The 60,948-nt window shown below is 45.1% G+C and overlaps 1 long non-coding RNA gene and 1 pseudogene across 2 annotated transcripts; one reads left to right on the top strand and one right to left on the bottom strand.

Moving 5' to 3' along the window:
- The first annotated feature begins 2,478 nt into the window (after positions 1-2,478).
- LOC141568912 (uncharacterized) lies at positions 2,479-37,034 on the top strand. Of its 2 annotated transcripts, XR_012492217.1 has the most exons (3): positions 2,479-2,747; positions 26,627-26,804; positions 33,155-37,034. It is a non-coding gene; the product is annotated as an uncharacterized LOC141568912 (long non-coding RNA). The 2 variants fall into 2 exon arrangements; XR_012492216.1 differs by lacking the exons at positions 26,627-26,804; positions 33,155-37,034 and adding an exon at positions 12,159-12,585.
- On the bottom strand, positions 26,918-27,121 carry LOC109453774 (small ribosomal subunit protein eS1; annotated as a pseudogene).
- Positions 37,035-60,948: the final 23,914 nt, after the last annotated feature.

Here is a 60,948-nt window from a genome sequence, read left to right as displayed (position 1 = left end):
AATAAATAATTAATTAATTTCTAAAAAGATGTGTTTTTTTTCTTTTTTCTTTTTTTTTAAAGTATCCATTCCCTCTTCCTCACCTTCACGGAAGTTTAGTTCCTTCCTTGTTAGCTTTGAGTTTGGCCATGTGACTCATGTTGGAATAGTAACGGATGTGATACAAGCAGTTGAAATGTGTCAGTGCAGTAGGGCTTGCCCTCCTATACCTCTACCATCGCCATTGCCATGAAAAGAGCTTCTCCCAGGTAGATGCTTCCCCTTCATCCTGTTCTAGACTAAACATACAAGCAATAGACCACAGCCCAACTTGGTGGCAGGAAACCAATTCTAGTCAAACCCACTGTCTAAAGCAGAACTGCTCAGCCCAGCCCAGCATAGCTCAGAAAACCTTAGCTTATCTACAGACAGGTGAATGAAATAAAAGCTTATTCTTCCATGACACTGAGATTTTTGGGATTAGTTGTTATGCAGCAAGATCTAACTGATACACAATGCTTTCATATCCACTGGCTCATTCAATCTGCACAAAAACCTCCATAATACAACTAGGTCAAATAACTTTAATTCTCTGTTTTATATGAAAACATGGAGGCTCAGGCAGAAGCAGTGACTTATTGTGGTCAAGAGGCTAGTTAGATTAAAAGACCGGACTTTCAGTACAAAGTTGAATGTTCTTTCCCATGTATGACAATGGTTTCTCTACAGGGGAGCTGGGAGCTGGGGGAGATCCCTGGGCCCCCAAGGGGAGAAAGATAAGCTTCTCCCACTCCCCTCTGTCTTCCACTTCACAACTTCACCAAAGGCTGGAAGGGCTGAGTGACCTCCTGGGGGCAGTTAATGATTGGCCCATGATTCACACCATAGCATTTCCTGTGATTTGGGTTGGTGCCAAAGTGTCACTGGGCAGAGATAGAAAGCGTTTTGTCACGTATAAATTTAACAGGCAATAATGCAGCTACTAAATACTATATCATTCCTAACGACATTGTCAGCCCCTAATCAGTCTAATTTATGTTGTCAACAAGATGTAATAGTCCCACCCGGTGGGGCCTTCAGAAATACAAGATCCAACAATGTGTGAGACCGAAGTGGATTTCCACCAGTTCTGACTCTGGAAATCACATTAGGATTTCTGACTCCCACTGGCGAGAATCAGAGGGAAGGTCTATAAAACACCCAGCACAGGGCCTGATACACAGTAGGCATGCAGTGGGGTGGCTGGTTCTGTTTTTTGCTGTCATGTAGCTGAGCCAGCTAGCGTTGGGAATCTTGCCCTTAGAGCAGCAGTAAAGGGAGGTGGTGGGCACAGAAATGGCCCTGCCAGGGTTCCTTCTGTCGTGATTGAAGTCCTGCGAGGTTTGCAAAGGTGCCTTTCAATGCAGTATTTATACCTCCCTACAGATGAGATAGGAGGGCCCCTGGCACAGAGTCGGTGTTTAGTGGTGGAAAATTCTCATAGTCTCGGGAACCCATGGGTAAGGGGACACTGTCTTTTCCACTGTAGCAAATGGCAGCACCAGCATCCAGTCAATAAAGCCAGAAAGCTCGGCTTCATTCCTGACCCGTCTCTCTGTCTCACCTGCACGTCTACCGCTAACGTATATTGTGGCACCTGTGTTTCGTCCGTTCCCCTGCTACCACTCGTTTGCAAGCCACCAGTGGACCAGCCTCCTCACGGAACACCGTGTTTCTGCTCCTGCCCTCCTGCAAGTTAACCTCCACACATGGCCAGGAACTAAATCATGACACACCTGTACATAAAATTCTTGACACTTGGCCTAAAATGCAAACTCCTGCCTATGTATCAGTCAGGGCTCAGCTAGGAAAACAAAATCTGTGCCAGGTGGATATTACCGTAATAGGGGACTTTAATCCAGGGAATGAGCTAGAAGGTGCCCGAAGAGCTGAAAGGGAGACAGGGAAAGGTGAGGGGACCCAGAGATTAGTCACTGTATGGAAACTCTACCGTCCCTAGGGCTTCAGGGACAGAGGCAGGAGGTGACCAGAGTCCTGGAGCCAGGGCCACTGGGTGGAACAGGAGCCAAGGAAGGGGCTGTCTGATAGAAGCGGAAGCCAGGGGCAGAAGGGGGCGGCCATTTCTGGACATTCCATCCACAACAGAGCGTGAAAGAGAAATACCACTACTTTTTCCTTATTCTTGCCTTCTGATCTTAACCAAGCAATTCCATTTCTAAGCATCTATTCTGGAGGAAAATGTGTATGTGCACATGGGGCGTCATGCACAAACATGTTTTTCACAGCAGTGTTTGAAATAGCGTAATGTAGAAACCGGTCTGAATGTCCATCAACAGGAACGTGGATAAACACTCTAGACTGTGACTCATCCATTCTTTCATTCACTGGACTACTGCTCAATGGTAAACTGAATGGTACATGTGAAAACAAAACCAAAAGCAAACAAGCCAAAACCCAAGTGAAAACCACTGAGCTGCTCATGTGCCTGTCTGCTGTCACATCCGTTCCCCTTCCTTGCTCTGTTCTGCACGGCGTGGAGGCCAACCCCTGCAAGCTGGTGTCCCAGGCTTTCCTGCAACTGGTGTCCACTGGCAGGAGAATGGAAGGTGAGAGGAAGACAGAGCCAAGCCACGTAGAATGCCATTAGATGCTGGCAGATCGTCCTTGAAGAAGCCCAGACCCATTCGTGCAGCTACCACAAGTGCAGAGAGAAATGTCCGTTTCTCCACATCCCAACCAGTACTTTATGGTACATTGAAAACTAATAGGTAAATTATGGAACCTTTTTGTTGCTTTCGGTTGCATTTCTTTGCTGACTAACGAGATTAAGTCATGTGTCCTGTGTTCTTGGCCATTTATAGTTTCCACACTGTGTGCAGACTGCCTTTTCACGTCTGCCTAGCTCTCTGCCTTACTGATTTGCAGAGGTTCTTCATTTATTCTAGGTTTTCACATTCCTTAGCTGTTACGTTGCGTACAGACATTGCTTAGAATGCCTTCTCTCTTCTTGAGATCTTTTTTCTTGGAACGGATAGATTTCTGCTCTACTTGAAACTAGCTGCTGTCTCGTTGTGTTGTACAACTCTGGAATTTTTTTTTTCCCCATTTGACCCCAGGGTTTGGTGCACCCTTTTATTCTATATCTTCCACTTTCTTGTTTGTCTTTGTTCCTTCCTCATGTTGCTGACATACGCATATGTCTTCAAGTAAGTTTCCCAGAGAAGACGCCCAGGAGCTCATATAGTTTCCGAGACCCCACAGGTCCCAGGAGTTTTCGTTTTCCCGCCGGCTTGATTCATAGCGTGGCCACAGCCTGCTCTCCAGTGCTTCACCTTGTAAACTGTACATTTTGGGTTTTATATCTGCCCTCCTTCCCTTTAGACTGTGAAATTCCCTGAATCTTCGGTGCTTGGGACAAAAGTGGAAAGAATATGGGAATTTTGCTCCCAAACCCCACTGTTTCTCTCTTTTTCTGAGTGTTTGTGTCTTGTTGTCATCCTCCGCCCCTCGGGGAGCTCCACGCAGGGGCAGCGGCCTTGTTCACACGGGGTTGGCTGTGCCCAGGGTGTCCCCAGACTCTACGCTGGGAGTCGTGCATGCTCAGTGTGTTCTGTGTCGACAGCGTCCTGAGGGCTCTGCTATTGTCCCCCACCCCCCACCTCTTCCTCCTTGTCCCAGGAAACATGTGCTCTGGGCCATTCTGGACGGAACACATACTGGTGATGTTCAGGGTTAGGAGGGAGAAGGTCACTTCTTAGGGGGCTCTTAGGCCTTCACACTGCATTATAAAAGCCTTTGTTAAATGTTTGTCACCTATGTGTATGGGGCGGAGCTCACTTTTGTGAATCATTGTCTTTGGGACTCCCTCCCCCCCCCCCACCGCCCCCCCCCCACCCTCACCCTCCCACCTCCCCCCACCCCCCCACTCAGTTCAGGCAATGCCCACTCCTACCGGGAGCTCCAGAGGAAGCCCTTGGGCAGATGAGGGTGAAGCTTGGGAGTCCAAAGCCCTGGAAGATGGAGAAGGGATTAGTGCTGCCATGGTTCTGGGGAAGAAGGTGGAAGGCAGAGGACCTCTTTCCAGGGAAGAACAGGAAGAACTATCACTCATTTCTCCATTTACATGGGCTCAATGGGCACCAGCTATAACCAGTCCCAGGGGATGGTGAGGACATTAAAACAAAACTAGCAGAAAGGAGGGCAACCTGCTGAGGGGTAAAGAACGTTGAAAGAGCAATCGGAAGCTCGGAGTTGGAGCCCCAACTTGGCCATTTACTGTCTGCGTGCCCTTGGGTAAGTCATTGGGCTTCTCTGGCCTCTCATTTCTTCTCTATCCGATGAGTTCATCTATGTGAAAACTTATGCAAATGATGACTTTCTGTGCAAAGGTGAAAGTGAGCTAATAATAGTTTAGAGAATGTTTTATGTGCCACACGCTATACTATCTTTTTACCCATCATTTCATTTAGTCTTTCCAGTGACCCCAGGTGGAAGGTCTTAGTATCCTCTTTGCAGAAGAGAAAATTGAGACTCAAGAGGCTAATGACTTGACTAAGGCCACCTGGCTACTAAGGGCAGAGCCTCAAAGGAGCTCCGCCTCCACCGTCACAGTCCTGCACTCTCTCGACCCCACCAGCCTCTCTCCTAAAGAATGGTGATCAGCATATGCTTACTTAGAAATTCCTGGGTGGTAGGCATTGACGAGACGAGGCAGTGCCTTCATTTTTCATGTTTCATTTCGATGTGTTGTTGCTGGGTACACATGCTCTTCATTTCCAGTGCTCAATTCCATGCCAAAGGGCACCACCTTGGGGAAATCAGTTAGGCTGCCTGAGCCTCGGTTGCCCTAATCATTCTCATGGCCTCCTTTCTCTGGTCTCACTGGAATTATTACAAGGCTTCTTTGAGACCACAAAGCTCATCTGCAGGGACACAGAGCCTCTGGCAGGATAAGGAACTGCTTAAACTCCAACGCAGTGGCTCAGAGCCGGTAGAAAGCATAGAATCCACTCGTTTCTCGTTTCAGGTGGAGAAACTGAGGCTCAGAGAGGCGACTGGCTTACCTAAAGTCACCAGCAACAAAGATCAGACCAGAGCTCACTCAGGACACATCCCCCACCTCCTCACTGGGCACTGGTCTGGGCATCTTTGGTCAGAACCATGGCATACAATCCTTGGAGGTGACTTCAGCTGTGCAGTTCTCATGGTTTAGAGCAGGGCAGACAAACGTTTTCTGTAAAATGCCAGAGTAAATCATCTAGGCTTTGCAGGCTGTACGATCTCTGTCACAACTATTCATCTCTGCCATTGTAGTCCAAAAGAAGCCATAGAGAAATGTACAATAATGGGCATGGCTGTTTCAATAAAAATTTATTTTACAAAGACAGGCAGCGGGCCAAATCTGGCCTGCGAGCCAGAGTTTGCCCACCCCTACTACTTTAAAGATTAGAAATTTTCCAGCACTGAATCTCTTCCCTTTGCCAAAGGTACATGACTGGTGAGTCAGGGGTGAGGGGACCTCTGCCATTCAGACCAGAATCAATTTGTAAAGTGCTCAGGCCATACTGGGGTGACTTTTGGCTTTCCTTGGACCTTTTCTTTATTGAGAAGACCCTTTATTGCATTACTTCTGGAAAAGGCAGTTGGCCAATGAGAAGGAGATTGGTGTGAATAAGGGCAAGGCAGGGCTCCTTTGTCCGCACACGCACTGCCTGAGAATGCCTTCTGTGCTCCCAGAGCCCGTGTGCTTCCCTCTGTTAGACCTTATCACTCTGCCTTGGAATTTTCCATTTTTCTGTCTGTCTCTACCACTAGGATGAGACCCCCTAAAAGTCAGACTCCACACCTCGTTCCTTGCTGTGTCTCTGGCCCCCACACTGGGCTTGTTAGGGTGCATGCTTAGTAAAGAGTTGTTGAGTGAATGAATAAATGAATGAATGAGTTAGGGAGTTCCAGCAGGGGAATGAGGAATCTGGAGGAGCGAGAGTCCAAACTTTTGGTTGGAAGAAGGAAAGGTTGGTGCAGAGGTAACACTTGGGGATGAAGAACCAGCAAGTCTGCTGGCTGAAAAACTCCTTCACCTAAAGCACCTGTTCCTGGGTTGTTTGGAGGGGAGTTGAGGCTTTGGTGCCATTTTGATGCATTATGACCAGGGATCAGGAGACTTGATCCTGCTTTGCTTTGACTTTCACCCCCCCCCCCCCCCCATCCAAGTGCTTCCAGAAGGAGCCATACAGATAAGGAACACAACCAAAATGGCAATGAAAAACTATGGGTGGAATTGTGTCCCTCCCCGACCCCCAACAGTATATACATATATTCTAGTCCTAACCCCCAGAACCTCAGAATGTGACCGTATTTGGAAATAGGATCTTTGCAGATGCAATCAAGTTAAAATGAGGTCACCAGGGTGGGCCTTAATCCAATATGACTGTGTCCTTATTAAAAAAGAAAGAAAGAAAGAAAAAGAGGAAATTGGGACAGAGAGACACATATACAGAGAGGAAATAGAGATGATGTGAAGAGACGTAAAGAGAAGACAGCCATCTACCTGTCCCACAGCGAGACCTGGGACAGATCCTTCCCTCAGTCCTCAGAAGGAACCAAGCCTGCTGACTCCTGCATGTTGCACCATTAGCCTCCAGAAGTGTTAGACACAGAAATACATTTCTGTTGTTTCCATCACCTCATCCACAGTACTTTGTTACAGCAGCCCTAGTAGACTAATACAAAGCCCTTACTTTTCAAGCAGCCGCATAGTCGGCTCATGTGCCGACCCCCTGATGCAGAGCTCTGGCAATTCGGAGCACATCACTTAGGCCTGGGCCCATACGGGGCTCCTCTCCCTTCCCTGCTTCTAAATAGCAAAGAGATGGCAGGGGAAGGGGGTGGCTTCTGGGACGTGAACAGAAGGTACTTTGCTTCCTCTCTCTTTTCCATTGGATGTGTGGTATCAGCTAGTCAATATGGTACCGCTAGCCACATGTGGCTGTTTAAACATAAATTCAGTAAAATTAAAAATGTAATTCTGCGACTTCAGCTCCCGGCCAAGATGGAATGACAGGGACCAGATTTACCCCCCTGCCTAAAACAATAGCAACAAAAAGGCAATTGATAGTGGACATCAAGCAATTAAGGACAGGATCTCTGGATCCTGAAAGATGAGAAACAAACAAAGGAGGCCCATGATTATCCCCGTTTCGTGCTGTGACTGAGTTTCCAGCTTGTAGTGCAAGTTTTCTTTTTCTTTTTCATTACACACAGGCGCAGGCATGCACACGTCTTTGTATAGCAATACCAATACCCTCGCCAATATTACAATTACTGAAAAGGTTTATTTGCAGTTGTTTGCATTTCTATCAGTCTGCAGGTTACAGCCCATCGGGTTATGCATTCGAAGTCATCGGGCAACTTCCTCTCTGGATGGACCTGTCACTCATGGGACATTCAGCCAGACTCAGATGTTTCATTCTCATTTCTATTCTTAGTGATGACTTTTTAAGATTTAATTTTGTTTTATCACTTTTTGGTCTAATTATGTAAAATACTCACATGGTTGATTCCAAAGCGAAAACAATAAAACAGCATATCTTCAAAGAAGCTGACTTTTATCTCTGCTCTCCTCCTTCACCCTCTCCTTTCGCATTCCCTTGGGTGCACTTTAAAATGTTTTATGGTTTATCCTTCCGTTAAAAAAAAAGAAATAGATATATTTTTTCATTTTCCTGCTTTCTTCTATAAACCAGGTACACTTTTCCACCTTATTTTTTAGTTTAATACCTTGCCTTCTCCCTCTTGCTTTTTTAAAACTTAAGAATATGTACTAAAGATTACTCCACAGCATTAAAAAGATACAACCTCCATTCTTTTATAGCTGCATAAGACTCTGTGGTGTGGATGTATGATAGTTTTGTCTCCCAGTCCCTCTACTTGGTTTGCTTCTTGTGTTTTGCTGTTACAACTACTAAGGGCTCAAACTTGAATGCAGCACCATTTGATTCTATAGCCAGGGCTCTTGATCTCAGCGCCAAGTTCATATTGCTCCACTCTAAAACGTACGTATCAGAAAAGGGTTTTCCAAGCACTGCCTAACACTGAAAGTGTGGCTGCATCCTTGCCTTTCATTGATCTACTCAAGGGGATTTATGGCTTTGTGCTCTGTCCCAGGTGCTAAAACATCATGGAGGGTGACTGGTTGGGGTGAGCCCAGAGGCCGGGGACCCAGGGAGGGGACTGTGGAATGGTTTAATGAGACTATGCAAACAAGATCAGGACAGAGGCTGTATGGAAGGATTCTGGGTATTACTTCTCTCCTCTAACCAGAAGCCTCTCTAACTAGGAGTCTGGAATCCCTCTTCTTTTTCTTCCTTCCCAGTTAAATGGAGGTGGCTCAGGCTTCATGTGTATTTCAGTCACAGGTATATTAATTTCACTGAGTTCTTAGGCCACGATGGCTCTATGAATCCTGCCTTTCCCTGAGCTAATGGGGCGGCATAAATAACTCCAGGGAAAGCGTTTGGCCTGGCAGCTCCTAAGTCAGGCTGGAGTTAATCAATCCTCTGCTGACATGTAGCTGAAGGCTTGGATGTTGGGTCAGAGGTTGTGCCTGTCTAGGGCTAATTCCTTCCTAACAGATGTCACTCCATAGAGCTTGCATGCCGTTTGGTCAGAGGAAGGCAGCACTGAGGACTTAGGAATCTGGCCTCTGACATTTGCCTTGGCCCAAAGACAGACGGAAATTCAGCCAGCACATGGAGTGAGTTAGGGCAGTTCTCTGACTCTCCCTTTGGTGATCCCCCTAGTCTCCTGGGAGAGGCTAGTTCTTTCTCCCCCAGCTGGGGGCAGGGGTCTTATCACAGAAGCACCAATGCTGCCTGCCTGCCTGTTGTCTGCATGTGGCCCCTAGCCGATGGCTTAACTCATCTGGCCCTATGAGAGCCTTTGTCTCTCCCAGGAGGTGGGATGGTGCAGGTTTTAGAACACATGCCTGCAACCAGATTTTGGCTTTATTTCTTACTTGCTCTGAGGCTTTAGGCAAGTTAGTTAAACCCCTGACTCTCTATTTCCTCATTTATAAGACAAGTGGGGAATGATGAAAGCAATGATCCAGGTTGGCCCTACCCAGGGCTTATTATAGGGACTTAAAGAATGACCATATGTAACGTCGTGGACCAGGGCTTGGCCCATCAGCAGTGCTCAGTGTTAGCTATTATTAGATCTCTGTCCTTGTTTTTTTGGGAAGCATCCTTGGCAGCTCACAGATGCCCCAGTCTTCCATCCAGCATCCTAGGAGAAGGGCAGGGCTGAGAATTAGGGCTCTCACTACTGGGGCTGTGCGGCTCCTGTCAGCTCGACTGGGAATTTTCCAGGTGGCAGCACAGGCAGGGGTTAACCTTCACCTCCTCGGGTGTTCTCTGATGATGGGCCACTGCCATCCTGCATCGCTGCAGGCAGTAGATGGAACCTTCTGGACTGGGTCACCTCTTACATTGCCTGCTGAGCTTAATGCTTAAGGGACTCTGAGGACAGTGGCGAGGGAGTTCAAGTATGTAAGCCTTTTAACCCCTTTTTGAAATCTGTTTTGGACCTGCCCTGAGTGTGAGGAGACTGGCAGGATAGGAACTCTCCCATTTCACAGATGGAGATGTTGACACGTGCAGAGGGCATGTGGCTTGCCCAGAAGCCCACAGTTATGGCAGTGGCACCACCTCGCTTATTCATCCAGCGTATTCAACCTTCCTAGGCCTAGAGTCATGTGGTCCTCAGTGCTGCCCTCTAGCACCTCAGCTTTCCTGGTAAACGCTGTGTCTCCTCCTGTGCTGCAGAGAGCTGAGCTCAGGCGGCTTGCTGCAGGCAGGGAGCAGAAAAACCCTCCAGGCCTCCAAATGGGAACAGGAAGTCTGGTTGCAAAAGGCCCCGTCACATATTTATTTTCAGAAGTCTTCGGGATAAACCCAACTCCCAGAGATGGAGGTTCAATTCATTAAACTCAGATGATTAATTATAGGGCAATTAAATATTTGATTAAATTAATCCTGAGGTGTTTAAACATTGTTTTGCAAAGAAAGTTTCCTCATTAATTAGAATGGCTAAAAGCATGAGTTAAGCAGGAATGGGGGCTGCAGCAGAAACACGAGAGCTGGGAGCTTGCCTGTCTGAGGCTCTTCCTTGGAGAGACGGGAGAAGTCTCTGCCCAGAGAGCTGTCTCTGCCTGGAGTCTTACCCACTGTCCATCCCCCCGACTCTTGCTCCCTCTATGTTCTTATTCACAAATGTATCCAGGGAGGATGGAGTCTTGGAAGGAGCCCTGAAAGAACAGGGATCAGGAAACGTGAGATCTAGCCCTGACTCTGTCACTGACATGCCAAGCGCCCTTGGGGGAAGCCCTGCCCTCTGGTCTCAGAATCTGTCTCAAATCCACACAATGGTGAGAGCATCAACTTTCCAGTTTCTTCTGGGTCTGGCTCTTGAGGGGTTTGGCCCAACTGGATCTGTATTTCCCTTGCTAGCCAAGGAGAATGTCTACTGTGCTACTGGCCCTCATCTCTGCAGACTTATAGCATCTTCTGGAGGCCTCTCCCTTTACTGGATGCCCAGTTCTGACCACTTGGTGACCCTGACGTCAAATAAAAACAAAGCTGGACCTCAGATAGGGGAGACTCTAGTTAGAAAGAGAAACCATTGCAATAGGAAGAACGCTCCGCTCTCAGAAATCTGCAAGCCTCTCAAAATCACATGGTGAAAGGTCTTTCTTTTACAGGGTGAAGGAGGGGCAAGCTGAGATAAGCAGAACCTTTAGAGGGGAAGATGGACAAACAAGTGGAAGTGACCAGGGGGTTCTGACAGGAAAGTGTTCCACTGTGGTCAGCAATTCCCAGGAGAAATGAATAAGGAGGTGGGGTGGCCTAAGGGAAGGGAACATTCACTTTGTGTGTGTGTGCTGGTTCAGCCTTGGAGGGCAGAGTTCAGGGGTCTGTGGGGAGGAGAGAAGTCTGCCTGAAGGGCGGTCAGAACAAAGCAGAGGGTAAGCAGTGAGCCATGTGGACGTGGGGTCAAGGACAAGCCAGCTTCAGTGGTGGTGGGATGGGAACTGGGCTGAGCAGCCGGTGAGCAAGTGAGTGAGTGTAGGTAGCTCTTAGAAGCCTAATTGTGAGGAGAGCAGAGAATCGGGGTGGTGGCTAGGGAGAAAGGGGATCAAAGAACGGTGGTGGGGTTTTCTCAATTAAATTGAGAAATCATGGCGCATGATTTTGTGCTGTTGGCCGTGATTCATCAGGGAGCGAGCTGGCATGCCGTCTGCACACACTGGCTGCCGTCTCTACTTGCTCCTTTCTATCTGTCAAAAACACCTCCACATGTACTTCTTTCTCCCTTAGGGTCCCGAGGCTTCTCACTGCCCTGGATAGCACCTGCCCCAGGATGGTGGGCTGCCTGCGGGCCTCCCTGAGTAGGCAACTCAGAGCCCTGGCCCTGCTGAACCTGCCAGGGGTGCCCCAGGCGCAGCCGATCCAGCCGCTGTGGGGTGATTGGAAGAGCCCTGGGCCAGGAGGCGGGAGCCCTGGGTTATGTGGCTGTGGGCCGGTCACTTCTCCACTCTGGCAGAGTGTCAGCAGCTCTGCACTGTTGTTTTGTGAACTAGCCCCCTTCAGGACCCCACTCTTCCTGCACCAACCCCCACACGTTGTGAGCCCTGATGTCCATGGCCCCCAGCTGCTTTCTGTGCTATTGTTCACGTTCTCCTTAATTTTCCCACTGCTCCATCCTTCCCTTTCCTCATAGTCCAGCTCAAGTCCACTACCTAAAACTTCCCTTGATAGACAGGTTCCCAGGACGGCCCAAGTTTGTGCCTTCCCTTGACTCAGAATGAGGTCAGCTGGCATTCTCCTACTTCCAGCCCTTCTCACGGGGCAAGACAGAGGGAACCCACGCTCCCTCCATAGGGAGTCTATACTTGGGCCTGTGGAGCAGAGAGTGGACCCTGAGTTTTTTCCTTATGTTTCACAGGAATCTGGGCCTGCACACAAATGCAGTTCCAGGAACTCCCGGCTTTCCCTGAGACCCCAGGGGCAGAGCAAGCAAACTTTCCACCTGCAGAACCAAAGCCCTTTCCAATGGGAAGCTTAGGACGCCCCTCCTTCTCCTCCTGCGCCCACCCACCCACTGCTTTGCTTTATATTTAGGTCACCAAGAGGATGGGAACATTCAATTTGCTGTGTTTGTGAGAATTAAAATAGCAGCAGAGGGATTCCCTGTCTCCACCCAGCCTGCGGCAGTCCTGGCATAATCCACACACCTGGAAGCTTCCAGTTACTGAAAACAAATGCACACTTAACTCCCTCAACGGTACATGTTTGAATTCTCTATTTCAAGCTTGAAAGAAGAGGAGATTAGCCCCCAGGAAGACAGTGTGATGTGGTAAAACGAACTTCAGGTTTGGAACCATATTGGAGTTGATGTTGGAATTTTCCCCTGCCATTTCCTAGCTGCCTGAGTTTTAGGTAATTCATTCATCCTCTGTGCCTCAGTTTCCATCTGTAAAATGGGGACATTAGTAATAATCCCTGTCTACCGGCCCCACATTTCGCTATTAAATTCAAGTGAAGTGTCTGTGAGACTATTTTGGAAACTTGTGGCTGGTGGGGTGGTGGGAGTGAGAAGGTGACTCCATTCACCGGGAACTGCCACTCCCCTTGGGGTTGAATGGCGTTTCCCCAGGAGGTGACACAGTGCTGTGCAGGGCTCCATTTTCGGCTTGGATCCCAGTGAAGCAGTAAACTGTTCTGGCTAATTGGAGCAGAACAAAAGCGTCCTCCAGTGCAGCAGAAAGAAAGAAACCTGGAGAGTGTGTGATGGGGGCAGAATGCTGTGGTTGCACACAGAGGGATGGTGGATGTCAGCAGGAGAGCAGATGGGGTCTAGAAGGAGCTGGAACAGGCTCTGCTTGAATTGCTGTGTTGGCCGCAGTGGGGGTGGAGGAGGGGCGATGGGAATGGGGGCGGGGCGGCGGGGGCGGGGCGAAGGGAGGACGGGAAATGGATATCGGAATGCACCCTGTGGTGTTTTACTTTACCACTTGTACCTAGGTCTCAGTTAAATTTTAGTCAAAAATGTCTAGTTCTCCTTTCAAAGAGTGATCTCAATTGTTTTCAATGAATCCTCTGATATTTACAAGTTTTTTAAATTTTAAGAGTCACTTTCAAGATACTTGCCCTATAATGGTTAAAGGCAGAAACCCAGGTGCCCTGTCATGGTTAAAGGCAGAAAGAATTCTATCAGAAATGCTTTTTATCTGCCTGTGTTTGCTGGCTATTACACAACTAAAGGCAACACTCAAGCCTGGGTAAACTGAAACATACCTTCCTAAAATGACTTGATCAAATAATGTGCGAGTTGGAAGAGAAAGACCTGCATTAGACCTCCAGCTCTGTTAACTAGGCGAAAATTTCATTATTCATTCAGCATGAAGTTCAAAATAAAAGACTTAAAACCATCTTAATTGTAACCCTGAAAATAATTTGATAACATTCAACCATTTTAAAAAAATTATAATTTAAGGATTAAAATTTCTTCAATAGGCTAAAGCATACCAATTTAAAGCCCAAAATCAGCACTGGTAAAGTAACTTCAAAACTAGGAACAAAAATGAACCCTTGTTATCATCACACTGACAATTAATGAGCAAGTTAATTTTCACCATATCAACTTCCTGAAAAAGATTTAAGGTACTTTAACTTGATTTTGTTTGAACTCCTAGACAATTCAGTAAGATAAAATAAACTGAAGAAAAAAGAGACAACACAAGAAGCTTTGTATGGTTAGTGGCTACAAAAGATTCAGCAAAAATTCATGAATTAAAGAGTTTAAGAAGGAAGATAAATGCAAACTGTATACATAAAAACTGATGGCTATCTTGAATACTAGAAACAGCTAGAAAATAAAATTAAAAAAATCCATTTATAACAGAAACAAGTGATCTAACATACTTAGGAATAAACATAATATATGCTTGACCTTTCTTAAGAAAATTACAAACCCTAGGGGGTGGGGGCAGGGGAGACACATTATTCCGTGCTAAGATGAGCACACTTGGTATTATGAAAATATCTCAAGGCTTTAGGTTAGTTTGCAAACAAAACCTACCTCCAATCAATCCCAACAGTATTTTTCTAAACTCAACAGACTCTGCAAAAACAAACATGAGGATTTCAAAGGGCAGCCTAAAAAAATAAAAGAGGGGTGGGGGGGAGCAAGTCATGAGGCCTAAACTGTTCGACATTAGAATGCTTTATAAAATAATAATTTAAAAAATAATTAAAAACGAATGACGTTGGGATAGTAGTGAAGAATTTTAATTTTGAGCTTCCCTTTATACCAAAATAGACCGCAGATGGATTAAAGAGCTAACTATGTTTTTAAAAATAGATAAGTTAGCCCAAAATGCAATATTTATTATCTTTACAAAAAAAGACCACTCTCAGCTTCAAACAATAGAGAAACGGCAAAGGAACATACTGACAGACAGCAAGAACAGAATAAAAACTCCTCTATGTTAAAAAGAAATGCCATGAAATGAGAAAACGCTAGATAAAAAGGTGGTTGCACCAACTGCAATACACAAAGGGTTGATAGCTATGCCACATAAAGAGTTCATTAAAATTTATAAGAGAAAAAAGATTACGACCCAATAGATAAGTATGCAACACATTTAAGCAGGCTATTCACATGAGGGAAATCCAGCGTGTTAACAAACACCTGGGAAAATGTTTAGCCTTGCTAGTAATCAGAGCAATTAAAATTAAAGCAGTCTTGAGGTGCTGTTTGATACTTATTAAAGTACCAAGAAACATTGCCCCCACATGCACACTTATAACAAGCTTCCGTAATGAGGTGGGGGTGAAGGTGTAGGATATGGGTGGGGTGCAGCCAAACTCAGTTCCTCTCAGAGGTAATGTAACCAGCACCACTCTTTAAGGGAACAGCGTGCAATGAGTTGAAAATATTTATGTCCTTTGGCCCCATGAGTTAGCCTCTGGAAGGAAAAAATGATCCAGTTGAAGATGTGTAATGAGGCATGATGCAATGATAAACATTTGGAAGTAACCTATATACCCGGTAATAGGAAAGTTATTTAGGAAATTCGGGGGCATCTGCACTATTTTATTTTATTCAGCTATTAAATTTGACCGTAAAAGTTGTGTGGAAACATGAAAAATGTCTATGATGTATTGTTAAGTGGACAGAACCCCCCACCTAACTACAAAATTATGCACATATTATAATTGCAATGAAGGAAAAATGTGTATCTCTATATGGACAAAGGCCGGGAGGAAATATATTCAAATGAAAATAATTTTGTGAGGGTTGGAATTTTTGCTGCCTTGGTTGTTACTGTTCTTTTTTAATTTTAATAATTGGGCGATATTATCCAAGGCTTGTGGAATCCACACACCACAGTCTCCTCCCCAACCACAGCCCCTTCTCTGGCTGGAATCTGTGTCCCCTGGGTCAACCTGGATGCCCAATTCTTTGGGTCGGCTTGGCTTCCCTAAAACGAGTGTGTTTCTACCCCCTGGGTGTGGACAACCGGCCAGCAGCTTCCCGGGATACCCAGAGGCCTTTGCACTCACAGCAGCGTTGAGGCCTTGGTGCCTGCCACCTCTGCAGCACCAGTCTCCAGGTGACAAGATCTAACAAATTATTACTGTGGTTCTCGAATCGACCAGCTTCGCCCTGGTGACTGGAGTTGCCAGGGCATCTCAGACATGAGGCCAGAGCCATCAACCCTAGACTCAGCAGAGCTGCTTCCAGGACCCGGCCCAGAACTTCTGCCCCTAACTCAGCACCTCTGAGTCGCAATAATGGGGACGCAATAATGGGGAGCTTATGCAGGGAGCCAAGAGCCAGCTGCCCACACAGCTGCCCTGGGGAGTTAGGCCACCTCTGAGAGCCAAGCTACCTAGACCCTGGGACCCTGCCCTGAGACGAGCCCCACTCCACGCCTCCCACCTCACGCCTGCTCTGAAATCCCTCAATGCTCCAACCATCCCCAGAGCTGCTTTTGTGTGTGTATTCCTCTTATTCCTTCTCTCTTCTATACCTCGTGCATTTACTGATTGTCTTCTCTGTCCTGGTTTATGTGCAGACGGCCCTTGGGCCGCCACCATCAATCCAAGCTTAGAGCCCCTGTCGCCCTTTCTCCAAGACTCTGTTTATAGGGCCTGAGTACCCATGGTTATAAATAATAAGGATAAAGAAATAACCACAGCAGGTGGACAGCACTTTATAGTTTACAAAGTGCTTCCATATATACTTTTTATCGGTGTCCTTCATTCTCATAGAAGGACAATCTTAGTTCTGAGCTGATCTTATTGTAAAAATTGACTTCATCCCTGGTTTCCATAAAAAATTTCACCCCACCAATGATGTCATGATTTTTATAGGTTTCCTGAAGATTTGTGAGCACATAAGGAGAGGTCACATAGTATAGGGTGTGGCACTTTGCTGGGAATTTTGTGGTAAACGTGTTTCTTTGGCTGTGGCTCTTTCCTCTTCAGTCCTGAGGGGCCAGCTCCCACCCTAGGTGTGACTCAAGCTTTTTCCTTGCCAGAGAGGGTCTCTTCGGGGGAGGAGGGGCAGGGAGGTTCTCCTGCCAGCTGCTGGAGCAGCATGGATTGTTATCCTAGAAACAAGGAACCCTCATTTCATTTATACTGTAATAAAACTCCTATTGATTTTCATAAAATTGAAAAATCACTTTGTGAATGAAAGCCCTGGGGCCCCACCCCGTAACTGCTGACTTGCTGCATTTTCTCTATACCCTGGACACTATGTATGATTCATGCCTGGGCACTGATGCAGTCCAGGGCTAATTTCCCCTGCAGAATAAATGTGATCTATAAAAAGTTGCACATTCAAGGACCCCCCCTGAGGACCTTCAGTGGGTTCTGACTGGGAGGGAGGAAATCTTCCAGTTGGGTGGTCAGAGGCCCAGACCAGCGGGGAGGCAGCCTGGGGAAGGAGCAGAGAGCCGGCTATCACTCCTCCGAAGGCGCCTCTGTCCCCAGCCCTACTGCTCTGCCCAGCAACATGCAGCTCATTCCTTACTAGCAATGCCTTCTCCGGGCGGCAGACTGCATGTCTCAAACAGAATTCTAGGTCCCCCCAAGTCAGACCACTATCCACAGGGGTGCTCACACTAAAATCCAAGCGTCCTGTCATCCATGACGCCTGTTCCTGCACCGTGAAAGGCCTGCTGTGCTCTGTCACCCTCCCCCACCACTTCGCCCGTGCTGTGGCCTCTGCCCAGAATCGAGCACCCCACCCACTGTTCCTCCACTCTTCTCTCTCCACTCAGTTCACCTGCCAGCTCCCTCTGCTAACCATTCAACCCTGGCGTTTGCTGCTGCGCTCTCTATGCTCTCATGGACCCTGTATATACCGCTCTCTATTTTTGAAAGTAACACGTCTATGGACTGTGTGTCTGTCACACTCTTGAACACTTTATCACTTAGTCCTCATAACTCCCCAGGAGGTAGGTACTATTATTAGGTTGTCTGTCACAGATGATGGCCCAGAGATGTTAAGGAACGTGCCACAGGTCCCATAGGGAAGAAGTGGCCTCGCTGTGGCATGAACCCTAGCAGCCTGATTCCTGGCTCTGGGCTTGTAACCACTATACCTCCATTATAACATTTATTCTATTTATTTCCCCTTGTATGGTGAGTTTGCCATGGCCTGTGGTCACATGTCCTTCATTGTCCTATCATCAGTGCCTGCCACGGGGCTGGGACACTAAACCTTCAGCAGTGCTGGTGGCACCCATCCCTTGTATGTATGGAAGGGTAACATCCCTTCCTCAGGGAGATCATTCTTGATGTCCACAGTTTTTTCACTCCCACAACGTCTGGAGGGTGTGGAGGACTTGCCCCACGCCAGGCACTGGCTCGTTGGCCTATATCACTGGGTTTATCTTGGTGACATAAAAAGCATTTGTCATGGGAGACCCAGCAAGGTTAGGTAGTTCAGTGTCCTGGGATTTCAACACAGTATGGCCTGACCCCAAAGCCAGGGGTCTTCCACCAGGCCCCGCTGCCTCCCACATCCATGTTTCATATTCCTCAGCTCAGGGCTTCTTCAAAACTGCAGACTCTGCCAGCAAAAGCTTTCCCTGCAACAGACTCCAGCTCTGCATATGTCATCTTAAGGGAAATAAAAAGTTATTTTCATATCCCACTCATTAAGCAGGACATAAGATATAGACTGAATAAAAATTAGGAAACCAGGATTCAGTGTCATTGTCTCAAGGCCAGAGGTCTGGATGGGCTGCTGCGTTCTCAAAATTATCATATGGATATGGATGGTCTTCAGGTGAGGCATCCATGGGGTAGCGAACCCCTCTTGGCGGAAATGCTTGGCCCATTCCCTGGATGGGGATCCTCTCCCCACCCAGATATCCACAGGTAAGGGCCTTGGGCAGTCCTGTACCCTATGGCTGCCCGCCCCCCGCCCCCAGTTATAGCTGAGAAGACTAGGGGCAGATGCCTGACTTCAGCTGAACCAGTCAGATCTTCTCCCAGGAAATGAAATTATGCAGACGATGATCAGTTTTAGCTGGGTCCCTGAATGGGAAGCAATATAAAGCCAGTGCTGGGACAGACTGGAGTTGAGAGAGAGTGGAGGGGGCAGAGAGAGGGAGAGAGAATAAAAGAGGATAAAAGAGGAGTGAGGGGGAGAAGAGAGAGAAACATAAGTTGTGCAAAAGGAAGCAGAGACCACAAGGCCCGAGAGAGAATGCGAAAGGTGTGGCCTCCGTCTCTAGCAGCTCTCTGTTCTTGGTTGCAGTTCCTCTTGAGGCCTGTATGATCCCCCTCTTCTCGTATTCCAGGAGACACCCCTGTATTTTTCCAATTCCCCCCACCGAGACTGGGAACACTGAGGAAACACACAGACCCCTCTGCCCCTGAGAAAAGGTGGAGGAGGCACATGGGGACCACGGGGAACTGACTGTTTTTCTCTTTGGTTGAAGGAAAAGTGACCCAGGCTCAGGACACCAGGGCACGTGGCCAGTGTCTGCATATATGAAGGGCTTCATGGAAAAGCTCAGGCCATGGAATGTTCTGAGAGAGGATTTCAGATCTATCTAAGGAAAGCCTCTCAGTCAGTTTCCTGGGCTGCTTTGGGAGGCCAGGCGCCCTGAGACTGGAGGCATGACAGAGTGGATGCCAGCAGGAGATGGGCTACACAGTCCTTGCGGCCTTTCCCTGCTTCAGGGGCCCCAAACCAATGAATTCTTGTAAAATGATTTTATCATCAGTCCTTCAATGATGGGTAGATTGTTCCAGGTGCTGGAGGCCTGGTATGTAAAGGGAGCACATGAAGTTTTCTGACCCAGGCCGGACCAATCAATTTCCTCCCAGGAAGTGGAACCATATAGAGACAATGACCAGTTTCAGCTGGGTCCCAGAATGGGAGGGTCCTCAGGGAGCCCCTCACTCATCTTCAGGAAGCCTCAGAGGCCCACCCAAGCCTGAGGTTCCCTGCCCTGTGGCTCAGTGTTCCAGAATCCACTGGCCATGCCAGCTGCTAAAGGAGACCTGGCTGTTAGGCCAGCACAAACCCCCGCTGTGGTTTGGTCCTGCCTCTAGCTCATCCCTTTTGTCTTTCCCTACCTACCCCAAAGGGGAGATCAAGCCAGTGGTCAGACAGCTTCTTGGAATGAGCTGTGAGACCTGGATGATTTAGCATTGGGTTTGGTCAATTCTTAGAGAATTCAAGGAGCCCTGGATTCACTCCCTAGAGTGGGTCTTGCTGTCTCTTCTGGATCCCTGCAAGTGTTGGGTTAATGTGGGTTGGGGAAGTGAGGTCCCTCAGCTCCTGCATGGCAGGTCCTGCTAGGTGACACTGGGAGTTTGCTTTCTATGTGGCTTTAGGAAGGGAGCCTCTTCTGTCCCGAGCACTCTGTCCTAGAAGTCTCCCTCTGGCTCTCCAGTTACTATCTCCCAGCTACTCTGCCCCCCCAGCCATTTCCCTGAGGCTACTCTTGTTTGATAATGATTCCTCCTCAGGTCTCCCCTTCCTGCTCCCCCCACCTCACCAACAGTGCTTCCCCTTCCTTCACTCCTCTTTCCTCATTCTCTTATTGTTCTGGAATCTTCTCCTCTGCACCATGCCTCAGGCATCTAAGGCTTTTCCTAAGCTGTCTGTAACCTCACTAGCTAATTGCTCCCTGCATCTCAGCTCAGGACAGCTGTGCGGAAGGGGGGGCTGGGATCTTGTTGAAGATATTCAAATCTGCTGTTCGCTGATCACATCTGCTGGAGCTGCCATCCTGTGCTGGGAAAGATGGGGTAATTACTGCCCCTTTGCTGCTCTGATGTATAGGCTGCTGCAGCTTTTAGAGCTAAGAGGACATTTTAGAGTGTCCTGGCAGCATTTCTCAGGAAGTGCCAATTAACCCAGGAGCCTGTAGAAGGGGAATTGAAGGACCTGGGCTTCAGACCAGGTTTGGTCTGGGATTTAGGAACTGCACAGAAACTCAGGACAGCGACTGAGCCTGAACTTGGGACTTGGGCCAAGCATGGACCTGCAAGCCTGGTCTCTGCGTGGATGCTCATCACCTTCTTATTATTTATTCAATCACTCCTTCATTCATCTGTTTGTCATTAACCTTGCATCTATTCATCACTCACTCCTTTATTCCTCATTTGTCCATTTTTAAATTGATACATTCATTCTTGATCTGTTTACTAATTCATACACTCATCCATTTATTCTTTTTATTTCCAGCTTTTTAGAGACACGGAAAACAGGACACACTGAAAGTGTACAATCTGATAAGTCTTGACACATGTACACAGCCATGAAATCATCACCACAGTCAGGATAATGAACACACCCGTCACCCCAGAAGTTTCCTGATGCGCTTTTGTGCACTCCTCTCTAGCCAACCACTGGTCTGCTTTCTTTCACTGTAGATTAGTCAGCATTTTTTTTAGAGTTTTATGTAATGGAATCCTATAGTACACACTCCTTTCTTCCCATCCCACCCTGGCTTCTTTAGCATAAAGATTCCTCCATGTTGTAGCATGTATCAGTACTTCTTTCCTTTGATGGCACAATGATATCCAAGGTATGGATATAGCACAATTTGTTTATCCCTTCACCTACTGATGGACGCTTGGATTATTTCCAGTCTTGGGCCATTACAAATAAAGCTGCTCTGAACATTCGCTCACAAATCATTGTAAAGATATAGTCTTTATACCAGGGATGGAACAGCCAGATCTTATGGCAGGAGTGTGTTTAACTTTTTTTTCCGTTGAAATTTTTATCGAGATAATTATAGATTCACAGGCTGTCTTAAGAAATGATACAGAGAGATCCTGTGTACTTTCCTCCATTTCCTGCAATAGTAACATTTGGCAACACTAGAGCACAACAGCTCGACCTGGATGTTGAAACTGATACGATCCACCCATCTTATTAAAGTTTCTTCAGTTTTACTTGTATGAATCTGTGTGTGTGTGTGTGTGTGTGTGTGTGTGTGTGTGTGTGTGTGTGTTTCGTTACATTCAATTTATCACACATAGACTCACCTGTTCACCACCACAGTCAAGAGACTGAACAGTTCCATCAGGACAAAAATTCTTTGTGTTATCGTTTCTAACTCCACACACCTCCCTCCTGTCCTGGCCGCCATCCCCAACCCCAGACAATCACATGTTTTTCTCTATTTCTAAAATTTTATCATTTCAAAAATATTGTATACATGGAACCATACAGCATGTATCCTCTAGGCATTGTCTTTTTTCTCATTTAGCATAATTTCCTGGAGAATCTTTTAAGATGTTGCACATCTCAATCACTCACTCATATTCGTTGCTGGGTAGTATTCCATGGTATGAATGATACAGGATAGTTAGCAGGTCCCTAGGTAGACAGGGAGGTCCCTGGTGGGATAAACAAAGACAGTCATATCCTAAAACTTCTGGTTTTGAAATCACTCCTTTGCTCCTGGACATAATGTAACAAGGCCTTGAGGTTAATCATAAAATTCATTTTGGCTTGAAAACGGAGCTGATCTGATAAAGAGTGGGTTACTTTGCTAACTCCCTTAGGATGGGCAAGCAGAACAAACCTGGTAGGCGAATTTCATTAGAAGGCACCAGTTCCCTTCTTCAAACAAGTTCCCTTCTTCAAACAGCTCCCCTTCCCCAAGCAGGCAAGGGAAGGTATAAAAGTAAGAGCTTTTGCCTCAGTCATGGGGCACCCCCATTCGGGACCCCCTCCCGCTCGGGAGCTGCAACCTCTTTTCCTGCCTCTAATAAACTATCCTCTTTTTAAAACTTTTTGTCTCTCCCTGGTCCGTGTTTCCATTCTTCTGCTTCATGAGACACGATCCCGGCCCGCACTCAGAAAATGCCGGCAGATCCAACATCAACTACATCATGAATAGACGACAGTTTGTTTAACCATTCATCTGTTGAAGGACTTCTGGGTTAATTCCAGTTTTGGGCTATTACGAATAAAGCTGCTATGAACAAGTATGTACAGATTTTTGTGTGAACACAGCTTTCATTTCTCTGGGATAAATGTCTAAGGGCACAATTGCTAGATTGCATGGTAAGTGCATATTTAGTTTTATAAGAAACTGCCAAACTGTTTTCTAGAGTTGCTGGACCATTTTACATTTTCACCAGCAATGTATAAGTGATGCAGTTTCTCCACATCCTTGCCAGCATTTGGTGGTGTCACTATTTTCTTTTAAATTTCAGCCATTTTGATGGATGTGTAGTGATATCTCATTATTGTTTTAATTTGCATTTCCCTGATGTCTAATGATGTTGAACATCTTTCCATGTGCTTATTTGCCATCTCTATATCTTCCTCAGTGAAATATCTGTTCATGTCTTTTGCTGATTTTCCAATTGTATTGCTCTTTTGTTTGATTTTTACTGTTGAGTATTGAAAATTCTTTATATATTTTATATCCCAGTCCTTTGTTGAATATGTGGTTTGCAAATATTTTCTCCCAGTCTGTAGCTTCTTTTTTCATCCTTTTAACAGGTTTTCCCAAGAGCAAAAAGTTTTAATCTTGGTACAATCCAACTTAACAATTTTCCCTTTTTTGAAACATGCTTTGGTATCAACTCTAACAACTCTTTGCCTAACCTTAGGTACCAAAGATTTTTGTCCTAGTTTTCTAAAAGTTTTATAGTTTTACATTTTAATGGAAGTCTTTGATGCATTTTGAGTTCATTTTTGTACAATGCATGAAGTTCAGGTTGAGGTTCAAATTTTTGCCTGTGAATGCCCTTCCTCCACTAGATTGCCTTTGTGCCTTTGTCAAAAATCAGTTGAGCATATTTTTGTGAATCTATTTCTGGGTTCAATATTCTGTTCCATCGATCAATGTGTCTCTCCCCCCACCAAGGCCACATTGTCTTAATTACTCTGACAATAATATTGAATTGAGTGATTCCTCCCAGTTTAGTCTTCATCATCAAGATTGCTTTAATTATTCTGGGGTCTGTGCCTTTCCACATACATTTTAGAATAAGCTTGTCTATGTCTATAAAAACCTTGCTGGTATTTTGATAGAAATTGCATTAAACCTGTAGATCAATTTGGAGATCATTTAACTATGTTAAATCTTCCATTCCATAAACACATGCCCATCAATTTATTTAGGTCTTTTTTGATGTCTTGCATCAGAATTTCATAATTTTCAACACACTGACCCTGTACACACTTTGTTAAATGCACACCTAAGTATTTCATTATTTTTGAAGCAGTTGTGAATGGCATTGTATTTTTAACTTTAGTTTCTGCATATTCATTGTTAGTAAATAAAAAGGAAATTTATTTTTGTGGGTTGATCTTGTCTCCTGAGAACTTGCAGAACTCATTTATTAGTTTTAGGAGTGTTTTGGTTGAGTCTTGAGATTTTATACATAGATAATCATATCATCTGCAAACAGAGACAGTTTATTCCTTCCTTCCTAAGCTGTATGCCTTTTATACATATTTTCTTGCCTATGTGCAGTAGCTAGAACTTCTAGTACTATGTCAAATAAGAGTGGTGAGAACAGACATTCTCAAGAAAGTCTAATACCTTTAACTATTAAGTGTAATGTTAGCTATGGGATGTTTCGTAGCTGCTTCTATCAATAAGGTAATTTCTTTTTATTCCTGACTTCCTGTTTCTTTAAAAACTCATGAATGGGTATTGGATTTTGTCAAATGCTTTTTCTGGATTTATATGATTATATAATTTTTCTTTAGTTTGTTGATATGGTGGATTACATTGATTGGTTTTTTGAGTATTCAATCAACCTTGCATACCTGGAATAAATCCTTCTTCATCATTATGTATAATATCTTTTATACTTTATTGAATTCACCTTCATAATATTTTGTTGAGAATTTTTGCTTCTTAATTCATGAGCGATACTAGTATTAGGGTAATATTGACCTCATAAAAAGAGTTGGCAAATGCTTTCTCCTCTTCTGTTTTCTGAAAGAGATTGTACAAAATTTGGGTGAATTAATTTTTAGGTTTATTGAGGTATAACTGACAAAAATTGTATCTATTTACTATGTACAATGTGATGTTTTGATATACATATACACTTTGAAATGATTACCATAATCAAGCTAATTAACATATCCATCACCTGATGTAGGTATTTTTTCATGTGTGGTAAGAATATTTAAGATCTACTGTTTCAGCAAATTTCAAGTATATAATATAGTATTATTGACTATAGTTACCTCATTGTACATGAGATTTCCAGAACTCCATCTTGCATAACTGACACTTTGTACCCTTTCACCAACATCCCCTATTTACCCCACCCACTGGTCCCTGGCAACCACCAATCTACATTCTACTCTCCATATGAGTTTGACGTTTACAGATTTCACATATAAATGAGGTCATGCACTATTTGAGTTTGTGTGTCTGGCTCGTTTCACTTAGCATAATGTTCTCCAGGTCCATCCATGTTGTTACAAATGTTGTTGCACTTCTTTCTCAAAACCCCACCTTTTTTAAGGCTGAATAATAGTCCATTGCATAAATATATACTATTTCACATTTATTTATTCATTCGTCTGTTGAAGGACACTTAGGTTGATTCCATATCTTGGCTATTGTGAATAACACTGAAATGAACATGAAGGTACAGATTTCTTCAAGATACTCATTTCGTTTCCTTTGGACACATACCCAGAAGTGGGATTGTTGGATCATATGGTATAGTTCTATTTTCAATTTTTTGAGGAACCTCCAAACTGCTTCCAGATGGCTGTACCAGTTCACATTCCCACCATCTGTGCACAAGGATTCCCTTTTCTCCACATCCTTGCCAACACTTATCTTTTGTCTTTTTTTTTTTTTTTTTTTTTTAAGATTTTATTGGGGAAGGGGAACAGGACTTTATTGGGGAACAGTGTGTACTTCTAGGCCTTTTTTCCAAGTCAAGTTGTTGTCCTTTCAATCTCAGTTGTGGAGGGTGCCGTTCAGCTTCAAGTTGTTGTCCTTTCAGTCTTAGTTGTGGAGGGTGCAGCTCAGCTCCAGGTCCAGTTGCCGTTTTCTAGTTGCAGGGGGTGCTGCCCACCATCCCTTGCGGGAGTCGAGGAATCGAACTGGCAACCTTGTGTTGAGAGGATGCGCTCCAACCAACTGAACCATCTGGGAGGCAGCTCAGTTCAAGGTGCCGTGTTCAATCTTAGTTGCAGGGGACAGAGCCCACCATCCCTTGCGGGACTCGACGAATTGAACTGGCAACCTTGTGGTTGGGAGCCTACTGGCCCATGTGGGAATCGAACCAGCAGCCTTCAGAGTTAGGAGCATGGAGCTCTAACCACCTGAGCCACCCCGCTGGCCCATCTTTTGTCTTTTTGATGATAGCCTTCTAACAGGTATGAAGTGGTATCTCATTGTGGTTTTGATTTGCATTTCTCTAATGATTAGTGATGGTGAGCATTTTTTAATATGTCTGTTGGCCATTTGTTAGTTATTTTTTTGAGAGGTGTTAGTTATTTTTTAAATGTTTTTTAGAACGGTCCCCTAAAACAATCTGGGCTTGGGAATTTCTTTCATGGGATGTTTTAATTATGAATTCAATTTATTTATTGGTTCTGAGGCTACTTATGTCATCTCTTTAATCTTGGTTAAGTTTTGCTAGGTCAGAGTTTTCTAGAAATTGGTCCATTTCTTCTTTGCTGTATTATGAGTGTAAAGTTGTTTATAGCATTTCCTCATTATCCTTTTTTGTAAAAAACAACAACAACTGAAAAACTTCCAACAGGTTTTATTTGTCACAGTGAAAAGTCTGAATTTTAAACAGATTCTTGGACTGGGGGCTCATATCCATCAGCTCGTTTAACTTTAGCACCATCTCATCCCCTAGTAGCTTTTCCAGAGCTGCTACGTTCACCATGAAGCTCCATGAGTTCTCCCAATTCAAACCTGGGCTTCTTCAGCATTTTGACTTTTCTAACAAAGACACCATGGAGAGGATAAACAGATTGGCAAGCCTTTTCTACGTCTTTTCCAATGCTATCTGGAATCAATTTATTGACCATTTCTTTCAAGCCATTTGTCTGCACCTCTTGGGTCATGATTTCTATCATCTTCTTCCAGATTTGGCGGACCCGTTGATGCTGAGCATAAGAGGTCTTCCGAATCCGATTGTTGCATGTCTTAGTAAAACCAACACAGAATAGATGAAGCAAATAACCATTGGTAGGTAGTCTTGACATCAACATGAGCTTCAGTCATGGTCGGCCATTTTGTGACTGTGGAGCACATTTTGTCGCAGGTAAGATCCAGGCCATGGAAATTAGCAGGCAGTTTCTGCCCTGAACACTCTCAGTAATTAACATAAATTTTCCAAATGCAGCTTCATCGTTCTGCAGATCAGCGAGGCTCACTTCAAAAAACACGATCCTTAAGACCATCAGATGCAATTTTGGTTCCTTGAGTTCTCATGTCTAGTGTTTTCCCAATATTTCTTATATTGAACATTGCTGGTGCTTTCACATCACCCCAATCTTTCTTAGAAAATGGGTCGACCCCTTTTTCCTTGGCTCCCTCCTTGCCGCCTTTCGTAAGGTGCTTATTCTTGCCGACTGCCATGGTGCTTCTCAGAAAGCCAAAAAAGGCTCATTGTCCTTTTTTTTTTTTTTTAATTAGTTTCAGGTGTACAAAACAATGTAATAGTTAGACATTTACACCCCTCACAAAGTGATAACCCTCCTCCTCCAATCTACTACCCCTCTGACATCACACACAGCCACTACATTTCCACTGTCTCTACTCCTTATGCTCTACTCCACATCCTATGAATATATATATATATATATATATATATATATATATATATATATATAGTAGTTGACATTCATTATTATTCAGCTTCAGCTTCAGGTGTACACTGCAGAGGTCAGGCATCTACACCGTCCATGAAGTGATCTCCCTAATAAGACAAGTGTCCATTGGATACCTGCAAAATCTTTACAAAAAAAAAAAAATTTTGATTACATTCCCCAAATTGACTTTCGTATCCCCGTGGCAATCTTGTGGTTACCAATTGTGCTTTCTAATCTCCTCACCTTCTCCCTCATCTCCAACACCCCTCCCATCTAGCAACCCTCAGTTTTTCCTCTCTATCTCTGAGACTGTTTCTGATTAGTTTGTTCATTTATTCTATTCTTTAGATTCCACATATAAGTGAGATCATATGGTATTTGTCTTTCTCCATCTGACTTCTTTCACTTAGCATAATGTTCTCTAGGTCCATCCATATCATTGCAAATGGTACGATTTCATTCTTCTTTATGGCCGAGTAATACTCCTTTGTATAAATGTACCAAAGTTTCTTAATCTGGTTATCTACCGATGGGCATTTTCGTTGCCATTATCCTCTTAATAGCTACAAGAGTTTGGAAATATCCCTTATTTAATTACTGAGATTATTGAATTGTGTTTCTCTCTTTTTATTTTTCTCATTTTTGCAAGAGGTTTGTAAATTTTATTGATTTTTTTTCAAAGAACCAGATTTTTGTTTCATTGAGGTTTCTCTATCATTTTCCTATTTTTAATTTCATTGACTTCTGCTCTGATTTTTTATAATTTTATGCCTTCTCCTTGCTTTGGGTTTATTTTGCGCTTTTTTTCCTAGTTTCTTGAAGTAGAAACTTAGATGATTGATTTGAGACTTCTTCATTTTTAATGTAAGCATTGAGTTCTATTAAATTTCTTCTCAGCACTGCTTTAAAATTGTGATTATTTTTTGTTGTTGTTGTTGTTCTTGGTGTGATAAGGGATTTTTGGTTGTGTACTGGATATTTCATCTTTTATGTTAGGACACATTGGATTGTATTTAATTTTTTGATTTAGAAGGCAGTAACCCTGTCTACTTTTGTGTTACTTTTGTGGCTTACTTTTGTGGGCTGTTATTCTAATGACAGTTTAATTTGAAGAGCTTCTGTGGTGTTATATTGGTTTGCTTGGTTTATCTGGTGCCACTGTCACTCCCACTGGTTCCAGCTAGTGCATCTTGAAAGGTAAAAGCCCTAGGCCAGGCTGCTGAGTGTGTTTTAATCAGGGAGGTAGCTTCAGGCCCATGGGTACAAAGACTTCCTGGGCTGAACTGCTTGTGCTGGTGGGGATTCCTTTACTAATGCTATGGCTGCCCTGGTATCTCTTGATAGGAGAGGGGAGTCCAAAGCACAGGAAGAAGAGAGAACACTTTTTCTTGGCACTTATTGTTAGTAGGGCTCCCAATTAATCCCCCTTGTGGGTGGTGACCGGTATTCTGTGTTGGTCCTAAACACCACCGTTTCTTGCCTATATTATAGCCTCCTAAAAATTACCTCTGCTTCCATTATCACTGAATCCTCTCTGAACCTCCAGCTTTATTCTAGTGTGAACTTTCAAAAGGATAAATCAAACTCCATCACTTTCTTCCTTAAAAACCCTCCAATGTCGTCCCACACTCTAACCCATGGACTACAAGACCCTCCATTGTCTGGTCTCATCGTTGACCACATTCTTTCTCCTTTTTATATCCCAGCCTCACTGACCTTCATGTAATTTCTAGCACATGTCTCAGGGCCTTTGTGGTTTCTGTTCTCCTCTTGGAGCACTGTTACTTAGACTTTCACTTCTTTCAAGTCTCTGACTAAATGTTACCTCTTTAGAGATCCTTTCCCTTCCCATTCTATTTTAAAAGGTACATTGATCATTCCATTTTCCTTTATTCTGTTTCTGAAGCTAGAATATCTGGGTTTAAATATCAGCATATCCACTGGGAAGGAAATGTCATTTTCTCTCCCCTCACACCCCCATTATCCATTCTCCCTTATTTCTTTTAGAAATTAAATTTTCTCTAAATTTAATGTGGCCACATGGCTACCCAGGTAGAGACTACATTTCTCTGACTCCCTTGCAGCTAGATGGGGCCATATGACTGATTTGGGGCTGATGGGATGTGTGTGGAAGTGATGTGTGCAACTTTGCTGTGTCCCCTTGCCCTGGTCCTTAACACTGTTCCCATCTCACAAGCCGTAATGCAGCCATAGAACTGAGCTAGCTTTGACACTATAGAGAGGGCCACACCCTGTGGGATGACTGAAAAACACAGTGGGAAGATCCAGGGGTCCTGAATGACCCCATGGAACAGAACTTTTCATTGACCCTGAACTGCTGGCCTACCTCTGAGCTGTTGCAAGAAAGAAATAGATTTCCATCTTATTTGGGCCGCTACATGTTGGGGTCTCTTTGTTACAGCAGCTTAATTTACACCCTAACAATAATTTACCTGCTGTGTGAACTTGGGCAAGTCATTAGACTTCATTACTAAATGAGGATAATAATATCTACCTCATTGTTGGGAGAGTTAAATGCATTAACACATAAGTGGGGCTTGTAACAAGGTCTCAATCCATGGCTATTATTATTTATTAATCTTCATAAGTCTTATTGATACCTGGCATGTTATATATGAGTCAATCAATCCTTGTTTACTTGTTTATTGACTATCTCCCTCCATCAGGATGTAAACTCCCTGAGTTAGGGCCAGCCTGATCTGCTGCTAGCTGTAGCCCCAGCTGTAGAACAATGCCTGCCCAGAGCAGAAACTCAACAAATATTTGTAAAATAAGTGAAAATGAATGCTGGCATGTATTCAGCCATTATTCATTCTCTTCTTTCTTCCCTTCACTTATTAACTAATTCGTCCTACTCATTTCAACTTGGAAACATGATGAATTTTAGCTGTCCATTTAGCCATCTCACGAGAATGGAGTAAGCATACATTTCAACTCAGTCCAGCATAACTGTGCCATGAGGTCTCTGTCTGCTGCTTAAGCACAAACTGCCAGGACCTCTCATGGATCTTTTCTTCCTTCCCTATCCACTCTGACAGCTATGGACTCACAAGTTTCTCTGCTGATTTCATCACAAGATGGGAGGTAAGCTGCATCACAAAGCTTCATGGCTCCTTTCCGATCTCTCCCTAAAGAAACAATCATCTTGTTTCCTCTCATGCCTCTCCCTCTCCTCACTAACTCTCCAGTGTCCCTGAATCATGGCTTAGAGACTTGTTGGGTTCCTGGCAAAGAGAAACAAACCTTCTTCACTTTGCTGCAGCTCAGAAGGGGGAGCGGTCCAGGCTTTGCCTTGCTGTTGGTGCTGAGGGAGCAGCAGAATGCTAGAGGCTAAGAGTGGGTTGTTCCCTCAACAAAGGTTTTCTGAACACACACCTCATTTTGCTGAGCCAATGTGAACACACATTGTGCTGAGCCAAACAAATCCAGTCCCTGCCTTCACAGAGCCAACAGTCGTATGGGGGAGACAGACATCAAATCATTAAATACATAAATATGCGCTACACAAACAGTGATGTGTGCTATGAGAAAAAGGTGCATGATGCTATGAGAGATTATAACATGGGAACATGATGTAATCTATGGGGTCATGGAAGTGACATTTGAACTGAGAAAGAAAGAGAGACTAGGACTTAGTTGGGGAACAGAGGTGGGGTATGGAACGGAGAGAGCAGGACAAGTAGAGGGAACAGCAGGTACAAAGGACCTGTGGCTGGAGAAACTGGAAAGGACTGCATAACGAGTCCTCAGAGAGCGAGACTGAGACCAGACCAGTAAGCCAGGGCCAGACCATGCACGGTTTTGTTGAACACAGGGAGGATTTCGTTCTATATTCTAGTGGTTTTGAGAAGAAAGGGGTGGCATGATCTTATCTGTGTCTTGACGAGGTCAGTCTGACTGCTGTGTGGACACAGAATTGAAGCAGGAAAGAGTAGAGAGCTGGAAAGACGGGTGAGCAGGCTAATGCAGAAGAGCTGGTAAGAGATGAAGGCAGCCTAGTAGGCTAGGGTGGTGAGGGTGGGGAAGAGCGCAGTGGGCAGAGAGTTTAGGAGGTGCCCTGCACTCTCTTGGCAGGACGTGCTTATGGAGGGTGCAGTGCAGTGAGTGCAAAGAGTGAGGCCCAGGTTCCCAGGCCATTCACTAAAATAGAAAGGAAGTCAAGGTCTGGGAAGAAAGAGCTGCAGTTTTGGATTTGCTGAGTTTGCAGCACTTTTGTGATGTCAAGTAGACAGGTGGATATGCAAGTCTAGAGCTCAGAGGAAAGACTGTAAATACACCTGAGGAAATAATGAGCCCAAGGGTGGAGACTGAAATCCTGGCATGAATGCGATCCCCTGCGGAGATGGGGTAGTGTCAGAAGAGGAAAGTGAAAGAACAGAGATGCTGGAGGCAAGGAATGAGCACAAAACATAGAAACGTAAAAATAGTAAAAGAAAATACAGGAAAAAATATATAAATATAATCCTGGGGAAGGAAAGCCTTCACGTGCAAGTCACAAAACCTAGAAGCCATAAATGAAAAGACAGATCTGAATTCTTTAAAATATGTAAAATCTGTGAACAAGGAAGACATAACAAAGTTAAAAGACAAGCAACAGATTGAAAGGAAATATTTGCAATATATTCAAAAGGCAGAGATTAAAATCCCTACCTCTAAATTCCATAAGGAAAAAGACAACCTAATAGAAAACTGAACAAAGGAATGACCAGATAGGAACGTGTGCTTCACATTCTAGAGAACCAGTTATGAGTAAATCAACAATGTGGGCTCTTTGCCCATCAATTTGGCAAAAATTAAATGAAAGTATTACTAACACTATGGGGAAAGATACGCTTCTATCTTACTGGAAAAATGCGTTTGGAGGGCAATTTGGCAGAACCTATGAAAACTCTAAGCAGGAGTATCTCAATTTAGAATCTATATTAAAAGAAAACTCATACATATGCCTCAAGATGCATTTAATTATAGAGAAGTTTATTGCAGAATTTTTTATAAAGGTTGAGAAAAAACCTGGAGGTGATATGAATCCATAAACACTGTATATACAACATGGACCTATTTATGTGATAAAAGTAAATGTGTTTATGAATATAGAATGGTGGTCACTAAGTGTTTGACAGAGATATCTCGGGGGGAAGAAGTAGGAAGGTGGGGGTGAAGGGAGGGAGTTAAAGGGAGATTTTATATTTTATTCTAGAAGCTTCTGCATTGCTTAAATGATACATAACAAGAATGTATTCTTGTATTAGCTGTGTAATAAAAAAATACATAAAAAAGAGAAATTCCAAACTGGCTTCCATAGAAAGATGGCCAGAGGGAATAGCCAACTTCTGGCAATCTTAGCCGTCTTTGCTCTGTCCCCTACTGGCTAGGGAATGGTCACTCTCGTGTCCTGGGCTGCTCGCCCTCAGTTCCTAGTCCCTGTGTGTGCAGGTGGTCTGCCACAGGTGGCTCCTTCATGGGCAGGCGTGGAAGCAGGCAGCCTGCCGGAGAGAGCGTCAGTGAGACGGAATCCCGGGCACCATTGTAAGTGCTCTGACCTCCTGTTTAAAAGCACGTTGACTCCCCCATTCATTCACATAAGCTGGCAGAATATTTTCGAATAAATCATGAGCATGGCAGTTACATTCTCTAAACCACACTGGGAAAAGGATTATGGTATTTACTGTGGGGACAGGAAGATTGATTCCCACCCAGAAAATCTGCCAGGTTCTTGATTTAGAGAGCTGGTGATCCACACAGGTTAGCTCTGATTTATGACACCTTGCCTTTCTCACAGGTTCCTCTCCGGCTCCAAAGGGCACTTTGGGTGGGACAGCTCTGGAGCACCACTGTCCTGCTATGTCCTTGCAAGATGGCCCATCCCAGCTATGGATACAGGCAGAGCTCACTGCCCGGAAGCTGCCTCCCGCCGTGCCCTTCATCCTGATCTCTGCTCTGGTGGCTCTTGTCACTTGCTGGATAAAGCCCAACTCCTTAGCCTGGAATTGCAGCACCTCCCAGATGGAGCTTCTGCCACTTCTGCCGCCGTCTCTCCCATCACCCCTGCCCACCCTGCATGCTCTGCTTGTGGTTTCCTCACCTTGCACGTCCTACATGACTGATCCTTTCCGATGGCGAGAGATGCGCATAGAAACCAGAGAGCATCCCCGCCTTGGACGGCTCAGAGTCTGGCTGGCACACTGACTCATACGTAATAAGTTCTGTGTGATAGGTCCCGTGACCGGGTAGGCCGAGGGGGCATGGAGAAGGCAGCATCCCAGCCCTCTCCCCCTCTCCCCTCTGTGCCCACGATATCACTGGGTCACTTTGTCACAACCCTTGTCTCACCTTCTTATCCTTGCTACCTTCCTCTTCATTCATGTCCGCTATGTCTACATTTCCTCCGGGCCAAGCATGAAGCCTGAAACAAACTTGGACTCAATAAATGTGCACTGACCTGAACTGAATTATCAGCTGCCCTTCTCCCAGACGTAGCCCATTCTTGGGAATGAGCCTCTAGCTAAGTAGGAGCTACCAGGCACTTCTTGTAGAGATCACTAAAGACTCAGTGGGCGGTGTAATCATGGCCACTCATCCTACAGGTCAGTGGGCTTTGGAACAAGTCATGAACTCAGAAACTCCTGTGGATGCTGAGGAACCAGGCTTCTACCTACCCCAGGACCTTACAACAGGCCCCACTCTTCCCTCTTTCTGTTTAAAGCCTGCACGCCCAAAGCCTACTTTCCCTAACCAGATTCCACCTGCTTTTGTTTGGTTTCTGGCTGTTAACCAACCCTCATCCTGGGAGCCCTTCAGCTCTGACCCCCACTCCCTGTTGCGTTTCTTCCAGCCCATCACCTATGGTAGATATTGCCTAGATCTACCATAACCCCTGTTGGTAGCAGGGCATCATGTCACTGAAAAGAGATACAATACAGACTCACGCTCCAACTCCACTGCTAGGTGAGCTTGGGCAAATCAATTTAAGTCTCTGAGTCTCAGGTTTAGATATGACAGCTAACTTTATGTGGCTGTTGTGAAGTAACCCATGGAACGGCACCTTGGTCTGTCCTTGATGACAACATAAAGTCACATCTTGATTGAGTACCCAATTACCACTGACTGCAAACTCCTCGAGCTGTACTCCCTCTCTCTGGAAGACCCTGCAATGCTAGTTCATGTGTCTGAAACACTAAGCCCAGCTATCCCTCCACTGCCTTGCCCATGATGGCTTAATGGGGGCTACGTGTCCCTGGTCACTGCTGTTTTCTACCAAATGCTCCACTCCCTCATTATCCCAGGCCCAAACCCAGACCCAGGGAGGCCTTTCTCTTAATTCTCCATAGTCCAGCCAAGAAAAACATTTCACTTTTGATACGCTTTCCTAAAGGTTCTGGGTTCATAGAAAGGAAGACTAGTACAGAGGAACTTATAACTGCTCTAGATATGGCTGCACGCGTATCCGAAGGGCCCAGACCCCTCCCTGGGAACCCTACAGAGCAAGGGCAGCTACATTTCCAGCTGTTTAGAGGAGGCGGGAGTCCCCTGTCTCCCATCCAAAGCTATCCCCCTCCACTTCCTTCCCTGGGACCAGCCATTTCCCAGCATAATTGACAGTGGGAATTTCGACTCTCTATAAGGAGGCCCCACTCCGCAGGCGTGTGGGAGCAGTAGGTTCAGGCTTATTAAACTTAAATAACTCCATTTCAAGGATACTGAGTACCATCCAGTTCCCTTTCCCAGTGTTGCTTCCAGCAAGAGGTGAAGCAGGTAACATCAACACGCTCTCTCCGAGGTCAGGCTTCCTCTCCCGAGAGAACTGCCCAGAAAAGGACCCACGGTTCTCCAGGAACCAGCACCAGTGTGCAGCACAATTGAGACAGAAGCAAGAAATATTTCTTATAGCTTCCACTCCTATTCCTCCTGCCCCTCCCCCCAGATGGGGAGGAGGCATGAAAGTCTCAGCTGCTAAACAGAAGCCTCAGAGAATTCTTAGTTTAAAAAATTTGTATTTAAGGTAATGGTGATGTCACGGTTTTCTCCACAAACAACCGGTGAGTATTCGCGTAACTAAAAAGCACATCGTGATGATTTTCCTAATATAAAGAAAGAGTTTGCTCTCTAAGATACATGCAAGATTCTTGGGAGCAAATATAAAGGCATTGTGACTTTTTCCACACCAGGGATCCCACTCGCCAGCTCAACATGCTAAGTTTCCATGAATCTCAGTATCCAGTGGCAGGCCACCTTAAGAATTACAGATTCCCTGTGTCGTGGAAAAGAAAAAAAAAGAAAGATAGAAAGGAAGGAAGGAAGGAAGGAAGGAAGGAAGGAAGGAAGGAAGGGAGGAAGAAAGAAACTTATGCCATATACAAGAATAAACTCAAAATGGATTAAAGACTTAAATGTAAGAGCTGAAACCATAAAACTCCTGAAAGAAAACATAGGCAGTAAATCTTTGACATCATTCTTAGCAATATATATTTTTGCTGTGTTTCCTTGGGCAAGGGAAACAAAAGAAAAAATAAACAGATGAAATTACATCAAACTAAAAAGTTTCTGCATAGCAAAGGAAACCATCAACAAAATGGAAAGACAACCTACTGAATGGGAGAAAATATTTGCCAATTATAAATCCAATAAGGAGTTAATATCCAAAATATATAAGGAACACATATAACTTAACACCAAAAAGACAATCAATCTGTTTGAAAAATGGGCAGAGGACTTGAATAGACATTTCTCCAAAGAGGACATACAGATGGCCAATAGATATATGAAAATATGCTCAACATCACTACTCATCTGGGAAATACAAATTAAAACCACCATGAGATACCACCCCACACTTGTCAGAATGACTATCATCAATAAATCAACAAACAACAAGTGTTGGCAATAATGTGGAGAAAAGGGAACCCTTCTGTACTGTTGGTGGGATTGCAAATTGGTGTAAAGCCAAAACTCTAATTGGAAAAGATATATGCACCCCTATTTTCATTGCAGCATTATTTACAATAACCGAAATATAGAAGCAACCTAAGCACCCATCGGTAGAAGAATGGCTAAAGAAGAGGTGATACATATATACAATGGAATATTACTCAGCTGTAAAAAAGAATGACATCTTGCCCTTTGAGACACATGGAGGGACCTAGAGGATATTGTACTAAGTGAAATAATAAGTCAGATGGAAAGACAAATATTATGTTATTCCACTTATATGTGGAATCCAAAAAACAAAATACACGAACAAATAAAACAGGGACATACTCATAGATGCAGAGAACATTTTGATGGTTGTCAGATGAGAAGAGGATGGGGGGATGGGTGAAAAAGGTGAAGAAGTACAAATTGCCAGTTATAAAAACAGGAAGATGTAAAGTACAGCATATTGAATACAGTCGGTAATATTGTAATCACTACTACGTATGGTGTCAGATGGGTACTAGACCTATCAGGGTGATCACTTTGTAAGTTACATAAATGTCTAACCATTCTGTTGTACACCTGAAATTCGCATAATATTGAATGTCAACTGTAATCGACAAATAAAATCTACCGGGGTGCCAAACAAATGTACACAAGTGGTCACTATGGTCAACATTGCTCAAGCAGTAGTTCACCATAATCAGAAGTGTCTGGACGCTGATGGTAACCACTTTGAGCACCTCTTGTAATTGCGGAAGTCAAACGTGACTTGTATTCAGCTTTTTTTATCAGTATATATTAAGTATTACAGTTTTAATACAGTTTTCCTTTCTTAAAATGTGTATACATTTTTTTGGCACCCTCTGTATTACACATTTCTTTTTGGCACCCCCGGTATACGTAATAAAATAAAGTTTAAAAAATTTACAGATATCCAGGTAGGTAGAAACCCTGGGTTTACCCAATCTAACCCCAGGGATCAGGATACCTCTTATTAACAGCTTTATCAGAGGGCCTCTCAGGTCTGGCTTGCATGCGTTTCACAACAGGGAACTCCCTCCCTCTTAGACTGGTCCATCACTGGCCAGCTCTGGTGGTGGAATTGGCTTTCTCTGCATCCACAGCTGGCTAAGTCCCACCCCCTGGGGCCCCATGAAATCGGCTCTTGCTGGGACACCACCCTATTGATGTACACATCAGGAACATAGTTTTTGATCTGATCTTCTACAGGCTCAGGCTGAGTGCCCTAATTCCCCACCCCTGCCCTCACTCCCTTCAGTTTTCTTATGATATGAGGTCTCCAGTCCTTCCCCCACTCTGGCTTTTTCCTGAGGCCCGTCTGCCTGGCTCCTTCTCATCACGTGCTCAGTGTGAACGGACCAGGGTATAAGAGCTACTGGCCAGATTCTGGCAAATACACTCCAAACAAAGACCGCCTTATTTCCTATTAGCAATTTTTGACATTTGTGTGACAGTCTGGCTCAGAAAATTCTGAGAAATGACCAACACAGGATTTGAAACTACAAATGTGAGTATCAAGACATACTCACTCAGCCTTAGAGTATATAAGTATAATCCACCTTGTCTAAACAGAAGCAAAATGATTCTAATAGCAACACTAGGAGACTTCTGAGAAGATGAAGTGTGAACTTACATCCCCACCTCCTCATCTGAGAGGCCAGTGGCCTCTTAACACCCTCTCCAGAGCAAGGCTGGACTTCCAGTGTGTTTGTGGGGAAGCAAGCCAATTGGCCAAGAATTAGTTCAACAGTGGTCAATTTGTCACATGATCAATTTGGCCAATGACCAATTTGCAAACTACTTTTTAAATTTGTTTCTTCATAGACATTTTGCCGTTTTTTTTTGTTTGTTTGTGTTTTTTTTTTTGCCATTTGAAGCTGAGTTGCTTACAGGTGTTGAGTTTGGGAGAAGGGGGCTATTATGGGAGCAGAGGCCAGAGGAACAGAAACCCTTGTGCCTCTCACTCACGTTGGGCTGTGGCAGCTGGAACTGGCTGCCAAGAACCTATGGAACTGTGAGGAGGCAAAACAAAAACAAAAACAAAGACACTCACCATAGTTATGAGGACAGAAACCAGGAGGAAGCAGACTCTGAGGAAGACCTGGGACAGCTGAAATAGTTCTGGGCATGAATCAGGAAATAACTATAGCAGAAAAATTAGTAAGAGCTCCTGAAGAGATCCCACAGGAGCAAAGTAAAGATTTTCTAGAACTTAGAAAAAAAGTGGTTCTTGAATTTCAAAGCATACACATGAAGTAGAAGGTTGTCTCTTTTGAGAATTCAAATAATAATGGCTTACAAGGTCAGGTGTAGAAGTATCTCAAAACCTAGAGCATAAATACAAAGAGAGAAATCAAGGAGAAAGAGGAGAGAGAGATAAAGAGATGATAGAGATAGAGATAGATAGATAGATAGATAGATAGATAGATAGATAGATAGATAGATAAGATAGATAAGATAGAGAGCCTGCAATGGGCACAGAGAGCTCTGTTGTGTGAGACAGAATGGAGTAATAATTGATAACTTGTTTTAATATAGCAACAGAGGAATTTGGGGTACTTTATGCATGCAAAGATTAGGACAGTCATCACTAATAGAATGAAAAGCAAGAGAGAATTGTCAAAATAACGGAGCGGGGAGATAGGCATAAGTAATTACTTGACAAAGCCAGCTAAATTAAGGAAAAGTGAAAAGAAAATCGTGACAAAGTAAAATAAGTAGCAACCACAATGTGAGAGGGAAGAAATGAGACAAAACTATTGATTGTTTCCATGGAAGCAGATTGGCTGAATCCCCTCATTCAAAAACAGAGACAGCGGACTGAGTTCAGAAACCAAGCTTGTTTCTGGGTTGTTTATAAGGCTCTCATCTAGCATAATGTGATTGAGAAAGGTCCAAAATTAAGTGATGGGTTAAAAGATGTCAGGAAGTGCCTCACCCCTAACAACCAGTACAGGAAGGAAGGGTAACAGTAATATCAGAGGAATTGAAGGTGAAAGGCATTACAGGGATTAAGACCATGGTAAAACGAAAGCAGAATAATAGTAATAAGTGCTGTTCATTGAACTCTTGCCATGAGCACAGTGCTACAGGCTTTAAAGAAAAATGCCACATAAGCCTCCCCAGAATCCAATAAGGTAGATAATACCATTATCCCCATTTTACAGATGCATAAATCAAGGCTTAGAGAGTTTGTGCCCAAGGTCTTAAAGTTGGAACCCACACTCTTAACGTCCTTCACTGGAGGTAGACATGACCTCCCAAGGACCAGCACCTGATATGGGGCCAATTCCACCTATATTATGTAGCCTTTCGGGGATATGACCCATTTATACATTTTTAACAATTTTCAAAATATCGCCAATTGATTTGTTTTCAATGGGACGATTCTATAGCATTAATCACGGCCACTATATTGCCTGCATCTTTCACCCTCATGATAAAGTCTCTTCTAAACTTACTCAGGCCCTGCTTCCTCTGCCTTCATAAAGGCACATTAAAATGATTCAGACTCATGCCCATCAAACCTTGAGGGCCAGAATCAATTATTTTTTTCCTCCATGGGAATGCAGGAGTGCTTGTAGTCCCATCACAATTTCCACACATCAAAATGTCTGCGAGGCAGTAGGGCTTCAACGTGATTGAAGCAATCTGGTTCATATGAGTTGGCATCAAGGTAATTACAAAGTAATTTGATTAATTAAAAGTAAAACATAATTAAGGTGAAATGGATTTTACAGGAGTCCCTCAATAACTCGGCTTAGTTTAGATGATATATTAGACTAGACTTCTGCTCCTGCTGCCAGAGGATGAAGCTGAAATAAACTCAGCATTCTCTATTTTCAATGGCAATTCATACTTCAGATTTCATCCCATCCAATACTTACCAATGTGTTAGATGTAGTGTCCCACATAATCAATAGCCATTACTGCAGAAGCAGGGGGTGGAGACTATTGCATAGTCTTATCACAGATTTGAAAAACAATAGCCCATGTAAATAACATTTAATGTGTCTAACTGATATCTAATTATCTTGATATTAAATGACCAGTAATCCTGAAAGGCTTTAAATATTTGATATTGATAAGAAAGTCATTATCACTGAGCAGTTACGTACTACTTACACTAATTTCAGTTAATTACATGACAATGAAATTTATTTTTTATGAAACCCTCAGTTCTCATCTAACAATTAATTGATATCTAATCAGCACAGCAGCCCAGGTTGTCTTGTTCAATTCCTATTAGGGCTTTTGCAGGGAGATGGGATTGGAGACTCCCTGTTGGGCTTTCTTATATCCTGGGGCACCTTGGAGAGACATCTGTCCTTAGGCTGGAGGTGGGTGACCAATTACAGTGGTTCTCAAACTGGGCTAAATATTAGATAATCACTTGGAGAGCTTTTAAAATTCTATATGCTCTGGCCACTGCCCCTCCCCCCTCCAAAACAAAACAAAACAAATCAGACTCTCTGGGAGTGGCGCTCACGGTTCAGCATTACTTTAATCTCCTGGAATGATTCCAACGTGCATCCAGATTGAGAGGCAGGGGTGAACCAGACTTGAGGTATGAGTTGGACTCTGGGTCCCATACAGGCCCATGGTCAGCCACGAGCTCTGGCCCAGCGTGGCTGCTGTGGAATTCTGCTCAGTCTTTCCCCACCCCACTGTCTCCCCCTGGCATCTGTGACCAGCTTTCCATGTCCACTCTGGAAGGAAGACTCCTCTCCCAGCCAGACAAACCTATCTGAGCTTGGCCTATGGCGCCAACCTCTTCCTCTGTCACCCACCCCACTTCTCCTGTCTTCTTGCTTATTCTTCTCCCCTTTGAGTGTGACTCTTCACCCAGCCTGACAGGGCCTTAGGGTTTCCTTCTCTGACCACAGCTGAGGGCGGCCATGCTGGCTGGGGAGGCAGTTCTGTTCCCTGGGGTAGGGAATGTCGCTGCCTGGCCGTCTCGGAACATGCGGTGGCCCGCAGAGTGGTGGGCACTGCGTACGTATAAGTTGAATAAGCAAAGCTTTAGGGAAGAGACACTCACCTGTCGTGGCTTTGAAAGGAGAAAAAAGCTACACCGCTTTGTTGGAAAACAGTTAGCGGTCCACCTGGCTACTTAATGAGGCAAAATTATTAAGGGCAGATGTGGTGAGAGCTGAATGAGAACATGGGTGTGCTTATACGTGGGGTGAGTGCGTGGGGGGCACGTGGGGTGGGGCGTGTGTTGGTGAGGACTTGTAGACATTGTATACGTGTGAGCACGCGTACCTCCTTACGCGTCTGTCTCGTCTTTGTAGGAAGGCCCCATAGCGTGGTCATAGAAACATTGCTTCTGTAAGCAAAAAAGACAATATCCTGTGTGATTCCACTGACATAAAATTCTGGACAATGCAAACTAACCAATGGTGGCAGAAAGCAGAAGAGTGGGTGCTCTGGGCTGCAGGGTGGGGAGGGATGAAAGGGAGAGGTTGCAAAGGGGCCTCAGGAAACTTTAAAGGGTGATGGATGTGTTCATTATCTTGATGGTGGGGATGATTCTATGGGTATATCCACATATCAAAATTCATCAAATGGTACACTGCAAATTTTAGAAGGTAAGTATACACCAATAGCTCAGTAAAACTGCAAAAAAAAATTAATGAAATGTGCCCCCTGCCAAAAAAAATAAGACTTCGGAAGTCAGTCTGGCTTCTAATTCTGGCTTCCCTGCTTCCCCACTGGGATGACCGTGGGCAAGTTACTTAAGACAACTATGCCTCAACCTCTTCTCCCGTAAAACAAATACTAATCTGCTTACCTCATGTAGTTGTGCAAATTAATAAAATAGTAATTGAAATGAAGACTTGCAAAGCGCTTATGCCAACACCTGGCACATTTTTACTGTTCAATAAACGGTACCTATTATTATTACTGTTAGTGGACATGCCTAGACACACGCATATATGTGGTGTGTCTGTGAGTGTCCGTGCCTGTTTATGCCCACGGGAGTGTGAGGTGTGAATCAGTGTGTCCGCATGTGTCTGTGAGGGAGTGAGGTGGGGGCTGTGGATTCAGGCTGGGTGTGGGGGGTGAGTTCAGGCCTGAGTTCTCCCTCGTTCCTCACAGCCTCCTCCTCCCTCTCCACCAGACTGTGTGGATATTGATTTTTTTTTTTTTAACAGTTACTAAACTGCTACATTTACTGACTCATTCAGTCTTTTATCATATCCAATAACACAGTGCATTTTGGAAATCACATCGCCCCGGTTCCTTCATGGCTTCTGCAAATCAAATTTATTTTACCATTGAAAATGTCAAAAGGATTCAGCCCAAGGAAAGCTGGAGCTTTCTGGGGTGGCAGGACCCTGAAGCTGGCCCTGGGGTTGCAATGAAGGAAGCTAAAGCTGCCCTCATTCCAAGTGGATTCAATTTTCGGGAATTCTCTAAAGGGAGTCAGCATTGCCCTAGAGAAAAGAGGCCTCAGGCCAGTCTGGACTGAACGGCACAGGAGGAAGTAATTAGTGGAGGCCCCAACGACATGGCCTCACCACTGTGACTTCCCTGGGCCTTGCCTATGCTGCTCTGTGCTGGAGGCTTGGTGGGTGAGACTAGCATTGGCCACCAGTGTCCTTGCCCTTGGAGAGGTCACAGAGGAGAGGAGCAGAGACAGTCCTGCCCCTGAGCTCCAGGATGGCTCTCCAAACCAGATTTACTCACAATGATGTGAGGAGAGTTTCCCAGAATGGACTTTGCTTTGAGGTTGCCTTGAGCCCCAGTTCTCGCACTCACCGGCTGTGCAGGCCGGGTCAGGTCACTTAATTTCTCTGAGAGTCGACAAGATGGGAATTAGGGCACCTCATGTATTGGCCTCCAATTCCAGGTTCTCGGCTATATATGTTGAGTTTAAATTTGAATCGAGACCTAATCAGGGGATTTGGGCATCTTTATAAAATGATCATAGGTATACAAAGCCACATGACTCAGGTGCCAGGGGTGTCCGTTTCCCAGGTTTTCAGAGGAGGGAGGTATCTATGTAGGAAGGATAAAGCTCAAAAGAACTTTATTGAGCACTTACTGTGTGCCAGGGCCTGTCCTTGATGTAACCTGATTTGCAACCCTGGGAATAGAAATGGGACCAAGTTCCTGACTGCCCGGACTTGCTGCCGTATGGCCTGTGGGCACAGCAGAACTTCTAGGACTCTAGGGGCTGTGCTAGAGGGACAAACCAAGTGGGACAGAGCATGAGGCAGAGGCACCTGGCTTCTGATACAATGGATCCTCCAGGAGGGCTTCTTAGAGGGGATGGACCTGAGTTGGGCATTGGCGAATAAAGGGCAGGTGCATACAATGGTTGGCAATAGAAGCAGTGGTGTAGTTGGGACATGGACTAGTAGGTGGGGGCCGTGGAAGATGAGGCTGAGAGGCCAGTCACAGCCAGCCCTCAGAGGTCCTGATGTCAAATGGAGGTGTGGGCTTTACCTTGGAAGGGTACTTGTGTCCCTAAGGCCACCGCCCACGGTGGATGATTTGCTGGAGAACTCACAGGACTCAGCATATAGTCACATTCATGGCCAAGATTTCTTACAGCGGGAGGATACAGAGCAAGGTCAGCAAAGGGCAATGTTGCATGCGGCAAGTAAGGAGGGGACACCAGACACCAGCTTCCACAGGCCCTCTCCCGGTGGAGTCACACAGGATGTGCAAAGAGTTGTGACGACAATTGTGAAATGTTGTCTATTGGGGAAACTCATTAGAAACTCTGTGCCCAGGTATTTTATTGGGGACTGGTCACTTACACATCTCGGCCTAATACCAAAATCTCACACTCCCAAAAGGAAAGCAGTATTTAGCATAATCCACATTACTTTCATAAACAGTTTAGGCAGAGTGAGCCCCTCATATCAGTTAGGGTGAAAACCCTCCTGAGATCCGAGTTCCCAGATACCGGGAATGACCAGCTTGCAAGAAGGCCTTTTATAGGAGAGCAGTCTCATGCTGCACTGTTGCCTCTTTTCTGCACACAGGGACCCCAACATGGGGAGGTTTGCCTGGAAACCCAGGTAAAAGGTGGATTGGGGTGGGGCCAGGGCAGACCGGAGGCAGGGAGACCACTGAGAAAGCCAAGGCAAGAGTCTTCTAGGAGGGTAAGGAGTGACCTGGAGTAGGCTTCTTTGTTAGACTTTTGGTTGCAAGCACCCATGTCAGAAAGGCCAAGGAAAATAATGGAATATTTAGTCTGTGGATTCACAGGCACCTTGCAGAACCCACCCAAGGGCAGAGAATCCCAGTGAGCCCCTCAGGAGACCACAACTGGGACCTGTAAAATGATCTGGAAAGGGAACAGGCTTCTCCTGGTTTTCTCTCTCTGGGACCAGGAGTTTCTCTTTCTGCTTCTCTCTGCACATTCTCTTCTTTCCTTTCCTCTTTGTCTACAGATTGACTGTCTCCATGTCTTTATATTGTGGCGACCAAGCAGAAAGTTCCCCTCTCTTGCACAGTTCTCTGTCCCGGGGAACAGCCTAGAGTGACACCGACATCTCTCAACTGCAATTAAAATTTGCAAGGAGAGAAAATCTGATTGGCATGATTTGTTTGGATCAGGTGTAGTCTTGCTCCAGTGAACTATTACATTGGTGCAAAAATAACCGTGGTTTTTGCAATTGTTTTTAACCTTTTAAATCTCAATTACTTTTGCACCAACCTAATATAACAGGGTGGAGTATTAACGTGGTTGCCCCATGAGTTGGTATAGGCCGTGACAAAGAGAATGGTCTCATGATGCTTGAATCCCATTCGGTGATTAATAGTTTAAGACAAATCTGATGACTCTGAATCCAGTTAGGAAGATAAATAAAGTAACTGGAACATCAGAGGAGAGTATGAATTTCACATTATGTGAGTAGATAATTTTGACATTATGTGAGTCGAAAAACTTTCTTCTGCGGGGATCATAAAGCCAGTGGTAGTTATAACTTTGATAGTGGGCTCTCCTCTCCAGGGGAAATGCATTCAGTTCCTTTTGTTTTGGTAATTCTGAGAATGAGGTGGGAGGCCAGGAATTGAGGAATCATTTTCCTCACCACCACTACCCAACTCTTATTAATAGCGAGTTCCTTTGTGAATAACGGGCAGAGAAGTTGGGTGTCTTTCTCAAGTTCACAGTGTGTGTCCATAGAATCGCCTAGAATCTCTCATTCACTTTTTTAACAAACGAGTTCTTAATGCGATAATGTTGATCTTTAGGAAAGGGACATAGATGAACAAATACACTCTATTTTGAAGAGTTTGTCTAGTTAAAGACACATCTGTGTGAATGGTATGATAAATGACACAACAGAGGAATATATTCGTAAGTCAGAGTTTCCTAGTTGCCAGCAATAGAAATGAACTTTGGGAACGTTAAGCAAGAAGAAAAGAAATTAGTTGGAAGCAAATGGGGCAACTCACAGAATTAAAGGATAAGCTGCAGCACCGGGCTTTGGAAAGCTCAGATAACTGAGCCTCAAGGACCCAGTAAGCAGGAAAAAATGGATAATTCTTTTAGGGCTCTCGTATCAGGAACAATGTTGCTCCAGTCATTTTCCATCTTGGCTCACTTGGTGACAATTTAGTGCCCTGGAAGAGAATCTCATTGGCTTAATTTGTGTCATGGGAGCCTTACTGGGCTGATGGTAGAGGGGGAGGGCTAGCTCCCCACAGAAAACTGGGTCCTGTAACCAGAATAAGGGGGAAGAGATGTTGGGAGGGAATACTCAGGATTGATGACTAGGCCCAGAATCCATCCTTTTCTTCCATCCGAGTTGAAATTTTCAGTTGGACCTATGGCCATCTAAAACAGAGACTGCATTTCCCAGAATTCTTTGCAGGTAGGTATGGTCATGTGGTGAAATTCTGGCCAACGTAATTGAAGTAAAAGTGTCATGTGGCATTTCCCAGTAATTTTTCTTAAACGAGAGCAGCATTCTTTGCCATCTCCTCTCCATTCATACCACCTCCACCCAGCGGCATTGAATGTGATATAATGGCCAAAGTTCAAGCCACCATCTTGTACCAACAGCATGAGAGATACACCCTAGGGATAACTGAAGAGAAAGCTGGAGTAACCAGGGTTCAAGAAGACTGTAGAACTGCCCTCACAAGCCTGGATTTTTGTTGGGGGGGGATAAATACATTTGTATTCTGTTTAAACCATGGTTATTTGGGGACTCTGCTATTTGTGGCTGACCCAAATCCTAAATGATACAACAGGCAAAAATAACAGATGCCTACAACAAGAAGTTGTTACAATTTGCTACGGGAACACAAAAGAGGAAGTGACAAAATCTACCTGGAAAAGTCGAGGAAGTCTTCACAGAGGAGGTGACATTCCAGGCTGAGAGGACAGGGTGGCAAATGCTACTCATCTTCCCTCCCTCTCTTGAGCCCTGGTCTTGAATTTTGGAATCACTTGCTTCTGGCTCTGTGATGTGTCCTCGTAGTCTCCATGATTGAATATTACACTAAGTATCCTGGAGAAATTAAGCCATTTACCAACAATGGAGGGCAGTTGTGGCTCTGTGACATTTCAGTTCTGGAAAGAAGCCGATTTATGATTGCATTCATAAGTCTGAGAGAGAAGGAGGTGTCCCAATGGGATTGAGAGTGTCCCAATGGGATGTATTTGTGCATGTATCCCTGAGTGTGTGTGTGTGTGTGTGTGTGTGTGTGTGTGTGTGTGTGTGTGTAATCAGCACTCTGGTTGTGTATGTTCAGCCTGATCTTTTTCTGCCAAAAGTCAGATTGATATTTTTGCTGTCAATCAATGCAATTTCCTTTAGGTGAGGAGACCCTCACTATCTCTTTGGCAGTTTCTGACAGTAAGAGGGATATATTGGGTCTAGTCTCTGTGGCTAGCAGCTCAGTTCCCACAGCTTCAGGACCCACATAGCTTCTCACTGAGAGCCACGGTGTGTGCAAAGAAATTGGATGAGGTAGGGAACACTGGAAGGAGTCACCTGGCAGCAGATCAGTTCTGTGCTTATCCACGGCTCTTGAGTCCCTGCCTTGGTCTCTGCCAGCCTCCACCAGGGCTGGGAAGAGACAGCACACAGTCTGAGAACTTTATAGTAACGAGACCTCATGCCCTCATCGTACAGGCCAGCCTACTAGCAGATTCCCATGGACAGATTTGTAACTCTGGATCCAACCTTGTCTCTCTTTGAATTAAGGGCATGGTTGAGCATGGCTGTGCCTGGGGGAGGCCTCCTTTCGTTAGGCTGAGAGGGGGAGGGACATGAGGCTTCCTGCGATAAAAGGAGCCCTTCAGGTAGCTGCTTGGAGAATCTGACAAAGCCTGGCAGAATGTGGGCTCCAGAGGAGGAGGCAGTCAGGAATGAAGGCCCACATTATCTCGTTGCCTCTGCCAAACGCTTCAAGGACCCATTTTGTAAATTCAACTTAATTCAACCAGCAGTTGATAATTTTAGCTCTTGGACAACAGTCAGACGAGGGTCATGTCCCAACTCCCCCACAGCGTGCCAGCCAGAGACCACCAGAAACATACATGTAACCAAGTTGGGTTTATTCACTTGTTGCAACAAAGGATAATGTCTCCCCTTCCCCCCCCCCCACCCACCCAGGGAACCATGCAGCATCCAGTTAGAAGGTATTAGAAAAGACCTAGAGGATTTGGACTTGTGTTAGGAGGTTTTGGGCAGGGTTCAAGGAATTGGAGATTTACCCTGGGCTGGGTGCTGTCAGGAAGCAAAGGTGAATTTGTGATTCGGTATCTTAATCATTCTTTTCTATAAAGTGAGAGGAACAGAGAGAGGCTAAGGCAGTGATTGATAAACAGGAAGCAGTCACTGACATTAGCTAGGATTGGTGGGTGTTTGGTGATTTCCATGGTTTGGATAACATTCAAGTTTTGCCTGTGTCCAAACAAGATTATGAGGAGTTTGTTTTTGTCTTGATGTCACAGAGTTTCCTTGTCTGATGTTAGCATCCTGCGAAATCATTTACAGGATAAACAGGAGAACACTGAGCCTGAGAGCTTCCCGGGGGGGCAGGGGGGCAGGGGGGCGAGAGGGGAGCTGATTATGATTGTTTCATTGTTTCAACTTGGAATGGGGACTGACCTATCACTGATGATGGTAATATCCTCAGTTCACAAACTCAGCTGTGCATACAAAAGAAACTTAATTTTTCTATAATTCAACCCAATTTATCTTTCCAGCCTTCCACTCAGCTGGATAGTGGGAACTTCTTAGTTAATTTCTTCCTGACTTTCTCACTGGTGACATCTCTATGTTCAAGAGGGCTGAGGTGGGACAGGGCTGGCAACTTGAAAAGAAAATTCTAGATAATGTCGAGGTGGGTTGAGAGAGAGAGCTAGAATAAAGGTGTGCTAAGGTTCTTAGTTGAGCAAAGGGATGTATTTACAGATTAATGCTAGGAGTTGCAAAAAGAAAAAAAGAACATAAATGTGTTTGATAATAATTTAAAGCTATAGAAGCTAAAAATAGAACATATAACCTACAAGAGGAGAAATATCTGCAATAACAACAAAAAATTTGGTCAAGCCAATGGAAAACTGGGGAAGGAAAATAAAGAAAAAGGAGAACATTGAGAAAGTAGAAAACAATATAAGATGGCAGAAGTAAATGTAAATATATCATCAATTACAATAAGTGCAAGCATATTAAACTTACCAATTAAAAGAGACTTTAAAAATTTGTTGTTTTAAAAAGCCAGTTGCATTCTATTTAAAAGTAAAATAACTGAATCTAAATGACACCAAAATATGAAAAATGAAGAGATAAAAACTATTATAGGCCTGCAAAAGAAATTACTAGCAGATAAAATTGAATTTAAGGTGAAAGGTATTAAAAAGTATTAATGACAGGTGTCTCATTCTATGTTTCCAAAGACATTTGCTCCAAAATATATAAAGAAAGACTAAAATAATTACAGAGGAAAGCTGACAAGTCAACAAGCATAGTTGGTGAATTTAACACATCTTCTCAGAAGCCGATAAGTTAAAAATAATATATGATCATGTATACATATAAATGTAAATTTTAACCCCACAAATGGAGAATACATGTGAATAAAAGGAATATGCATTAGACCACAAAAAAAGTCTCCATAAATTCCCCAAAATATTTATTATCAATAGGTCCTGTTGCAAGTTTATGGCATATAAATAAGATTAGTAATCAACAACAAAGAGATGGTTTATGTATATGTTTGGAAATTAAGAACACACTTTTAAATTATTCATAGATTAAAAAAGAAAACTACCACAGAAATTAACAAGTATTTTGAATTGAAAATAAGGAAAGTGTACATATGCACGCTTGTCCGATGTAGTTTAACTGGTTCTTAGATGGGTGATTATAGTCTTGAATACATTTATTTGGAAATCAGAACAGCTGCACATAACCTACAACCAACCCAAGCAATTGACTCAAGAATCGAGAAAAAGAATAAAAGAAACTAGAAAAAAGAAAATAAAAGCAATGATAGAAATGAATAAACAATAAATCAAATAATAGAACACTTCAGAAATAAAGACATCCACAAACCTAAAAGTGAGTTGCTTGGAAAGGCTAATACTTTAACAAATCTCATAAGACTGATCCAGAAAAAGAGAGAATGCAGAAATGAACTATATTCAGAATGAGAAGAGAAAATGTCCACAAATAGACGAGAAATTTTTTACCATGAAGACGACCACGAACGACCATGTGCCCATCTGTGTGAAATTCTGGAGAGTGCTTTTCGATGTCATTTACACCCCCACAGCACAGAGCACAGAGCTTGGGACAATGCAGACACTCAACAGAGATTTGTTGACTTACAGAACGGAAATAAAACTCTGGAGAAGAACATTTCATTATCGAAAGACTCCTTCTACTCAATTTTTAGAAACAGAATTCAAAATTTGTTCTGAGGTGATCCATGGAGACAGGCAAGTTTGATGGGAGAAGGAATGGTCAGAAATTAGAGAGAGACCCATTCACTGGGGTTCGGAAGCGGGAGATCATCAGATGGAGATGGTGGAAGAGGGAATCCAGTGATGGGAGAACTGTATTCACCAAGGCAAAGAGGCCAGGCTGGGGACTGTTGGCCACTGATTAGCTGTGTCACTTAGAGCAAGTCCCTTAACCAATCTGAGCCCAAATTTCCTCATCAAGCTGAAAATAATCATAGTGCTACCTCATGGAACTCTAGAAATGAAATAAGATGATGGATGAAAAGTTTCTGGTCCAGGACCTGGCAGAATCAGTGCTCAATACATGCATGGGGAGGTGGTGGTGACAATTATTAGTCTTAGCAGTAGAGCACCATAGGTTGTGTGGGACAGACGGATATTAGAAGACAAAAAGGAAAGGCAGATTTGAGTCACATTGTGAAGAGTCAGAAATGTCACCTCAAAGGGTAGGCTTCACTCCAGACATGCCAAGGACATATCAAAGGCTTTGAATTGGGACTTGCTGAATAAATGGGCAAGTCTAGTGAAAGGGAGGCATGTGCGAGGGTCAGCCATGGAGGAGAAAAAATCCTTAGGGAAGAAAACACTTTAGGTCCTGATCTCCCAACATGTCACGGGTCTTACCTCTCTCTCTCTCTCTTTTGATATTTTAATCTCTTTTTAATTTATCTTGCTGTGTAGCACCAGAGGTGTGTGTGTGTGTGTGTGTGTGTGTGTGTGTGTGTGTGTGTGTGTACAGATGTATGTTTAAATATTGGAAGCCAATAAAAGCCAATAATAGAAGAGTAGTCTTTACACAAACTCATCCCATGGCCATGTTTATGGGCATCCATCTATCCTCTGAACAAGAACACGGTGGAAAAATATTTATCTCACTTGGCTAATTAGAAAAGATCTCTTTCTGCTTGGATAGAAGGCTAGGATGGGAGTATATCTGGCATTCTCCAGCCATGTGCGCTGTGGAATTGGCTGGCTTTGCTGCTTAGAAAGCCTTCAAAGGATGCAGCTGCTGTGTTTAATTTCCCTGTCACTCTGCCTCCTGAACACACTGGCCCCTCAAAGGATGCGGAGAACTCCAGTCCTGATGAGTCTTAATAAAATGTGCTACAGGAAGTCAATATCCTGTCGAGTGAGACCTGCCTGCTTCCTTCGGTTAAAATAACTATTTTTTATAAAAAATCTAATTCTTAGAAAAATAGAAGGGTTGGTTGGTGAATCAGTGTTGCTGAGCCAACGGAACAATGCCTTTTTTTCATATTCCGGACTGTGCAGCCTCCACAATTATACCTGAAGCCTCTCTATGTGCTAGCCTCCGCTGCCTTTGCCCTAAGGTAGGGGATGAGCTAATGTAACAAACATTTATGTAGCACTTCCTACCGTCCAGGACAAACACAGGGCATGAACAATCCATTGATAGATAAGATGGATTCTTAACCCACAAGGGTCTGGTGGGGAATGTGGGGAAACCAGATGCTGGAAGAGTGTGATGCGCTCTAACTGGGGGATGCAGGAAGGGTGGGGGGGACACTGGAGATGAAGAACTGACATCTGTCCAGGAAGATCAGGGAAAACTTCACTGAAAAGGCAGCATTTGAACTAAGTCTTGAAGGATGAGTACCGGCTTTCCAGATGGGTGAGATGGGGGAGAATATTCCGGGCAGAAGGGACGGCACGATCTGATGCAGAGGTGCAAGGGACCCTGGCGCGACTGGGAAACTTCGAGGAGGCCCATGAGGCTGAGATAGGAGATCCCCCTTGCTTCACAGAGAGTCTGCCCAGGAAGCCCGCTCACAGTGTGGATTGACCAGCCTGCAAAGACACTGGAACAACGAATGGGGCGGTTCTGGTGGTGGAGCTGCGGATGGCAAGCATCCTGGTCATGGCCACCACCAACCGTCTTTGTCACCACCACCATCATTAGCATATCGTCATGATCAGGAGCAATTTTCTCCTCCCTACATTCCTGCCGAGGCCCATAAAAATGAAAACAAGAACTTCAAGCCTACTGGAAGTGGGCTTGTGGTTTTTGCCCTCACCTCTCCCCAAAGGAGAAGAAGGGTCTTACCTGGTTATGAGGTCAGTTTAAAGTTCATTCTCTCTAAACCGTGGTCTCTACCTTGACTAGTCTGACCACGGCTACAGGTTTTCTTCCTCTCGTCTATGTGATAAGCTCACCCAGGAAGTCATTTGAATTAAATTAAATTAAATTAAATTAAATTAAATTAAATGTGGGTACACTTAATTTGGGTAGGAAGCCCAATTTTGGTCACCAAGTTTCAAGTAGCATTTTCCACCAAGTCTCACCAGGTAAAAAGAAAGGATGTCTTGCTATCTTTTTCCTGATATAGTTCTCAATGGCTTCAGAACCTACAAAAGTATATCCATTATTGATTGCCACACATTGCTGCACAAAATCACCACAAATCTTCAGGGGGTCTACAACCATTGCCTTTACTGCTCATGTGTCTGGGGTCAAATGCAGCAGGCAAGGTGGCTTCTGATCATGGCTGGGCTCACTCACATGTCTGGCAGGGGATGGGCTGTTGGCTAATCTAGAATGGCCTTGACTGGGGCAACGAGGGCAACTTGGCTGGCCTTCATGTGACTGTCACCCACTGTAGGCAAGCCCAGACATGTCCTCACAGTCATGGTGGAGGAGCAAGAGAGAAAGCAGCAACACTCAAGGTCTGCAGAGACCTAGGTTTGAAATGAGCACATCCTTTGTGCTGCATTCAACTAAACATAGTAAGTCACAAAGCTGATCCAAATTCAGTGGGGCGAATGGACTCACCTGCTTATGGAGAGGAACTGCAAAGGGCACGGATATGGGTAGGGGTAAGAAACTGGGAGGATGGACGTGACTGGATTCACTGGTACCCTCATGAACTCCTCTGGCATCATTCTCACCATCTCCTGCACTCTCTCCTCCATCACGGACCCTCTGTTCATGTGGTGTCCCTCTCACGTGGTGCCTCGTTCTTTCTCTCTGGTGGGTATGCACATCATGTCTCACCAACGTTAAACCCAGAATCCAATGCCAGGGATGAATCATTTCCTTGAGAGAGGAAGGACATATATCACTTTCATTTTCTACACGAGGCGACTGGATTCGGGGGAGGTCAGTCCATCTGGCAAAGGTCACAGAGCAAGGTTGTCGGGAGGACGAGCCCCTCCCCCACCCCACTATCGGGTGACAGATGTAGGCCTCTACCAGTGTCAGCAAAATGGTTGGTTTGTCTTTGGCCTTCTTCCCATCCACAGAAGCAAGGCTTCCTAACACAGAGCCTCTTTCAGGATCTGGGCTGCTCTGCTCCCTTGGATCTGGAGGCTGCCTGCCTCACCCCTAAAGCTTAATTAAAATGAAGATGAAGTGGCTCTTCGTGACGGGTCACGCTTCATGGCAGGCACCGTGCCAAGGGCCCTGGCGGGGCCTCTGATGCTGAGAACTCTTCTCCAGCGTCTGCTCTGGCAGCGGCTTCCTCCGGGAGCCTCATTATAATTCCTTTGGTAATTAAAACAACAGATGTTATAATTAAAAAGCTCCTCATTAAATCACAAATAACTGAAGCTTGAGGTGGGTTCTCACTGAACAGTGTCATCGAGTCACCTTTGGAGGGAATAAAGAGCACGTGAAAGGGGAGATCTCAGCCCAGCTTAGAGCTGTTAAGGGCTGCCAGGTTGGGGGTGTTGGTGAGGTGCTGACAGATACATCAGGAAAATGCACCAAGGGTCCTCGGGCCCCAGTGAAGGAAGGTGTGACGGGAGAGTGAAGTGACTCCTGAACGGTCTGAGGTGGAGGAGACAGTCCAGTGGGAAGACCCTGGGGGAGGGGGCGTGCCTTGTCTTGCTCCATTGCACTCAGGGAACTCCCAAGACAACTGAGTCACTGAGCACTGAGAAGCAGGGAAGCACCCAACCAGGGCTCAGGTGCTTGGTTCTCATCCTAGCTTGGCCACTTGCCCCCTCACTGCCCCTGAGCAAGCCCTGTCTGAGCCACAGTGCTGTTGCCTGGGAAATGGGCAGAATGACACCTCACCCTGAAGTGCTGGGCAGGAGGGGTCTGTAAGTCCTCCAATACAGTGTCCAGGACAGAGGTTCCTGGGAGTGTGACCCCTCTGGGCTGCTGTGACATATTGCTGAAAGGCCCCTCAGCCAGGTGCTACCCATGCGTGTGTGCGTGTGTGCGTGTGTGTGTGTGTGTGTGTGTGTGTGTGTGTGTGTGTGTGTTGGAGGGTGTGCTGTAGCAGGAATCGAGCACCACTGCCATAGCCTTCGGTCCTCTCCCACCCTCTACCCCAGCCGTGCCCTGAATTGGAGGCAGCTCTCAACAGCTCAGGGCAGTATGAACATGTTTTATTGACATAGCCTTACCTGGGCCCTTCCTTGCAGGGCAGGAGAGGGTGAGACTCTGCCAGCCAGGCCGATTTGGCCTCCAGTCCCTCGCTTCTCCCAGCCTTTATCCTGAGGCGACTCAGTTCTCCCGCTCAGCTTGTCTCAACTGTAAACTGAAGGCAATGACGCTCTTGCACAAGTTGGCTTGAGCATTAAATGGTAAAATAGTGAAAGCCAATGTTCCTACTGTGCTTACTACATGCCAGGAACATTCTGGACCTTTACCAGTGTCAATTCATTTAATCCTCACAACAGCCCTAAGGGAGGTGGATGGGAGAGTGATGAGATCAGTTGGGTAGAAACCTGGGGTTGCGGGTAGGATTTGCTCAGGTTAGTGGGGCCCACACCATGATGGGCCTTTCAGGATGCCACAGATGGGCCTTTGTGTGTCACTAGGGTGCTGACCACGTGCCTCAGACCCTGCCCAGACCCAACTTGACCTTCTGAGCCATCACTGTGTCCCACCTCAGGGCAACCCAGGCCCACAGGCCCCATGGGGCAGGTGCAGAGGGAGTCAATGCTCCTCCAGGTTGGCCTGAGCCAGGCCAGGGTGTCCATCTCACTGGCTTAGGTGGTGGGGGGTAGAGGGAAACCAAGGTTATAACCTCAAACACCAGAGCAGGAGAGGGAGAGAAGGGGAATACGACAGACCATCTTGTCTTGCTGACTCATTGTTACATCTGTAGTCTAGCAGTAAGTCCAGCACACAAAAAACACTCAATAAATATTGTTTGGATGGATGGATGGAAGGATGGATGGGTAGAGAGGCAGAAAGCAATAGGTTGGTCCTATAACTACCATTTACTGAATGGCTATTATGTGCTGGATACTACTTACTTCTCTTACCTATTTCTTATAGCAACCCTGCAAGGTCACCTTTATTATTCCCATTTTATAGACAGGAAAGTACAGTTAAGTGACTTGCCTAAGTCCACTCTCTCAGAGAGTGACAGCACTGGCATTTAAACCTTGAGCCGAGCATCTCCAATATGTCACACGGCTCTTGCAGGACCAGAACTAAGACCAGTTCACCAGCCCTGTCTGGATGGATTCTGGCCTTCCCTCTGTGTCCACACAATACAGCCAACCAGCATCCATATGGCCTCCATGCCAAGCTCTTTGCTGAGCCTTGGGAACATGGAAATAACCATGACCGTGGTCTCTGCTGTGGGAGAGTCTGTGGTCTGGTCGAGATCCTGGCCACAAGGTGAGGAGTTCTGGACTTAGGGGATGTTCCGGGGCCAGGGATGCCCAAAGGAAGGACAGACTGAGTTCACCTGGCACCTTCCCTAACACTCTAGGATTTGAACAGACTTTTCAAGCAAGGTGGGAGCCAGAAAGATAAAGGAAAGGGGAAAATTCACCCCAGGTGGAAGAATCAGCATTAGCAAAATCAAAGAAGCATGAAGAAAACTTTAAGTGTAGGCTGCCTGCTGGTGACAGCAACAGGGTGGGTCGGCAGGGATAGGAGATGAGGGTGGAAGGGGAAGTTGAGACCAAGGTACGCAAGGTTTTGAATGTCAGGCCATGAAGTGAGGAGCCATCAGAGGTGTGAGCTGAGGAATGCCATGCTCGATGTGCAGGAGGAAAGCCCAACCAGCATCAGGAGACAGGGTGATCAGAGGTGGAGAGACCTCATGCGAATGAAGGTTGGACAATTACATGCGCGAACTCATCCTAGAAAAAGTGCTACCTACCTCACTGCTGAATATCACTATGGTCACCTTCGAAGTACCCCCCTTGGGAAGCTATGCACTGATGCCAGTGCCTAGTCCACCCCCTCAAAGCAATTTTGGAACTCTTTCTGGAATGGCCATCAGAGCTGTTGTCATATTACCCTTGATGTCCTGAATGTCATCAAAATGTCTTCCTTTCAATATTTCCTTTATCTTCAGTAAAGAAAGAAGTCATTGGGGGCCAGATCAGGTGAGTAGGGAGGGTGTTCCAATACAGTTATATGTTTACTGGCTAAAAACTCCCTCACAGACAGTGCTGTGTGAACTGGTGCATTGCTGTGATGCAAGAGCCATGAATTGTTGTTGAAAAGTTCAGGTTGTTTAACTTTTTTCATGCAGCCTTTTCAGCACTTCCAAATAGTAAACTTGGTTATAACTGTTTGTCTAGTTGGTACAAATTCATAATGAATTATCTCTCTGATATCAAAAAAGGTTAGCAACATCCTTGCAACAAGTTCATGAAGTTAATTGTCAGACCTCCTACCACTGGATGATTCCAGTTATTCTTAAGAGCTGTGAAATTAGAGATTGGGATGAAATGACCTTCGGAGTCTATCTCCAAACTCCCTAGTTTCGTAGATGGTGAACTCGAGGCCCAGACAGCCACTGGCTCAAGGTCACGGAGCCACTGACCAGAACTTGAAGTAGCAGCTTCGGAAGAGATGGACATTCTTTCCCTTTATCTTCTGTGACTCCTGGGTGGTGACCAAAAGGTCAGTGGCTTCCTGCAGTGTGGAATCCAGCAGGCAGGGAGGTTTGTGTAAAATGATGCTCATAATCAATTTTTCTCCCTTGAAGACGAGGAAGCGCAAAAGGGGGGGGGGGGGTGAGAGCTTGATAAGGTCTCTGATTCAAGCCAAATACACATGTTCTCAGCGATGAAAGCTGTTGAGAAAAGAATGGCGCAAAAGACAACAGCTCCAGGCCAGGCTGGGAGAGGAGAAGAGTCCTGAGTGACTGAGTCAGAGGCTGACCTGGCGGCAGGGAAGATACCTGTGAACACAGGTCTCATATCTCTTTCGCTGAAGGAGAAATTCTGCCCATTGCAACCAGGCTGTCCCTTCACCCCTGCGCCTACACCCCCATACTCCTCTTGTTGGGGGCTCCCTTGCGTCCTGCGTATAGGACAGAGTGACTAGGATATAGATTGTGATCAAGGAATTTTTTGCTGTGTAAAGTTTGTAAAACTGTAATTGACTTACCTTGCAGTGGTGTGTCTTTGATTCTTATTTTCAGACTGGCGCCAGCACTGTGCCATTTCGAAATGAATATGTTAAGTAACTTAAACTTAGATAAATCTAGAATTATACAAAAAATTTGCAGCTTGAACCCCAAACACCCTCCCCCTTAACCTCCTTCGGTCTCCAATTTTACCCCCTAAAAGGCTTGGCCCATGTGTCGCCTTTTCCCTGGAACCTTCCTGGATTGTACCAGTCTGCACTGCTCTGCCCAGACCGAGCCCCCATAGACTCTCCTGTTTCTTCCAAAGGATGGCTTTTCAGTCCCTTCCTCAGCTGGCTGTGTTCCCTGGACAGACTCCCCTGCCCACCGCTCTGCAGAGAACAGAGCTGAGAAATAGGCATAGTCCCTCAGCCCAGACTCTCATAGACTCAGATCTCCCTGGAGATGCAGCTTGGGATGTGGATAAACTAAGGCTCTGGCTGACCCGTTGTGTAGGAGAGAGGGGTCCCACACCCGGATTCACTTCTGTATGTGCACAGTCTCTCTTCATACCCACTCAGCTGCTCACAGTCTACCTTTTATGGTTCATTCTTCAATGGTGAACGTATGGAGCTCCAGGTAGAGCAAGCGCCCCAGAAGGAGATGCCCTCTGGCATCTCCCTCTTATTCCTGCTCCTTCTTCCTCCAAGGAATGGCCACACATAGGTGTTCATGAGAAAACAGGCTCTGATTACTCAGAGCGAGGTTTCTGGGCCCTCTCTTCTATGAGCCTCAGTTTCCCCATCTGTCAAGTAAAGGATTGGTCCATGTAACCTTTCAGTTTGCCTGAAGAATCAATGGGTAGGGGATTTGTGCCCCAGGCTGGTCTAGAAATGATATCTGCCAGTGGTTTAGATAGGGGTTCATTAATTATTATATCTTGTCTCCTTTTGTGAATGGTTTAGAAATCTAGGCTACCGGATAATTTTCTACAAAATTAATTCTCTTGTTTAGATTGGGATAAAATCACTACTCATTACTGGTTACCTATAAGGCAACACTCTGTCCTGTTCCCTCCATTTGCCCCTGAGGAAGCTCATTGGGGCAAAGTATCTTCACCTAACTGATTTCAGAAATCCTTTGCTTCTAACTTGGCAGGTAAATCAGGCCAGTTTAAGGAAACTCTCATGTCTTAGCTGCATTCTTCAATCTATATTTATCGTGAATAAAGCAACTATTGACACTCAAAAAAGAAAGAAAAAAAAGTTGGCCCAAACATTTTGGAATGCGATGCAGAAATATGAGTCAGAAGCCTTAAAATATTCATCATCAGTCATTTCACTTTCGGGTTTGAATAAGAAAGCAATCTGAAATCCAAACAAAGACTTGTGCACAAAGATTAATTCCAGCTTTACGAGTAAGAGCAAATCTTACAGAGAAGACCCTAAATGCTTATCAGCAGGAAAAAGGTAAAGTCAACTGTGGTTTTGCCAGCCCATGAAATAGTGTGTAGTCATCAAATGGTATTTTTAATGAGTATTTCACGATGGCAGACAATGATTATGAGGTGATGTGAAGTGAGAAAAGCCGAAGAGGAAAAAACGTGGGCATGTGGTGCCAGCTATGAAAACGTGGAGTAGAAAAGAGGGGGTTAGAGCGTGTGTGATGGTTCCAAGACCTCCTCTATGTTTTGCTCTTTTCCTTGTCTAACTGTAAACATGGGTAGTTCGCCCAGCCGCCCCCGCAGTTCCACAGGAAGAAAGAGACCCAGGTGCTGTCCTCTTTCTGGGACCCTAGATGTAGCCAAAGGGCCTGGGACTTCCAGAGCATAGTGTGCGTGGCAAGAAGTTGCTGTGAGCGTATCCATCCTCAGTGTCTCAAAACAGGATGCTGGCTCCCTGAGGTCCCTCGTGCTTGCGTGGACAGCCGCCGCCTGGCGGAGGAAACGCCTTCCTGAACCTTTCCCCTTGACCTCTCCTCCTGTGGCTTCTCCCAAGAACTCCTGCTGGGTTTTTTAGAGCAGCGTTCTCTGCTCCCCAAGAGGACATTTGAAGGGCATTGTCCCCCTGCGCGAACATTACACGCCTAACCCCCGTTGTCGCAGAAGGCTAGCCTTCAGTGTTTAACTAGAACGTGTACCCACATGGACTCTGGCACCGTCCTGTGTGAATACGCAAGGTGGTGTAGCTATCTGTCCTTTCGGTCTGGCAGTGGGCCCTTGTCACTAAGGAAATGACCCTGGTTGTTTTTTTTTTTTTTTACTGTAAAGGAATAACAGGAAGGTGCCTCAGAAGAAGGAAGGAGACAAGGCCATTATAACTAGCACCATCGAGGACAGCTGCTACTGTAAAACTGAGACCCACAGGGAGGCTGGAGGGAGTTGCCAGAGAAAGCGAAGCCCTAACCCTGGTCATCTCACCAGTGAGTCCCAGCCCCTTTCCGGGTTGCTGAGGCGGCTGGGCGCTGGGCCCAGGAGGTCTGGCCATCCACGGTGCAGAGAGAGAGCTTGGGAGGGCCCACAGAAGACGGTCCTGCACTGTGAGCTTGTTAGAGTATATCCTTTACATGAGAAAGAACATACCTCCTCTTGGGGGAGGACTTCCCACTGGCCCTAATGTGGAACTCCTGTGGTCTGGCAGGGCAGGGGGTTGGTCAGAAGCTAGAGAGGATCCTGATTCATACCAGCTGGGGGAACGGAAACGAGAGCTTGGGGAGAGGGATGCAGCCGCCCTAGCTGCCCCAGCCATGGGACGGGGCCTGCAGACGCATTACACTGAATCGTGACACAGTTCAGGGGTCTGAGTGCAGGCTGTGGACTGTGTCAGGAGCTCAGCCTGGGGCTGAGGTCAGCTTTAACCTCCGGTCTGTAGATGGGATGGTGGTTAATCCAAGGCCAGGGTGTAGTCAGTGGCCAGTGTCTAGTTTATGGCTAGCATCAGCGCCCACTCTGGAGCCAGTTTGGGGTCAGCACCTCCCTCATTTTAGGAGAATTGGTGGGCTCAGTAGAGGAGGCACAGGGCTTGGCTGTTGGCCTCCAGCCTGCTCGGCCCTGGTATCACCTCTGTACATGAGACTGAGGGAAAAGACAGTTCTGAGAAGCTGAGGATTCACAGCCGAACCTCCCACAGTTCAGTGCCCTGGCCACCCACTTGCCCCCTCTTCTGGCCCAGCCTCCCTTGCATGACCTTGTCCCATGACACACACCCTGTGAGCCTGGACAGGTGTGCCTTGGTGGTGACCAGTGAGGAGGACATCTGGCCGTCGTCCTGGGGCAGCCCGCAGTTTGGTTGGAAGGGTTGTAACCTCGGGGAACAACAACTCCATACACTGAAACCCTGATCAGGAATCTCCTGTGCTCTGAGGAGAGGCAGCTCCCGACGTTGGCGGCATCAGGGGATA

This window comes from Rhinolophus sinicus, linkage group LG15 (genome assembly GCF_036562045.2).
Source record: "Rhinolophus sinicus isolate RSC01 linkage group LG15, ASM3656204v1, whole genome shotgun sequence".
Classification (NCBI taxonomy): domain Eukaryota; kingdom Metazoa; phylum Chordata; class Mammalia; order Chiroptera; family Rhinolophidae; genus Rhinolophus; species Rhinolophus sinicus.
This window is presented reverse-complemented; position numbering and strand designations above follow the sequence as displayed.